At 42.8% G+C, this 57,661-nt stretch overlaps 2 protein-coding genes across 3 annotated transcripts; both read right to left on the bottom strand.

Moving 5' to 3' along the window:
* Positions 1–559: 559 nt before the first annotated feature.
* eif3eb (eukaryotic translation initiation factor 3, subunit E, b) lies at positions 560–27,257 on the bottom strand. 2 transcript variants are annotated; one of them, XM_017721350.2, is made up of 13 exons: positions 27,106–27,257; positions 25,611–25,728; positions 24,141–24,258; positions 24,005–24,047; positions 22,763–22,867; positions 21,685–21,810; positions 19,263–19,387; positions 18,816–18,942; positions 17,318–17,419; positions 14,137–14,246; positions 10,799–10,901; positions 3,121–3,255; positions 560–763 (listed from the first exon to the last, which is right to left on the bottom strand). In XM_017721350.2, the coding sequence occupies exons 1-13, from the start codon at positions 27,193–27,195 to the stop codon at positions 725–727; spliced, it is 1,341 nt and encodes a 446-aa protein (XP_017576839.1). In that variant the 5' UTR covers positions 27,196–27,257; the 3' UTR covers positions 560–724. The 2 variants fall into 2 exon arrangements, 1 of the variants encoding a protein (XP_017576839.1); XR_001858963.2 differs by lacking the exon at positions 560–763 and adding an exon at positions 3,497–3,577.
* A 22,149-nt stretch (positions 27,258–49,406) lies between these two features.
* Positions 49,407–51,256, bottom strand: LOC108441694 (transmembrane protein 74). Its single transcript, XM_017721357.2, has 3 exons — positions 51,046–51,256; positions 50,874–50,959; positions 49,407–50,780 (listed from the first exon to the last, which is right to left on the bottom strand). Exon 3 carries the CDS (start codon positions 50,762–50,764, stop codon positions 49,973–49,975), a length of 792 nt encoding a protein of 263 aa, XP_017576846.1. The 5' UTR covers positions 50,765–50,780; positions 50,874–50,959; positions 51,046–51,256; the 3' UTR covers positions 49,407–49,972.
* Between the last annotated feature and the right edge of the window lie 6,405 nt (positions 51,257–57,661).

Raw genomic sequence — 57,661 nt, 5'->3', positions numbered from 1 at the left:
AACCGCTATATCTGCTCAGTTTGTGTTGGTCATCCTCTAGTCCTTCATCAGTGGTCACAGGACGGTGGTCACAGGACGCTGTTGGCTGGATGTTGTTGGTTCTCAGCCCAGCAGCGACACTGAGGTGTTTAAAAAAACTCCAGCAGCTCAGAGCAGCGCAACACACACTAACAACACACAGCCACCACTGAGAATGACCCACCACCCAAATAGTACCTGCTCTGTGAGGGTCCACGGGGGTCCTGACCACTGAAGAACAGGGTAACAGAGTATCAGAGAAACAGATGGACTACAGTCTGTAACTGTAGAACTACAAAGTGCAGCTATACAGTCAGTGGAGCTGATAAGATGGACAATGAGTGTAGAAACGAGGAGGTGGTCAGAACGTCATGCCTGACTGGTCTGTTATCTGGTAGTGTAGAACCTACCAACACTTTTGCTGCTGCCAGCTGATAAGAGAAGTTCAAGTGGACTGTTGGAATGTGTTTATTTCAGTGATTGGCGGTGGACTGAGGCAGAAAGCAGCATCGTGGCTTTAAGAGTAAAGACAGGAAACTGCTCAGGACCGAATCCTTTACTGCTTTAATGGATTAAACAAAGGGTGCTTTCTAAATAACTTAATAGCAGCCACGGTAAAATGAATGAAAAGAAATAACTAAGAATGAAGCAAGAGGTTTGCGTAAAAAATAAGGTTTAAACTCTAAAAAGTCTCTCATCCACTCGCCTAATAGAAGCTGGAGTCTTGCGTCGCCCAGTTGGGGGTCTGTGAAAGAAAAGTGTTGGATGTTAGTGGGATGAATAAAGGAGATAAAACATATATTTTGGTTAAGGAAAGAAAAACTACGTGACAATAAAACGAGAGCGTTTAATTAGATATGGCTCCGGTATGAAACTCTGCATATATCGGTCACAGGCCAACGTTAACGTGAGCCGCTTCGGAATAAGTTCATTTGTAGTTTTTGTCAAATACTATACAGCAGGGGTGGGAATCTTTAGGCACCTCAGGAATCGTTTATGATTTAGAGGCTGCGATGCGATTATAAAACGACCATCGTATATTTTTTCCTAACGTCTGAGGACTCGGTAGGTCTAAAGCAAAGTATCTGTAATGATCCCTAATGTAAATGCCGAAAATCTCTTTTATTAATAAATCAAATGGAAGTGACGTGGCAAGTGACCTAAAAGGCTCTCATTCACCGAGACGCTGCTGCCACTTATCTGCGATAAAATGCGCTGTTAGGGTGAAATAAGATCCAGGGGTAATGGATGTTGATGCAGCACGTCAGAGCCGTCCTGCCCGTTTACTTTAGTGATTTTAAAACTCCGGATTTGGTCTCGTTGTAGAGAGCCGGGGCGGGGGGGTGGGGTGGTGGGGGGTCGCTGTGCCGGTAAAGTATCTTCGAGACTGGACGCTGAATCTCAGCTCCAAAGTGTGCGTGAAAGCCCTGGTTCTCAACGACTGAAAAGGAGACTTCAGGTCACATAGCAACGAAGTCTCGCCGAGCGAGTAGCTACGAAAAGACGAACATTTAGAGACGGATGGGCTTATTCGCATTTATAAGCGCAGCTGGTTTGCTGCTACGTTAAATCTGCAATGAGAGACTTTCTCTCTCTAAAACGTTGTGAAGATGAAGTCGCTTCTCTTCCGAATTTTCCCGTTCCACCTTAAATGGTGCAGCAGTTACATTCGGCGCCTCATGCAGGATTTAAGGTGGAACGGGAAAATTTGAACAAGAATCAGGAGAATAAGAAGCGACTTCAGCCTCGTGAAACAGCCGAACGCTGAGAGACATTTTACGAGGAAACTTCTAGTTTTGAGGAAAAGTTTCCCGAAGGAGACGGGAGGAAAGCGGCTATAGCTGAGCTAAAGCTTAAAGCAGAGGAAAGTAAGTCTGTGTTTACGTCTATATTTCTAGTCTATACTAGGACATCAGCACACACTGAGACACACTGTGCATTCAATGTTGTGCCTGTCAAGGTGGTTTGACTTTGTTGAAAGGACAAATAGGCTCTTCTGAACATCTGGGTCGTGACTCCTGATCTAACCTGGCTTTAACGCAGAGCCGGTCGGATTTCTCGCTCATCCAGGGGTGTTTTTGTCATGTGCCACCACAGACTGCCCGGGCGCTGCACTTACCCACTTCCAAGTTCTGCCTTTTACGTTCCATCGACATTATGTTATCAATTAAATATTTATGAATCGATTCAGAATCGTTCACGTCCGCATCGCGCTGCATCTAAGAATCGAGTTTTTCCCGCACCTCTACTAGACAGTATCACAACATAATAAACGACATATTCATTATGCGCTTTCACAGCTGAGTGATTTGGTCCCATTGTGATTTTTCTGACTAATATCGGTCACTGTGATTATTTCCTAAAGGTCCAGGCCTTTTATTTCGGCCAAAAAGACCAGAACACGCCCTGTTTCTAGACTGAGCCTTGAATCCTGAAGGTGCTAGACGGCCAGCTGGTTTAGGTTGTTGGTGTTATGAACTAAACACGGCTGAGTTTCCACACTCTGTGTTAATTAGGCGAACTCTATCCACTATGAACTTATATGACTTCTATTTCATATAAAAACGTGCTAAAAACTGAGCTATAATTAAAATTGCAGCTCACGTGACCCAAAACGTGCGCTATTAAATTTTCAACATAGAAATGATTCATCGTTTGTACTATGTTGCAGTTGTTTTTAACAAATGGCTTAATGAATATATCATTACTGGAGGAGCCTGTTAGCTGTCTGCCAAGTTGGCTGATTGAAAATACTTTTAAGTAGAATTTAGTAAAGAAGCAGCAAAAAGTTTCCCTGTCATTCTACACAACTGTACTGTAAGTTGTTTTTCTATTCTTTATTATTTTTTCTTTATTAAAAAAAAAAAAAAAAAAAAAAAAAAAAAAAAACCACCTGTTGGTTTGTTTAAGTCACGTTAGCCACGTATTCACTCCTGTAGAGTGTTTGAGCAGCGGAGCATCGTAGCCTATTTTTAGATGCCCTATTTTTAATTGCTCAGTCATTTTAAGGGGAAAACGGATCTGTACTGGACTGCGAATATCGGTATTAGAAATAGAAATAATTCACTGAGCTGCTTCACACAATTCAGCCAAATGCTGTACCTCATTCCTGTTACTGTGGCTAAGTTTCTTCTCGATGTTCATGGCGAGCATCTGGCTGCGGAAGGAAAGGCTCTTGGTCTTCTCAATGACCTGTTGGTATGGCGACACAGCATTGTTGCCCATCACTACGTGGCCCTGCAGAGACACAGTCACAATCAGAGTCTGCCAAACACATCACAACTCATCAAAGAACGGCCAGGCAGAAGAGAGCACGGCTGGCATGAATCTAGCAGAACACCAGAGCAACCCAAACTGAGCCCGGAGCGTAAATCACAACAAGCACCCAGAACTGCAGATTAATGCCAAGATGCAGCTACATAAAACACCACAGTGCTGCCAAAGTGAAATTTAAAGCTGATTATGAACAAGAACTCACTCTGAATTTAATCATCCAGGATTTAAAGTCGAGCATCAACATCCAGAGCTCTACTCACGAAATGCGGCCGACACCGAAGGCCTGTTTCACAGAGAACATTCGATTTAGACAGGGTTCCTGACTCTTCGCTACACAAAATCTGACGGTCGTTAACTCATTTTACTATACTTCTCTGTCAGACACTCAAGCTAAGGTTAATGCATATTAGAGGGAAACATTTGGGAAGAACAGTCAGTCATGTATAACTGGGCCAGTCATGACCATGAACTTTTAGCTGATTAATTACCATATAAATATTCATCAATTAAACATCAATTAAACTAACTTTACTCTCTACCGCCCTCTAAAGGCGTCATTAACAAACATCAATTAAACTAACTTTACTCTCTACCGCCCTCTAAAGGCGTCATTAACAAACATCAATTAAACTAACTTTACTCTCTACCGCCCTCTAAAGGCGTCAATAACAAACATCAATTAAACTAACTTCACTCTCTACCGCCCTCTAAAGGCGTCAATAACAAACATCAATTAAACTAACTTTACTCTCTACCGCCCTCTAAAGGCGTCAATAACAAACATCAATTAAACTAACTTTACTCTCTACCGCCCTCTAAAGGCGTCAGTAACAAACATCAATTAAACTAACTTTACTCTCTACCGCCCTCTAAAGGCGTCAATAACAAACATCAACTAAAAAAACTTCACTCTCTACCGCCCTCTAAAGGCGTCAATAACAAACATCAATTAAACTAACTTTACTCTCTACCGCCCTCTAAAGGCGTCAATAACAAACATCAATTAAACTAACCTTACTCTCTACCGCCCTCTTTACGCACTACCGCCATCAGTAACAAACATCAATTAAACTAACTTTACTCTCTACCGCCCTCTAAAGGCGTCAATAACAAACATCAATTAAACTAACTTCACTCTCTACCGCCCTCTAAAGGCGTCAATAACAAACATCAATTAAACTAACTTTACTCTCTACCGCCCTCTAAAGGCGTCAATAACAAACATCAATTAAACTAACTTTACTCTCTACCGCCCTCTAAAGGCGTCAATAACAAACATCAATTAAACTAACTTCACTCTCTACCGCCCTCTAAAGGCGTCAATAACAAACATCAATTAAACTAACTTTACTCTCTACCGCCCTCTAAAGGCGTCAATAACAAACATCAATTAAACTAACTTTACTCTCTACCGCCCTCTAAAGGCGTCAATAACAAACATCAATTAAACTAACTTTACTCTCTACCGCCCTCTAAAGGCGTCAATAACAAACATCAATTAAACTAACTTTACTCTCTACCGCCCTCTAAAGGCGTCAATAACAAACATCAATTAAACTAACTTCACTCTCTACCGCCCTCTAAAGGCGTCAATAACAAACATCAATTAAACTAACTTCACTCTCTACCGCCCTCTAAAGGCGTCAATAACAAACATCAATTAAACTAACTTCACTCTCTACCGCCCTCTAAAGGCGTCATTAACAAACATCAATTAAACTAACTTTACTCTCTACCGCCCTCTAAAGGCGTCAATAACAAACATCAATTAAACTAACTTTACTCTCTACCGCCCTCTAAAGGCGTCATTAACAAACATCAATTAAACTAACTTTACTCTCTACCGCCCTCTAAAGGCGTCATTAACAAACATCAATTAAACTAACTTTACTCTCTACCGCCCTCTAAAGGCGTCAATAACAAACATCAATTAAACTAACTTCACTCTCTACCGCCCTCTAAAGGCGTCAATAACAAACATCAATTAAACTAACTTCACTCTCTACCGCCCTCTAAAGGCGTCATTAACAAACATCAATTAAACTAACTTTACTCTCTACCGCCCTCTAAAGGCGTCAATAACAAACATCAATTAAACTAACTTTACTCTCTACCGCCCTCTAAAGGCGTCATTAACAAACATCAATTAAACTAACTTTACTCTCTACCGCCCTCTAAAGGCGTCAATAACAAACATCAATTAAACTAACTTCACTCTCTACCGCCCTCTAAAGGCGTCAATAACAAACATCAATTAAACTAACTTTACTCTCTACCGCCCTCTAAAGGCGTCAATAACAAACATCAATTAAACTAACTTTACTCTCTACCGCCCTCTAAAGGCGTCAATAACAAACATCAATTAAACTAACTTTACTCTCTACCGCCCTCTAAAGGCGTCATTAACAAACATCAATTAAACTAACTTTACTCTCTACCGCCCTCTAAAGGCGTCATTAACAAACATCAATTAAACTAACTTTACTCTCTACCGCCCTCTAAAGGCGTCAATAACAAACATCAATTAAACTAACTTTACTCTCTACCGCCCTCTAAAGGCGTCAATAACAAACATCAATTAAACTAACTTTACTCTCTACCGCCCTCTAAAGGCGTCAATAACAAACATCAATTAAACTAACTTTACTCTCTACCGCCCTCTAAAGGCGTCAATAACAAACATCAATTAAACTAACTTTACTCTCTACCGCCCTCTAAAGGCGTCAATAACAAACATCAATTAAACTAACTTTACTCTCTACCGCCCTCTAAAGGCGTCATTAACAAACATCAATTAAACTAACTTTACTCTCTACCGCCCTCTAAAGGCGTCAATAACAAACATCAATTAAACTAACTTCACTCTCTACCGCCCTCTAAAGGCGTCAATAACAAACATCAATTAAACTAACTTCACTCTCTACCGCCCTCTAAAGGCGTCAGTAACAAACATCAATTAAACTAACTTTACTCTCTACCGCCCTCTAAAGGCGTCATTAACAAACATCAATTAAACTAACTTTACTCTCTACCGCCCTCTAAAGGCGTCAATAACAAACATCAATTAAACTAACTTTACTCTCTACCGCCCTCTAAAGGCGTCATTAACAAACATCAATTAAACTAACTTTACTCTCTACCGCCCTCTAAAGGCGTCATTAACAAACATCAATTAAACTAACTTTACTCTCTACCGCCCTCTAAAGGCGTCAATAACAAACATCAATTAAACTAACTTTACTCTCTACCGCCCTCTAAAGGCGTCAATAACAAACATCAATTAAACTAACTTCACTCTCTACCGCCCTCTAAAGGCGTCAATAACAAACATCAATTAAACTAACTTCACTCTCTACCGCCCTCTAAAGGCGTCAATAACAAACATCAATTAAACTAACTTTACTCTCTACCGCCCTCTAAAGGCGTCATTAACATCAATTAAACTAACTTCACTCTCTACCGCCCTCTAAAGGCGTCAATAACAAACATCAATTAAACTAACTTCACTCTCTACCGCCCTCTAAAGGCGTCAATAACAAACATCAATTAAACTAACTTTACTCTCTACCGCCCTCTAAAGGCGTCATTAACATCAATTAAACTAACTTCACTCTCTACCGCCCTCTAAAGGCGTCAATAACAAACATCAATTAAACTAACTTCACTCTCTACCGCCCTCTAAAGGCGTCAATAACAAACATCAATTAAACTAACTTCACTCTCTACCGCCCTCTAAAGGCGTCATTAACATCAATTAAACTAACTTCACTCTCTACCGCCCTCTAAAGGCGTCAATAACAAACATCAATTAAACTAACTTCACTCTCTACCGCCCTCTAAAGGCGTCAATAACAAACATCAATTAAACTAACTTCACTCTCTACCGCCCTCTAAAGGCGTCAATAACAAACATCAATTAAACTAACTTTACTCTCTACCGCCCTCTAAAGGCGTCAGTAACAAACATCAATTAAACTAACTTCACTCTCTACCGCCCTCTAAAGGCGTCAATAACAAACATCAATTAAACTAACTTCACTCTCTACCGCCCTCTAAAGGCGTCATTAACAAACATCAATTAAACTAACTTTACTCTCTACCGCCCTCTAAAGGCGTCATTAACAAACATCAATTAAACTAACTTTACTCTCTACCGCCCTCTAAAGGCGTCATTAACAAACATCAATTAAACTAACTTTACTCTCTACCGCCCTCTAAAGGCGTCATTAACAAACATCAATTAAACTAACTTTACTCTCTACCGCCCTCTAAAGGCGTCATTAACAAACATCAATTAAACTAACTTTACTCTCTACCGCCCTCTAAAGGCGTCATTAACAAACATCAATTAAACTAACTTTACTCTCTACCGCCCTCTAAAGGCGTCAATAACAAACATCAATTAAACTAACTTTACTCTCTACCGCCCTCTAAAGGCGTCATTAACAAACATCAATTAAACTAACTTCACTCTCTACCGCCCTCTAAAGGCGTCATTAACAAACATCAATTAAACTAACTTCACTCTCTACCGCCCTCTAAAGGCGTCATTAACAAACATCAATTAAACTAACTTCACTCTCTACCGCCCTCTAAAGGCGTCATTAACAAACATCAATTAAACTAACTTCACTCTCTACCGCCCTCTAAAGGCGTCAATAACAAACATCAATTAAACTAACTTCACTCTCTACCGCCCTCTAAAGGCGTCAATAACAAACATCAATTAAACTAACTTCACTCTCTACCGCCCTCTAAAGGCGTCAATAACAAACATCAATTAAACTAACTTCACTCTCTACCGCCCTCTAAAGGCGTCATTAACAAACATCAATTAAACTAACTTCACTCTCTACCGCCCTCTAAAGGCGTCATTAACAAACATCAATTAAACTAACTTTACTCTCTACCGCCCTCTAAAGGCGTCATTAACAAACATCAATTAAACTAACTTTACTCTCTACCGCCCTCTAAAGGCGTCATTAACAAACATCAATTAAACTAACTTCACTCTCTACCGCCCTCTAAAGGCGTCATTAACAAACATCAATTAAACTAACTTTACTCTCTACCGCCCTCTAAAGGCGTCATTAACAAACATCAATTAAACTAACTTTACTCTCTACCGCCCTCTAAAGGCGTCATTAACAAACATCAATTAAACTAACTTCACTCTCTACCGCCCTCTAAAGGCGTCAATAACAAACATCAATTAAACTAACTTTACTCTCTACCGCCCTCTAAAGGCGTCAATAACAAACATCAATTAAACTAACTTCACTCTCTACCGCCCTCTAAAGGCGTCAATAACAAACATCAATTAAACTAACTTCACTCTCTACCGCCCTCTAAAGGCGTCAATAACAAACATCAATTAAACTAACTTTACTCTCTACCGCCCTCTAAAGGCGTCAATAACAAACATCAATTAAACTAACTTCACTCTCTACCGCCCTCTAAAGGCGTCAATAACAAACATCAATTAAACTAACTTCACTCTCTACCGCCCTCTAAAGGCGTCATTAACAAACATCAATTAAACTAACTTCACTCTCTACCGCCCTCTAAAGGCGTCATTAACAAACATCAATTAAACTAACTTTACTCTCTACCGCCCTCTAAAGGCGTCATTAACAAACATCAATTAAACTAACTTTACTCTCTACCGCCCTCTAAAGGCGTCATTAACAAACATCAATTAAACTAACTTCACTCTCTACCGCCCTCTAAAGGCGTCATTAACAAACATCAATTAAACTAACTTTACTCTCTACCGCCCTCTAAAGGCGTCATTAACAAACATCAATTAAACTAACTTTACTCTCTACCGCCCTCTAAAGGCGTCATTAACAAACATCAATTAAACTAACTTCACTCTCTACCGCCCTCTAAAGGCGTCAATAACAAACATCAATTAAACTAACTTTACTCTCTACCGCCCTCTAAAGGCGTCAATAACAAACATCAATTAAACTAACTTCACTCTCTACCGCCCTCTAAAGGCGTCAATAACAAACATCAATTAAACTAACTTCACTCTCTACCGCCCTCTAAAGGCGTCAATAACAAACATCAATTAAACTAACTTTACTCTCTACCGCCCTCTAAAGGCGTCATTAACAAACATCAATTAAACTAACTTTACTCTCTACCGCCCTCTAAAGGCGTCATTAACAAACATCAATTAAACTAACTTCACTCTCTACCGCCCTCTAAAGGCGTCATTAACAAACATCAATTAAACTAACTTTACTCTCTACCGCCCTCTAAAGGCGTCATTAACAAACATCAATTAAACTAACTTTACTCTCTACCGCCCTCTAAAGGCGTCATTAACAAACATCAATTAAACTAACTTTACTCTCTACCGCCCTCTAAAGGCGTCAATAACAAACATCAATTAAACTAACTTTACTCTCTACCGCCCTCTAAAGGCGTCAATAACAAACTCCCTGGTTTGGTGGGTTTGGATTCTTCAGATATCATTACTTTTCTACTTGCTTTTATTTATGCATTTGCCTCAACAGATGAAAATGAACCCACTTCACACTGTTTGTTAGGACGCACAACATACTGTGAAAGCTTAAAGAAAAGCTCAGCTTAAATCACTGCAATTAGGCAATAAGACTGACAGGTCTGTGTATAACAGGAGGAATCAAACAGCCAAGTTTTCAAAGAAAAAGAAAAAGAAACCTTACTACATAAATACACCTATAATAGCGAAAGCAACACTGCCCCCACGGCCATAGTGTTCGTTTTTTGGCTTTGGTGGTAATATTTGCTTTATATTCTGGGAATCTGTGTGGCCCAGTTGGTTTCCTCCACAAAAAGACTCCAAAAGCAGAGGGATCCACCTCCATCCGAACACTGTTCCTGCATTCATTAAAATTTAAAACATTTAATATGTCAAGTGATACTTTTCATAATCCCACAACCGGGGAAATTCCACCTCTGCGTTTAACCCATCCGTGAAGTGGAACACCACATACACACTAGTGAACACACACACTAGGGGGCAGTGAGCACACTTGCCCTGAGCGGTGGGCAGCCCTATCCACAGTGCCCGGGGAGCAGTTGGGGGTTAGGTGTCTTGCTCAAGGACACCTCAGTCATGGACTGTCGGCCCTGGGGATCGAACGGGCGACCTTCCGGTCACAGGGTCAGCTCCCCTAACCACCAGCCCACGACTGCCCCCCTAATATGACAGATCTTTCAACTTTCAGCAAAATTCATAGCTCAAGGCTGCAATGCCTCCTTTACTTTCAGCTGCTGTTCAACACTTGTAAGCATCTGGGGATCTTACCAGGAAGCTGAAAGGGTTTAATGCTATGCACATCCTCTAGAACATTAGCTAATCATAAATGATGTCTCCCGTAAGAGGCGAAAGGGCCCAGACGCAACGAGGAAAGTCTAATGCTTCATCAGCCTCGTCAGTGGACCCGCTGGCATGACTACAAACGCCATGCGGCGGCACTAATGCGAAACTGAAGGAGCTTTCTCTCACCAGTTTGGAGTCGATTTTTGCGTCCAGCCTGGCGTTGCGGATCAGGTTGACTATCCATCGCTCTGCCTCCTCGGGAGTCATATTCAGCTTATCCGCCAACATACTGCAGAAGAAAGAACAGCAGAAGAGAACATCAGGACACAGCTGCATGCATCAAATAGTCTACTTAATGTTAACATGACTTGGTGTGAAAATACTACAGAGCCCACTGATGCAGCCTGGCAATACAAAGAGTTTGGGATGATAATATTAAATATTCAATTATTAAAAGATTCAAAACCGTAAAAGCTTTTTAAACAACACCATTTTCTGGACCACCTTCTGAAGTTTCACGTTCCTCAAGCCAAGTTCAACACCAACAGCATACAGGAGCCAGCTCTGCACGGCTTACGAGACTCCGATTCCTAATAGGCCTGGGCAATAATCCACGATCAAAATGATGGATTACATATTAGAACTAACTGCTCTAGGGTAAAATCAAGGTTAAAGTGATTAAGAGACCCTTATTAGTCCCACAGTTTCACCTGCGCATTTAACCCATCCGTGAAGTGAAACACCACACGCACACTAGGGGGCAGTGAGCACACTTGCCCGGAGCGGTGGGCAGCCCAATCCGCAGCGCCTGAGGAGCAGTTGGGGGTTAGGTGTCTTGCTCAAGGGCACCTCAGTCATGTGCTGTCGGCTCTGGGGATCGAACCGGCGACCTTCCGGTCACGAGGATGGATCCCTAACCTCCGGATCATGACTGCACCCTAAATCCCATTTCACCTTCGCCTCTACCACTTAGCCCTTATCCCCGTTTTGTGCGTTCGCATCTAGGGGTGGGGTGTCGCGTTTTTTGTTGAGATAGAGAGGTAGGGTGAAGTATGAGGGCTACATCGCGCTCCAAATGGGGGTTTTTCAGAGACTCCAAACAGAGTTATGAGGAAAAAAAGAAAATCCGGCAAGGTGGAGCACAAGAGACCAAAGAAACCCACAAATGTGAGAATTTTCTCCATTAAAAAGTTACGATAACCATCGAATGATCTTAGTTTAATGTTGTTTCAGTGTAAAATGGTCTTTTTCTTCATAACAAGCATAAAAAAATTAAAAAAAAACGCTAACAGCATGCCAATGGCTCAGATGACGCTGGAGACTGGGGTTCAATCTCCCGCCTGGGCAGGCACCCTACACTATACCAATAAGAGTCCTTGGGCAAGACTCCTAACACCACCTTCACCTACCCATGTTAAAAATGATAAAACTAAGTCGCTGTAGATATGAGCGTCTGCCAAATGCCGTAAATGTAACTGCTGCACCATTTAAGGAGAATATTTACATTTACATTTACGGCATTTGGCTGACGCTCTTATCCAGAGCGACTTACAATTAGATTATTTTACTTAGGTAGGCAAAGGTGGTGTTAGGAGTCTTGCCCAAGGACTCTTATGGGTGTAGTGTAGGGTGCTTGCTCTTTTTTTGGGGGGGATTGAACCCCAGTCTACAGCGTAGTAGGCAGAGGTGTTAACCACTACACCAACCAACCAATATCTGACTTCAGCTTCATATCACTGAAGAATTAGTGGTGGGTGATAATAAATAATTGCCCCCTCTCTGAAGGCGTATGATCCCTAAATGTAACTAAAGCCCAGCAGTGAGGAGCTGAACTAACCCTAACCCTCTGCTGTCCCTGCAGACGAGCAGGGTCGCCTACAGAGCGGCGCCGGTAGCCGTTAATGAATTTCACCCATTCCGTAGGGCAAGATTTCAACCACTGCCCCTTGTAACTCCAAGTTCCAAGGGGTTAAGGTGACACTTGAAAACAAGGGATAGGGGTAAAGAGAAGAAACGGGATTGGGCCCAAGTCTCTAACCTGGCTATTTTGCAGTGATTCACAATGAAGGTAGTTCAAGTTTCAAAACGTCATCATTTATGCTGCTCCCTGCACTCAAGCGAAGCTCAACGTAAAGACAAGCTGTACAGTAGAGAGAATTAATAGCCAGCTTCTTTTCACATCTCTCTCTCTGACCACTGGGGCAAGAACCCACACACTGATCCTCAGTTTTCAGGCATGATTAACAAGCTTTAGCTACGTTCACATTACAAGCCTCATTGCTTAAATCTGATTTTTTGCTCAAATCCGATCTCTCTGACAGGATTACTCACACTGGTTTAGGTAAGTGACTCAAATCTATCATTAATGTGATGAACCGGCTCCTGAAATGACCCGCAGGCGCACATCCTACTCAGTGACGTCAGTGTCATCAGCACAAACTAACGAGTAGAACGAGCTTCGCTGAGAAGATCATTAACTCTGATCAGCTCTCAGCTTCAATATTAGAGCCAGAGGAAGGAGAAAAAGGTGAGATGAGCTGCTTTTCCACCGTTTACAGGCTTTAACGTCTGTCTGGTTCTGTTGCCATGGTAACGCTGAATGATGGTGCAGGACATGCACATGAATTCCGATCTGAGCGTCACATTAAGGACACACGGCCACGAATCGGATACGTATCCGATCTAGGACCGCATATGAAAGCGGCTCGGGTCGGATTTGAAGAGATCAGATTTGCGTCCACACAGCCCTGAAAACACCACATCTGAGTCACATTGGGGCAAAAAATCAGATTTGTGCCCCTTCAACCTGGTAATGTGAACGCAGCCTTTGTGAATTAATCCTCTTTAGTTCCCACTCAATTCTGACCCTTATTAGTCCCACAACGGGGAACTTTCACCTCCGCAATCTAATCGACCCGTGCAGTGAAACACCACATACACACTAGTGAATACACACACACACACTACAGTCAGTACAGCTTAGAACACATCGTTTCAGTGGATTATGGTTCAGTTATGTTCCCTGACTAAAGGTGCGGAGATGGACCCCTGAGGGAACCACCCCAGTGACAAGAGGGGAACTGCCCCAGTGACAGTTCGAACGCTGATCTTTTTCCCTAAAACTACTGGAGCCTTTTGAATTTTTGTCCACATGAAATTCTAATCAGAGTTAATACCTTCTGAAAAGTGGTACTGGTGGCAATTTTTTTCCACTCATATCAGTCGGGCTCTGGGAAATACAGCGAATTGCCACTGGAGCACTGATATGGAAATGCAGTGACAAAGCAGAAGCAATATGGTTCGGATAAAAGAACTCAAAGAGGACCATTGTGATCTTTTTTGTTTTGCCTCAATCTTTTACCGCTCCCAAAATACACCCCGTTGTGCCGTGTACGCGCTGTCGGCAGGCCTGGCTGAAATCCCATTGATCTTGGCAGCTCAGTGCTTTCACGCCAGGCTAACCTCGATTTACAGCGCTAAGAGGATTAGGATGCTACGCTATCAGTGTGCTCCCGAGACGCTACCTGATGCTGATGCACTGATGAATCCGACAGAACGTCTCGAAAATGAACAGCCGAGCGTTCTCAATGAAATCCTCCAGACAAGCCACCAGGAAAAAGTCATTCACCAGTACCTAGAAAACATGCAAAAATAATCACCCCCGCGGAGCATTAATACGAGGACAGGGCTGCATGCAGCAGTAGCCAGGAAAATAAGCAGGCAAGGCAGCAGCATAACATCATTAGACCTTTATCAGTTATTTAATGTTTTGTGCACTTGCTGTAAACAAGCCCCTAAAAGCAGGTCGATGCACGAACAACTCCAGATTTATGATAGACGAGTTTGTGAACTCAGCTTTGAGGCAGATATCACCGTAGGCATAACAACAGGACAGCACTGTCACATGAGCAATCACTGCACGCCTCCAATTTCGGCAGCCTTTCTCAGAACAGAAAGGGTTTGAGTGATGGAATGCAGATCCTGGAAGCTACACATGCAGCCGTCTGTTGCTGTGGAGGGAATTATGAAGGGAATGTTTAATGGAATCCATTCTTCCATCTACCTGTGCAATGTTTTCTGTGCCACTGGCTGCCACGCGACTCTAATACATTATAGATGCAGCCCATGCTTAACAGCTGGCAAGGTGTTCTTTTCATTAAATGCTGCTCCTTTTAATCCAAGTATAGTCTGATGTTCCATTTTTACTTCAGCTGTCCACAGCACTTGTTTCCAAAAATCTTTTGCCTAGTTAAGACGCTGACTTTTGTGATGAGGCTGTAGGACAGGTTTCCTTCTGATGACTCTTCCATGAAGATCATGTTTATGCAAGCGACTCTTCATAGCAGATCAGTCCAACGTCATTCCTGGGTCAGCTCAACCTTCCTGCAGGTCTGCCTGGCCTTTCTGGCTGCATGCAAGCAGTTCTGCCACGGAAGTCTTCATTTTCCAGATCTTGATCCAACTTCCACAGTTCCCTTCAACTGCCAGAGGAAGTGGAGAAATGGTAGTTTTGGGTGACACTTTGTCAGGGATCCTTTTTAAAAGGAAGCAAAGACTTAACATGTCAAAAACATGAGACGGTTAGGCTTTAGGTTTTGGGTTGAGTTTAGGGTTAGGTGTAGGGCCAGGGTGAGGGTAAGGATTAGGTTGTGGGTTGAGGTTAGGGTTAGGTGTAGGGCCAGGGTGAGGGTAAGGATTAGGTTGTGGGTTGAGGTTAGGGTTAGGTGTAGGGCCAGGGTGAGGGTAAGGATTAGGTTGTGGGTTGAGGTTAGGGTTAGGTGTAGGGCTAGGGTGAGGGTAAGGATTAGGTTGTGGGTTGAGGTTAGGGTTAGGTGTAGGGCCAGGGTGAGGGTAAGGATTAGGTTGTGGGTTGAGGTTAGGGTTAGGTGTAGGGCTAGGGTGAGGGTAAGGATTAGGTTGTGGGTTGAGGTTAGGGTTAGGTGTAGGGCCAGGGTGAGGGTAAGGATTAGGTTGTGGGTTGAGGTTAGGGTTAGGTGTAGGGCCAAGGTGAGGGTAAGGATTAGGTTGTGGGTTGAGGTTAGGGTTAGGTGTAGGGCCAGGGTGAGGGTAAGGATTAGGTTCTGGGTTGAGGTTAGGGTTAGGTGTAGGGCCAGGGTGAGGGTAAGGATTAGGTTGTGGGTTGAGGTTAGGGTTAGGTGTAGGGCCAGGGTGAGGGTAAGGATTAGGTTGTGGGATGAGGTTAGGGTTAGGTGTAGGGCCAGGGTGAGGGTAAGGATTAGGTTGTGGGTTGAGGTTAGGGTTAGGTGTAGGGCCAGGGTGAGGGTAAGGATTAGGTTGTGGGTTGAGGTTAGGGTTAGGTGTAGGGCCAGGGTGAGGGTAAGGATTAGGTTGTGGGTTGAGGTTAGGGTTAGGTGTAGGGCCAGGGTGAGGGTAAGGATTAGGTTGTGGGTTGAGGTTAGGGTTAGGTGTAGGGCCAGGGTGAGGGTAAGGATTAGGTTCTGGGTTGAGGTTGGTAAGGTTAGGTTTTGCGCAATATGTTACTTCCATTAACAAAACATCTACTTAATGTATCACAGAACATCTACAAGATATTTACATATTTATATATTTATCCATCCATCCATCCATTTTCTAAGCCACTTCTCCCGGCAGGGTTGCGGGGGGTGCTTGAGCCTATCCCAGCAGTCACTGGGCGGAAGGCAGGACATGGCAGGGCTTTATATATTTATATTTATTCAATATATTCAAATACTTCATCACTGCAGCTTCACTGATACTCTATAGCAGAATTACTATTTTTTAAATTAATCCAATATGAAGTAACCATGCATTACAACTGTATGAGTCACCATAAAAGCAGAACTTAAACTAAATAAAAATATACATCATAAGCTATACGTCCTCTATGCTTCTCAATACACTCTCACATGATTGTTTGTCCAATGTGATGATGCAGACTATTTGTCCCAATTAGCATTTTTAAAAAGGGAATTTGCCAACTCTGTTCATGACGTTACTCTGCATTTGGATCATTTTGGACATTATGGCCACTGAGGTATGATGGGCTATTTCAAAGCTATACGTAGGAGAAATGAACTGATTCAGAAATAGTACATTCCTGCGTACGTGTGGACATTTCCCTGCAAAAGTCAAAGCACCGCAGAAAAGTTCTGCCCTATCGCTCATTGGCCAGATCTTCTTGAGTCACACTATGGCAGAGCATCCGCTTCCTTCACAGACTCAGAAACAGTGACCTGTACAGCTGCAATAAAACACACAAAACAACCTCCAGACTTCAGGTGAACCTTCATCAGTTTCTCAAGGCCACAGAGTCCGTTTGCTGAAAAGTTGCAGCAAGAGTGAAGCAAGGTTAATAGAAGGTTTGGTTTTTCATGCCTATTTCTTCCTTTCTGAAGCATCCCTGAGGCCCAGCTGTGGAGTTGAGAGTAAAGGCTGCCTGCTGGAGACCTGAGCGCTGACAGCGGTGGTGCTTTGAAACCGCCCTTTGAGAAAAAGCAGTAAATTACACGAGACGGGGATTTGCGGTGGATGAATGGACCCCCAGCTCAAAGCAACAGGATACATTAAGAGCTTTAGCCAGCGGCTGCTTCCAACCAACACGACGATTCAAAGCGAGCGCGAGGATGACAGGCCTGGAAGATAGAAAATCTGCCTCTCTTTTTAACCACACAGACACTCGTGCGCTCGCAGTCTCTCGGTAGGTGGGGAGGGGGGGGGCCTTACCGATTCACACTCCCTCAGTTTCTTCTGCGCGCTGTCAAAGTCGAAGTTAACGTACAGGCACTCCACAAACTCGGTGATGGGATCCTTGTATGTGTAAGACTCCTGGGGCAGGAAAAATAAATAAATAAATAAATAAATAAATAAAACACAATCCAACATAAATCCTCAAATAATGTGACAGCTAGCATGACATTTTAAGGATAGCTCACCAGTAGCTACCTCCTCTCATCGCTACATTTCAGGCCCAAAAGTTATAAAGAGGAATAGGTAGTGAGAAACGGTCTGCGGCAAGTATTTACCAGGTGTTTTCACGTATAATTGCTGAACATCTTTTATGAGCCTCCACTGCTAATGTTAATAAGCGAACTAATGCAGTGTATGCAGAGGTGAAGTTGATGTGATGCGCAGGTATATTCCTCATACACCCTGTGAGACCAGCAAGCTTAACTATCACATTACTGCTGTAAAATGCGCTGTGATGCATGTCTCTCCCTGTTGTTATAATAGTGTGTAAAGTGTAGACGGAAAAGTGTTGGACTTGCACCGAAACTCAATATTAAACCTCTGTGGCGGTGAAGTTCTCCCTCCCGTCTCGTAAAGCTGGCTGATGAACTGAAAACAAACCATTATGTTTTCTAAAAATTAGACCCTGGCTAAACCTTGCCCCCAAATACCAATCGTCTAGTCAGCCCTTAGCATCGGTAAAGGGTTCTTTGAGTGTCATAACAGAAGCACTCTTGCATCCCTAAAGAACGGTGTGTGAAAGAGAGATTTATGCATGTGAAGAACCTGTTAAAGCAGACGGAAGCTGACAGCATTGTGCCAATCAACCTGGACCATTTATATGTCAGAAAACAGTGTCTGCGCCTTTAAGATGGACAACAGCAAACTTCTCATAATCTTTGATTTCTTTTAATGTATAGATCGTGTTCAGACCACTACAACATTGTAAATGCGTAAAGTCATAGTGCCAACTGTTACAACAAACCTGCATCACTATAAGGAGCTTTTTAAGGAATTACATACAGTTGTATGCAAATGTAGAACTATAGCCCTGGTATAATGTGACATCTTTTGCTGCAAAATTTCAGTGCACAATTTCTACTTATTTGATACTTACATACTTGTATATATGTGTGTGTGTGTGTGTGTGTGTGTGTGTGTGTAATATATATATAAACTCACTTGTGAATTCAATTGTGCAGAACATGTGCGCTTATTTTCTAATTTCATTGTTTCAACAAAACCTGCAGTTTGACTAGGGTGCCCAAATATCTGCACCCAACTATATACATGTCTTCATATAGTGAGCCTATACTGAAAAGGCTGCTAATTGTTTTTTAGCCATAAAGTGTACAAAAAACAGCTTGTAGTTCTGATGCAAGCTATCAGTATTTCATTATTTAGATTTTGCTTGATTTGATAGAGAAATTTGTCACTTTTTCACGTCCATATTCTGCAGCCCTGCTGTGGTACATGTGGTTGTTCTGTACAGTACCTGTTGGATGACTTTGACCAGGTCTTTGAGGACCTGCCGGCGCTTCCTCACGTCTTTATTAGTGATGACCGCTGTGGTTAGGTAGCGGAGGATGTGCGGGCACATGGTCTGAATAGCGTTCAGATACCTGCGAAAACGGAGCCCTCGGTTACTTTTACACGACACAGAAGTTCACAACAGAGCCTCAAACGCAGCTTATTTCATTAATCACTGGCCTGGTGCAGGATTTCTGCGCTGCAGCTGTGCCGAACACGTTTGCCTGAATGTTAAAACGTTAAATCTGCCCACAGTGCTGAAACTGGGTCTAACAATGCTGGCTTCTTATCCAGTCACGCTAACATGCACCGCTGCCTCTTGTGTTTCAGCGCTTTCCAAAACGAAGGAGGTCCTCGTTAAAAGGCGCGGATTCTGTCTGATTCCAAAGCGCGCCGCTCCAGCTGCACTCACTGGGGCTGGTAGAGGAAAAGCTCGATGATGTTGTCTCTGCCTTTGGGGTGATTGAAGAACACGAACAGAGACCAGTGAATGAGCCACGTCCTCTGCTGCAGCGACTGGAGAGGGGAACTCACTGACTGAGAGGGGAGGGAAAAAGAGGAGTAATGTCACACGTTCCTAAACAGAGCACAGCAAGAGTTCTTTAGCTTTAATATGGAACCGAAGAACAATTAAGCCAGCATTACACTTCAAACAAAAAAAAACACACAGGGCCCACACCACACATTGTTTTGGCCAGTTTTAACCCCAATTTGCCTCTTGCAAGAAACTGTTTTTTCAGGTCGGGAGTGTGGATGATCTGGTGGTGAGAGAGGAGCATAGAGAATCTTTAGCTCTCCGATGGAACTCTGATAATATCGGAGGGTCTCTCATCCCTTCAAACGTTTGATATTTATGACTCAAAACGTTGGGAAGGTTGCAGCGTGGGAAGGTCAGAGATTTACTCAATGAGTAATTCGAACAAGATTAGGATTAAGAGACCCTTATTAGTCCCACAACGGGGAAATTTCACCTCCGCATTTAAAACATCCGTGCAGTGAAACACCACATACACACTAGTGAGCACACACACACTAGAGGGCAGTGAGCACACTTGCCCAGAGCGGTGGGCAGCCCAATCCGCAGCACCCGGGGAGCAGTTGGGGGTTAGGTGTCTTACTCAAGGGCACTTCAGTCACGTGCTGTCGGCTCTGGGGATCGAACCGGCGACCTTCCGGTCATGAGGCTGGTTCCCTGACCTCCAGCCCAGGACTGCCCCCCAACAACAGCTAGAAATTTGGAGAAAAAGGTGAAGGGATCTGCATGAACACCGTCTGAACAGCTGAACGGAGACAAAGAAGCTGCACGTAAAATGGGCAGATAAGAGCCGATATGATGTTTATAATGTTGATCCAGGTCAGATCAGGTCACCGTCTTTACAGTTTCAGCTCAGCTGCCAGTCTGGAGTGAAATATTTCTCCAGCTCTACTGCGATATCAGCATTTCTCAGCCCCATATTAATCCACAGTTTGCACTTTTGCTGCACATAAAAGCACAGACAGATCCAGTAAGTTCAGTTTTACTTGTGACGTGGGTTCTAAGGAGTTCTTATTCACAGCCCAAACTCGTTACGCGCGTTAAACTGACATGAAGCTTGTGATGCTCTCCGTTTTAGGAATCTGTTAATATTTTAAAAGTCGTGCTGTGAACGCCCCGCCTTGGGACACGGTGTCTGGTGATGGTTCGGCTTTGTTTAGTTTTCATCGTTTGATGTGTATTACTGGCTTTACACATACAAGACAACACTATGGCTTTCACGACAGACAGGTGGAGGTCACTGAAACTACACTAGTGTGAGTAAAAGTTCCTGATGATACTTTAACACTATTCCACTGAGTTTGATCGGCATAATTCTGATTTATTTTTAACGCACAACAATATAACAACTCGAGGAGATATTTATAATAAAAAATACAGCACTGCGTGAAAGTCTCAGGCACCCAAGACACATTTTCAAAATCTATTTGTGTAGTTTGTGTTTATTTGCTGAGAAAAGTGTTAATATTTGAATAAACAACATTTATAGAAAATTAATTTATATATATATATATATATATATATATATATATATATATATATATATATATATATATATAAAAAATAATAAACAGTGATGTTCTGGATGTGAGTGTGTTTGTTTACCCATCTCCAAGCCGCTCCTCCTCGAGGAAGCCCAGTATTATATGTAGTTATAAAGCAGCTCCTGGTTTGACCAATCAGTGCTCAGTAAATTGAGCTCATGATGTCATTGATGATATTAACGAGTCTCTGTGGCGGCTGTGAAGGTGTCGAGGAAAAATATGGACCCGAGAAATTCTTGTTACTTTTTACTGTTTTTCTGTTTATTTGAATTATGAATACGACTTTATTCTAATGTATATTGTGATAAACTCACTGCTGAGGTCCACTGTTCAAAAATTTGCTCAGATGCCTAAAACTCTCTCACAGTACTGTATATAACCAATAACATCAAAAACACCATAGCCTACTTTTCTCTCTGGTTTTCTGACTTTGAAAATAGCCAGATAATTTAATTCTGGCCCAAAATAAGGAGCATATACTTCACCTCAAAGTTACAACAAGCATTTATAATCAACTATAACACTAGAAAATCAGTTGAATCAACAGTTGAATCATCCTCTTCAGATAAAATGCATCAATGATTCCTTTGGGGCCAAATCGCCAAAGGTCGGTCAATATTAGGCGCGAATATCTGCCAATGATGCACCCCTATATGTGGACCTCTAAAACACATAATCCAGCATGAATACTTAATGTCCTGGTAAAGCCAAAGACACTGAGGTTAAAAATGCCTTATGAAGAGTTTTGGACTTGCATTGTTGTCGATGGTCTCTCTGAGACGAGTGAGGTCCTCCATGGCTGCTTCCCAGTTCTGCATGAGGATCTCGGAGGCCAGTTTCCCCCACAGTGAGCTCAGAGCGTTCCTGTCTGTGGAAGGAACCTGGCAGAAAGGAGGGAGACCAGCATTAATTCCAACCCTCCAACAGACGTTGTGGCTTGTTTATCAGACACTGGGTGGCAGACCCTGAACAAGTTAGCGGTACACAACATGAACAGCAGCGGCGTTCGTTCATTTGATGTTTGTTATTAAAGCCTTTAGAGGGCGGCAGTGAGTAACTGTTTATTTCAGCTTGAGCTGGTTCTGCTGTCAGTTTGGAGCTGTAGGGATGGAGCAGTACAACATATTACATAATATAATGTATAGCAAAGCTGCCTTTGAGCTAAAATGAGTGATTGGGATGCTATGAAATATTGCACATATTATTTAATGACATCTAATATAATTGGAATGTACATGTTCAGCCAGTACTTACTTTGCCTGTATCTGGACACTAAATACTGCCTCAAATATTAAATTATATTGCAGTATATTTCTTTTTGTATATATGCCCTATAGATAGGGGTTTTTTCCCCCGTATATTCGCTGCTGTCGGAAGAAAACCAAACTTTGTATCTCCAAAATAGTAACTTTACAGGAGAAGGAAAAAACAGAGTTCACTTTCAATGCAAGTCAATGGAACCAGAATTTTTCCCATGTCATTTTGGGTCATTTCTTTTAGGCCACTCATCATAAAATTTACAAACAATGTAAAGAGTAACAGACACTTTCAAATTATGTCAAAAACTGAAAAACGCCAAAAACGGAGATACAAGGTTTTCTTCCGACAGCAACGCTATATTCTTCTTTTTATATTGGATCACCGTTGTTATTATCATAACTGTCCTTTGTGTCCTTGTGAACGCCACTGGCTGCTAAATTTCCTTCGGGATCAATAAAGTCTCTATCTACAAATTCTAATCGTCCCATATTTACAACCTTATTCATCACTGCAGGCTTCCAATGTGAGAAACTGAAGAGAAAGAGAATTCACTCCCAAGACAAAGAAACTCACCAACACACGGAAAAAGTAGAGATATTCAGCGGCACCAGAGTAGTTCCCACACTCGTACTGGAACTTCGCATAGCGGTAAAGAGTGTCCAAGTACTCCTGTCGGAACTGTGGGTCAGAACACAGAAACAGCCACACTTTAGACACGGTCCCTTCATTTAGAGCTACAGCCCAGATCAAAACCAGCACCAGACTACTAATCTGACTTAAAACTGTGAAGTGAGTGCCCTGAAGTCTTGAAGTCCTGCTCCATTCATTACGTACGTACTAAAGACACCTGCACATTTGTCAAAAGCTCAGTGAGCCCCTCTGAACCCCTTCGCCGACTAAAGCCTCACTCGTTCAATGCAGTCGCTGAGCATCTTAAATACAGGACGCGTGGAATGTGGACAAAACGAAACCCATCCATCCATTTTCTAAGCCGCTTCTCCGTCAGGGTGCTGGAGCCTATCCCAGCGGTCATCGGATGGAAGGCAGGATACATCCTGGACAGGCCGCCAGTCCATCGCAGGGCAGACAGACACAGACAGTCACTCACACCTAGGGGCAGTTTAGCACGTCCAGTTGGCCTGACTGCATGTCTTTGGACTGTGGGAGGAAACCGGAGAACCCGGAGGAAACCCACGCAGACACGGGGAGAACATGCAAACTCCACACAGAGAGGATCCCGGTCGCCCGGCCGGGGAATCGAACCCAGGCCCTCCTCACTGTGAGGCGACAGCGCTACCCACCGCGCCACCGTGCCGCCGACAAAACGAAACGTTTATCAAATATCAGAAGGCTTACAAGATCATTCGCACCTTTAACGGCTTCCGTTTGATTTTCCGTCCTGTAAATTCGCCTCAAATTGTCAGATTTCGTATTTTATTGTATTGTATTGTGTTTTGTAGTTTACTTTATTGTTGAATGCACTGTGTATTGTAGTTTATTGTATTGCACTGCATGGCACTGAGTTCAGTGTTCAACTCCGTTTCTCTCTGTATCTACAGTGACTGTGTTTCTAGCAGTATCTGAGCTCAGGACCGTCTCTCTCTCTCTAAACTACAGGTAACCAGCAAAGATACTTTCTCTAGACAGACAAAGCCCTGATTGTAAGTCACTCTGGATAAGAGCGTCTGCTAAATGCTGCAAATGTAAATGTAAATTTTGTCCAACGGTGCAAATCAGGGCCAAAATTGGGCTAAACTGTGAAACTGAAAATGATAAAGAGGTGAGAAAAGGTGGGATTATATTATAGCAACTTACATTATGTTTATCTGCCAAGTAATCAAACAGCATCCTCCCATCCCTTTAAACAGAAAACACACCAACTTCTTATTAGACATGTGGCCATAAGAAAGACTCTGCACACTTAATCAGTGAGAAACGACTTCTTGCCAACCTTGTAGACTGCATCTGCCTGGTGGTCTCTGGGTCTTCAAACATCTTGACGATGGGCTCCGTCTCCGCCTGAAGCTGCTTCAGCTGGGCCACTACTGTGGTCCTCTTCTCTCTCAGCGCTGCAGGAGCAGAGCAGTCAGGAACAAGAACAACAATCAGCTCTGGACAAAATACACAAATCAGGTGCTTGAGTTAAAGTCGAGACCCCCAAGGTAAATTTTACTCCAGTAAAAGTAGAAGTTCCTCCCTTTAGACCTCCACTTGAGTAAAAGTACTAAAGTATTTACCTTCAAATGTACTTAAGTATAAAGTAAAAGTACTAAAAGAGTAATTCTGGCTCTGATCTGGTCCTGTTATCATTTTTATAACCAGACTGGCTTCATGAACTCATTTCAGGTGAAAGTCCTCCAGCGTCTCTCTTGGTAAACCAGTCTTTTAATAGAACATCATTAATTAGTGACGCTGACGTCTATTAAAATGATCAGAAGCACAAAACACTGAAGGTAAAGTTTCCATCAGGGAGAACCGAGTGGCTCTGAAATCACTTTTTACACACAAGCAAAGTTTCAGTTTCAGATTTATTTACAACTTAGTTCCAAGTTTAAGTTGAATAAAAACTGGCTTTAAACTCAGGATCACAGATGAGCTCCTTTACTATGTTGATCTGTAGGCGTCTGTTCATAAACATAAACCAGCCCAAACTCATTTACTATAAAATGAAATGGTGTTTGTAGAAATTCAGAAAAAAGCCGCGTCAGTCTCGACTGCATATGTGGACATATTTCTATATTGAGCTCTATTTACACAAAGTTAGGTTAGTTCATCATTTATGTTGAACAGACTCTCCCAAAGTTTTACGCTGCTGCGCTGACGTTGAACCGCGTGCTGCACTGGGTCGGTATGACCAACAGGTCAAAACCAGCTCTAAACAAAGTGACCGCTGGGCCCTGATTGGTGCTCTGGCTTTGCGCTTCTTTCGTTTTGACATGTTACGTTTTTATACACACAGAAACCAAAAGGAACGACAGATTTCTCAAAATGTAGGAGGAAAAAGTCGGATATTAGACTCTGAAATGTAGTGGAGTGAAAGGAAAAAGTCGCCCAGAACGGAGAAACTTCAGTACAGATACACCAAAAATACTAAAGTACAGAAACTAATTACATTTACTCAGTTACTCAGTTACTCAGTTACTGTCCACCACTGATAACAGTGCAGCATGCATGGGCTTCTGCTCGAAAGCTCATTACATATGAGACACTGCATAACCTGTAATAAGTGCCTTTATAGCAACTGCGCAGTTTGTTGATTTACCTTCCACAGACCCAGACTGGTTAACCGTGACTGTTTACAGTTTATAGACACACAGAAGCGAAATGATGGCTTCACTTTTCAGTCTGATTGATGCCAGTAAGTGCTAACAGGAGAGAAACAGACACCATGTCATAACTCGGTGAACAGGGACACACTTACAGTGCGGAATCTCCTTCTCGAGGTAGAGACTCTTATACACGTCCATGGCGAAGTCCACCATGTTCGTGTCACTGAGGAGGTCCAGCTTCCCTTGGAGCAGCTCTTTCTCATTGTAGATCTAAAGGCACAGTTCAGAGATTTCCACAAACCGACTCACAATTCCGTCATTAAAAGAGGTGGATTAGTGCATCGTCACTGTTGGGACAAAACCTCGGGTCTCCATTTCTGGCCTTTGCATACTGTGTAAGTGTCATGATGAATGGACCAAAACAAACGGACCAAAACGACTCGGAAAGACGTCTGGTTCCATTGACTTACATTAAAAGTAAAGTAGGCTTTTTCCTTCTCCTGTAAAGTTACCATTTCGGAGATACGAGGTTTTCTTCTGACAACAGCGACATGGATATGTGCCTATATGTGTAAATTCTGTGTGGATGTGTGTAAGTAACCACATATGTAAATAGACAGATAGACATAGAGAGAGATAGAAAAGTATAAAGAGAAAACACCAACTCCACCTAAAAACAACTAAACAGACCTACAAAATTAGCTCTAAATCACTTTAAATAATAATAAAATAAATAACTTTTTTTTAAACATTAACTTCCATTATAAGCTAAATGATACCATTTCCTTTCTCAACAAAAGTTGTTTTGGACATACGAGGTTTGATTCTGACAACAAAAACCAAGATTTTATAAAGACCTGACTCGTCTCTAAAAGTCTACTCATTCAGCTTAGTGAGCCACTGAATATTCATGATCCATCTCTGCTTCCTTAAAAGCATTTGTCTTTCGGAATAATTATTTGCATATGGATCATACTTACAGCCAACGCACAGGCAGAACAAATGCATATGCATAGACGAGCGTTTATACGGGACCTCATCAGTCTCCGAGGGAGCGCGCGTTACTCGGCTACGTGACTACATGAATATTCATGACGCAGTCGGCCTCCTCAAGTTTATTTGACTTCGCGCAGCGTCTCGTTTGCCATTCGTATGAATATTCAAATCTGTACTACGCTAAATGTACAACTAAAACCCACATGCTCCGCTCAAAGGATTAAATCTAACATTAAATCAGGTGAATGAGGATAATACGTGTGAAAGCCAAACGTTCGCGAAGCGTGTTTAAAAACAAGCTGATGAGATGAGATGAGATGAGGACGCCGGCTGCCTCATGAATATTCATATCGGAGCCAGCGTTCACGATATTTCTGAATATCTAACGACGGCGTAACAAATTTAAAAAAAGGCAAATCTGCTCAAACGGGCAGCAAATATAAGAGAATGATTTGGTTAAATGAGTTTATTAGGTTAATCAGGTTAATCAGGTCTTTACCGGTTCGCAGCGGCGGCTATCTGCCGTTAGCCTTCACGGGGCTAACTCGCTAGCCGGCGGCTAAACACGGGTCAGTCCACGCGGGAAATACGGCTTTACAAAAAAGATGAACATGCCGCTCATCATCTTTTCTCTACCAGCGTCTTCCTCACCTCCTTCACGGAGAGGAACTCCAGCAGCGGGAAAACCAGATGCCGGTCTAGGAAATGCGCTATCCTGGTCGTCAGGTCGTACTCCGCCATTGTTGACAGACAAAATGACTGAAAAAACTTTATTGAGATCCCCGGATGCGGACAGTACGGAGCCCCGGTGGTAGCATCCTGTATGAATAAAATTACTGCATGGCCACGACTTAGTAAGGCGTGGGAACGATATGATTAAGGCGTGGTTAAGGGTCTTAACGAGATCCTTATGCGTGGCTCGTTCCCACGCCTTACTAAGTCATGGCTGCGACTTAATCATCTCGTTCCCACGCCTTACTACATCGTTACCCCACATTAGGATCTCGTTACAACGCCTTACTAAGTCGTGGCTGCAACTTAATCATCTCATTCCCACGCCTTACTAAGTCCTGGCCACGCATTAGGATCTCGTTCCCACACATAAATAGTGCATGGCCACGACTTAGAAAAGCATGGGAGCAAGATGATTAAGTAGGAGCCACACCTTAGTAAAGTGTGGGGAACAAGATCCTAGCGATTGGCCACGACTTAGTAAGCCGTGATCTCGTTCCCACGCCTTACTAAGTCGTGGCCACGCATTAGGATCTCGTTCCCACATGTTAATAATGTGTGGCCACGCATTATTTTTATTGATACTGGGTGTCACCAGCGGGGCTCTGTAGGGACAGCGGTGCGCATGAGAAGAGGCTACTGGCAGAGCTTCTTCTGTTCCGCTATAAGGGGGATAAGGGTGGGGAAGGGGGATAAGGGTGGGGAAGGGGGATAAGGGTGGGGAAGGGGGGTGGGTTTTCGGGGGGCAGGTTATTCACCCCGGGCACCTGTTCAAAACAGTGTGGTGAATTTTCGCCGAAGCTCAGTGAGAAAGGCTTTATTTGTTTATGTGTTTGTTTACTGGGTTGCTTTAGGCCTTCCCTTTGAAGTTACGGTACAATCCAAGAAGCAGAGGATGCTGCAGAACCTCAGTGTTGGGCATCCATTTACTCTGAAAGTCACTGTTTCTGTGAGGGCAGTTTTATTATTTCATAAAATTAATGAATGAATAAACTTTATTGTCATTGCACATTGTACTCGTACACTTGGGCGACGAAATTGAAGTACCAACCCCCCCCCCGCTCTCGGTGCAAAGAAAAGGCAGGAAGAGAAAAATAAAATAAGATAAAATAATTGAAATACTGTACAAATTCACACCCAGCAAAACAAAGAAAAAAAGACGATTGCACACGACCCACCAAACTTTGAATTTTACTGTTATAAATTGCACTGGCCCATTGAAATGAACTGTTAATTGCACAGTATGACATCACACCACAACCCGATCAGTCACATGTCGGGCCACCCTTTACAGCTATAACAGCTGGGAAGGTTTTCCACAAGGGTTAGGAGTGTTTATGGGAATTTCTGACCGTTCTTCCAGAAGCGCATTTGTGAGGTCAAACACAGATGTTGGACGAGAAGGCCTGGCTCACAGTCTCCACTCTAATTCATCCCAAAGGTGTTCTATGGGGTTGAGGTCAGGACTCTGTGCAGGCCAGTCAAGTTCTTCCACACCAAACTGGCTCATCCGTGTCTTTATGGACCTGCTTTGTGCACTGGTGCGCAGTCATGTTGGAACAGGAAGGGGCCGTCCCCAAACTGTTCCCACAAAGTTGGGAGCATGAAATTGTCCAAAATCTCTTGGTGCTGAAGCTTTAAGAGTTCCTTTCACTGGAACTAAGGGGCTGAGCCTTGTGAAAAAAATGTTTCGTTAGTTTGGTTTGCCTCTCCACCATGAGAGATTTACAAATGACAGATAAAAAATACAGTTTAGATAAAAGCCTTACCACAAAACTATTGCAGAAGAATGTCTCAGGCATCAGGCAGCACATCCAAAGCCATTTAATAAAATAGCTTTTAGTGAGGGAGTGAGGGAGCATTAAACTCTTCAGACATCTGGTTCCTATCACCACCACTGAAAACAACTCTGACTGTAAGTTTCTCTAGAGCAGAGCATTTCACAACAAATCTAATCCAGCCATCTGAATGTACGGAAAAATGTGTTGAATGCCTCTAGTGTTTCAAGGGGGCAGTCGTGGGCTGGAGGTTAGGGATCTGGCCCTGTAACCGGAAGGTTGCCGGTTCAATCCCCAGCGCTGACAGTCCATGACTGAGGTGTCCTTGAGCAAGACACCTAACCCCCAATTGCTCCCCGGGCGCCGTGGATAGGGCTGCCCACCGCTCCGGGCAAGTGTGCTCACTGCCCCCTAGTGTGTGTGTGGTGTTTCACTTGCATGGATGGGTTAAATGCAGAGATGGAATTTCCCTGGTTGTGGGATCAAAACAGTATCACTTAAACCTCTCGTCCTGTTAGAAAGGGCTTGGCCATGGAGTTGTCTGGTTAACCGCAAATTCCTGCCTGTGCACTACAGTTTTATGTTTTCCCTGGATCGGAGTTTAGACTTTATGGTCCAGTAAAGTCATGTCTCATTAAAATGGCTCACAGCCACAGGAGGCCGGACATCTCCCACAGCCACCCTCAGATGTTCTTCAAAGCAGTGAGCTGTTTGGACAAAAAGTGCCTTACGAGAGACGAGTGTTTTATGCTGTGTTGATTTTAGGCTGACATTTAATGAGCATTTAGGCTAAGTAGCTTATGTTCTGACATGAAAGATGCATCCCACTTTAAACATATGCGTGTTTGTTTTTCACTTGCATCTCTAAAGCTGAAGTGGATGGCCAGGGAGAACATCTGAAAGTCATAGCTGAAAATGTTCTGTATGTAAACAAATGGCATATTGTCATTACAGTATGAGTAGAATGTTAAAGGAATGGTTCGAAAAATCAAATCAACACAATTTTCCACTTATCCTAGTTGTAGTCAGTCAGCCGAGAACTAATTGGAGTCCAAATTTTGCTCTAGTTTTGCTAATATTGGTAACAAGCGCTATGTGGCATGAGCCCGTTCCCGAGGCCCCGATGACGGCCGCAAGAGCCAGCAGGAAGGCAGGGCCTGAACAAGTGACGAAGTGACGAAGCCCAGTGAGGACGACGGAAAGAGGAACACCGCAAGTGAAGGGAGGATGGCGCACAAGTCCCGAGCCCCGACTCCAGTCCTGCAGTGAGGCTACTTCAATTTGCCTCACATTCAAGCCGGGCAGATGAGCTGTGGAGCCAGGGCACTGATGAAGAGGCGGCGCAATGAGCTCTCATTCCCTCTCCCTCATGAATGAGGTGGCAAGATCATGGTGAGGACCTGTAGTTCTAGGGATGAATAGCAGCTCAGTCGGGCTAGGATAGAGCTTCAGCTGCTATCCATGAAGACATGCTATGATGTGACTGGAAATCTGAGCATCAGAAGGTGGGAAGTAAGAGATTAGTTGGGTGTTATCAGCACAGCAGTGGTAGAAGCCAAGACAGGATATTACATTAGCAAAACAATGAGTCAAGTGAAAAGAGAAGAGGACCCAGCACTGAGCCTTGGAGGACACCGATGATCCTGCACGGCAAGGATGTGAACCCTCTCCATGTTACCTGACAAGAGGGCCCTTCCACATGCAGAGCCGATGAATCCGAGGTTGGTGAGGGCAGACGGGGGGATCTTGTGGCTGATGCTGTCGAAGGCAGCAGAGAGGTCAAGAAGAATCACAACCAGTGACAGTTTGGCAGATTTTGCTGCCTGGAGCTTCTCAGTTGCTGCTATGAAGACTGATGTGGGGACTAGAGACAGAGGAAGAAGACTGTCAGATTCTATTAACCTTCTTCTCAACGAAGGTGACAAAATCCTCCGAGCTAAGAGGAGTGGGTGGTACGGGAGAGGGAGGGTTTTCCCAGAAAGATGACTTTGCAGCAGTGAGATTTTTTAAGGGAAAGATTGGTAGTAGATCTTACAACACCTCACACTGAGTTTACACCAATTCCACCAATTTCTAACAGTTAAATGGTTGAGATGTAGTCATTTAAAGTCATTCAGAGAGTTTGGTGTGAAACGCTCTGTTCTAGAGAAACTCGCCGAGTCAGAATTGTTCACAGTGGTGGTGATAGGAACCAGACGTCCACCTTTAAAATCTCCCTCACAGAAAGTTATTACGCAAAATGGTTATGAATTCACTGCCTGATTCCTAAATGTTTCGCAATAATTCTGATAGTTCTCAGATATATGTGGTTTCACTGGTGGTCTTGGATAGTAAATAAAATGGCTATATTTGTGTTGTAGACATAATGACCCCTGGTTCCCATCACCACCACTGTAAAATATTTCTCTACAATTAACCATTTCGCGACAAATCCCCTTCTCAATAAAATCTCGACCACTGAAATATGGAGAAATTTCGTTTTAAGAGAAAAGAAATACGCTTCTGTCACGATTAGTCCCTCCCAGCCATCCATGTGCTTTTGTTTTGGTTTCAGTCTTCCATGTGCTTTTGTTTACTTGTCCATGTGCATTTGTTTTGTTACTTCACGGTCCTGCCCCCTTGTTTCCAGACCTTGCCCCTGATTGTTACCACCTGTTATCCACCTGTCCCTCGTTATCCCTGTGCTATTTAAGATCTGTGTTTGTCCTGGTTTGTTGCTGGTGTTAGTATTGTTTGAAGTGTTTGGTCTTTGTCTTGGATTGTTTGTTTATTCTGTGTTGTTTATGATGTCTGTACCCCAATCTCTCCGTGTTGGCTACCTGACCCTGGACCATCTTGACCCTGAGTATGGATTTGACTATAATAAATCTGGCTTGTCTTCGCACATGTGTCCGCCTCCTCAGCGTATTCGTGAATTTAATATAATAGTTTTGGTGAGGGAGCTTTTAAAGGCACTAACCTCTTCAGATGTCTGGTTCCATTCACCATCACTGTAAGCGATTCTGGCCTGGTGTGGTTTTTTTCGCAACAGAACATTTTACATCAAACCACTCTGAATGACTTTGCTCACATCTTAACCGTTTACCAGCAGAAATGTATACAAAAATCAGCAGAATTCCCCTGTAATGCGCCACATTTGGCCTCCACTGGGCCCCGGCCTTTTTGAGTGAGCTGGAGTTCATTACAGTTAATTAATAAAGGAAGTCGTTTCTGATCCCTGTGTGGATGATGTTGCTCCAGGGGATGTATCCAGAGACTGAAGTCATGGCAGAAGTGTGCTGATTACTCTAATACTTCTGACAGAAGTCACCCACGGCTTTGATAAGTGCAAACACGCTTTTTATCATGTATGATGAAAGAGCTTGTGTCTGGTTGGGGGTGTGGGAGGATGGGTGCCAGTTCAGCCTGTGCTATTATATTGCTGGAGAAGACTCATATGAGAGAGAGGGAGGGGTGCATGGCAGGGGATGGGGAGGGGGGTTCATGGCAGGGGATGGGGAGGGGGTGCATGGCAGGAAAGATAACAGTAATCTCCATTACAGGGGCAGAGAAAATTACACTAACCTGTGCCTGAATTAGAACAGAGTGGGAGAGCACGGCAGCACTGCCGGGTCTGGCAATTTCCTATCATGATTGAAATTGTCACCATTTTTGGTATCATTGTGATATTGTGAAAATATAAGCTTGAGGCAAATGTTTATAATGCATTCATGCACATTGGATGTTTTACAATGTACAAAATATTGTCATATAACTTCATTATGTCACATTATTTCCATTCCTAGTACAGGCAGCACATACAGACTTTGTAACCCCAACATAACATGCAAACAAAATTAGTTTGCAACAAAAAAACTTGTTTTGAACCTCATGAAAACACCAAAAAAACTCATTAATAAATGCATTTAATGCAGCCCTGAGATGGACTGGCGATCTGCCCGGAGTGTATCCTGCCTTCCTCCCGAGGACCACTGGGATAGGCTCCAGCACCCCCCACAACCCAAAAGGAGAAGCGGCTTAGAAGATGTGTGCGTGTGTGTGTGTGTGTGTGTGTGTTTGTGTGTGTGTGTGTTTGTGTGTGTGTGTGTGTGTGTGTGTGTGTGTGTGTGTGTGTGTGTGTGTGTGTGTGTGTGTGTGTGTGCGCATATAATGCATTGTGCAATAGAATGCAATATAATATAATGCAAAAAATATGCAATTATCACCATAAATACTAATGTTCATTGTTCAATTATGCATTACATCTAGATAATAATTTCTCATATGGATGCTATTTATTATTCAGCACCAGAAAAAAAGAAAACATACATTTATCAGAAAACAGAAAACCTCAAAAATATCACATTTTCAGTATTTAGTGTGTTCACTCTTTACCTTTATTCCAGCTTCTTTTCAGGAGACTTACTTTCAGTTTTTCAAAGAAATCTGCAGGCACGCCTCCAAAAGTTCAGTCTTAGATGTTGGTTGCACATTCAGCTTCTCACAATCCAAGTAATCCCACTTGCCCATTTAGACTCATCAGTCCATAAACGCTTGGTCGTCTAGTGTAAATGTTCTTCTTTTGTGTTTCCTTTTCTCTGTGAGGGCTTCTTGACAGCTACACATCTGTTCAGACTCATGATATTAAGTTATCTTCTCACAGTGAAAGAATGGACAGAAATGTTCAAATTTAAAAGCCATTATAATGAAATATACTTCTAAATAATACACTTACACAGCTACTCTATATAAGTTTTGGGGATTTGGAGCCCTCTCTGCTGGAAATGTGTAATTGCATGTAATGTGTAGAAGAACATTTTGAAACATGGGTTGTGCTTCAGACCCCTTCCCCGAGTGGATGAATCTGATGCTTGAAAGAGAATTCAACGAGAACTCAGTCAAAACGTGGTGGGACACTTGGTAAAGGACGTGAATGAATTATCTGCTATTGTCACAATATCTTTATTAGTGTAGTGTTGATTTTAAGATCATTTGAGACCTAAACATCAAGCCGGACGTTCTTTCTGAGTCTATGTTTGTGACATTAACATGTAAAGACGTACTAGGTGGTGTAAAAAACTCCCAATCTGACGCTTATTACTTTTAAGTAACTATTTCAGGCTTTACAGGGCGAATCCACACTCACCAAATTTTAAACTTAGTAATGTTTCAATTTTAACCAAAACACCTTTGAGTTGACGACAGTTTAATATGCCTTTATCCTTAATGCAAGCTAAAATATCATTTTAGACGTGTTAAATTAAAAAAATACACTTTCAAAATAGCACAATTCAACTAACTATTGATGTAGTTAAGTATGCTTCCTTTTTCGCAAGGGGCCTCATGAATCTCCACTGCAAGTGGGCGCACAGTCTGGGATTATACACCACCCCACCCTATTTAAGCTCACAGCTTTGACAGATGGCCTCGTTTATTCTGAAAAGCTGCAGGAACAGGTTGCAGGTACACAGTCATGGTAACCAAAAAGACTGCGGGGGGAGCTGCCAGCATCACAGCGCTTGTCTTCAGCGCTTTCTGCATGGAGGTCTGCATTATTGATGATGATCGCTGGCTGACGATCGCCATAAAGGGGAAAAAAATTAATAATCCATCCATCCATCTGCGTGCTCACTTCGAAACTGTAAAGCGAAAGGGCGTCGTTTGCCCCCTGCCTGCAGACTTTAAAGGCCAGACTGGGCTGAGTCATCCAGCCAGAGCAACGAGCAGGGCTATTAGCAACCAAACTGCTGATGCTGTAGCTGTCCAGTTGTTTTAAATCTGAAGCATGGGAGAAGTGCTTTTATGGTCATTTTGGGGCTGAGATAACACAAGCATGCCTTCATCGCAAGTTGTATCTAGAACACTGAAGTCAAAGGAGATACTGGCTTGTTTTCGTCTGGACCCTAACGGTGGTTTTTAAGCGAGGCCCGTCATGAGTGATTCTGAGTTTTTAGTTGTACTCAGTGCCCCCGCTGCCCCTGCGCACTTAAAAACAGGAGATCGATGCAAAATGGAAAGTTTTCATCTCGGAGCCGTTGACGGAGCCGCGGCGGGACCTGCCAGACTGTGTAATAGCGGCATAAATCATAGGAAAGGTGAATAAAGCGGTTCCACCGACAGATTAATCTCGCCCCGCTCCGCTGCTAAATTATGCATCGTGCAGAATTATGGGGCATGGGTTATGAGGCCTCCACTCAGACGCACCAGCCATCTCCACATGCTCTGTGTTCCAGCCTCTCCCGTGATGGTGAGTCAGCAGTTTGTGTGTCTGAGTGGTTCATGCTGGCTGACGGATCAGGGAGGCTCAAGAAAATGGACATCACGTTCTGCTGTTTCACACCTGATCAGTCAGCGTCCACCATCTGCCTCTCCAGATCTCTCATATAAGGCTCTACTGTTATTGACAAGGTGGTCAAATATTTCAAAGACCTGGATAAAACACTGCATGTTGCACCAGAGGAACCGGTTTTGTGATCTAGACCGTAAGAATTTGCAAGAGATGATCTGGTGGTCGTTTCTGCTCAGCTTTATTTATGTAGAACAAACGCTGCCCCGAAGCAGCTCTCCAGACCCCTGGTTGAGGAAACTAGTGAAGACGGCATGAGAGAGCATGAGAGAAACTGAGACTCAAAAGGCGAACTCTCCTAACAGCACAAAAAGAACCAATGGGACTGACTGAGACTCAAAAGGAGAACCTACATAAGAGTACAAAGTGGAACTACTGAGAGGATCCAAGACTCAAAAGGAGAACTTACATAAGAGCATGAAAAAGAACCATTGGGAGGAACCAAGTCTCAAATGGAGAACTACATAGGGACATGAAGAAGTGCCACTGAGAGGAACAAGGATTCAAGAGGAATACCTCCCTAAGAGCATGAGGAAGAACCACTGAGAGGAACCAAGACTCAACAGGAAAACGTACTTAAGAACATGAAGAAGCACCGCTGAAAGGAACCAAGACTCGAACGGAGAACCTACAAAAGAGCATGAAGAAGAAACACTGAGAGGAACCAAGACTGAAAATGAGAACCTCCCTAAAACCATGAGGGAGAACCACTGAGAGCAACCAAGATTCAAAAGGAGAACCTCTCCAAGAGTATATGGAAGAACCACTGGGAGGAACGAAGGCTTAAAGCGAAAACCTACCTAACAGCATGAGGCAGGAACACTGACAAGAACCAATACTCAGAAGATGAACCCATCCCATGCTGGGCCTCAGAGAGCAGGCAGTGGAGCCAAGTTGTTTTTCAAAGTGTCCACTTACAGGAGAACCTTGTTACAGTCTCAAGTTAAATGACCAGAGACCAAAGACGCTAAACCACAAAGCCACAAATCCATCAGCAAAACTAAAGAATGAACTCATAGACACCAAACAGGTCTTGGCTGATCGATTAAGCTAGAATATAAGTGGAATAGTGTGCCATGCCCCTGTGGTCCATGCCGGACAGTGGACAGAAGTGCTGAGGACTTAGGAGGTCAGGAGGTTGCACCTTCAGCCCACCTTAACAATCCTCAGCACATTAAACATTTAGAAGACTCATATGTGTTGCTCCAAGTAATGCGTCATACAAACTCAGACCTTGGTGGACGACGTCTCTCCTTAGCAACAGGGGGAACTTGGTTTCTATGGATATCTGCCCCTCGTGTGTTCTCACAGGACAGCGGACAGACAAAGGGACACTGGTGTGTGGGCGACAGGACACCAGTCGTGAGCATATTCATGTAGGGAGAAACTCAGATGCAGGGAAGCCAACTGGCACCATGTAAGATTAAGGGTTTGTTCGAGGTGAAAGAGCTGGCTACTGTCACTGTAGCCATAGCGTCCAGCAGATCTATATACACTCTTAAAGAAATCTATCATTGCTGTCAGATCAAAACCTCGTATCTTCATTTTTGCCATTTTTCAGTTTTTGACATAATTTGAAACTACCCATGGTCCTATATATATTGTGTAAACTTCATGATGATACGACCAACAGAAATGACCCAAAATTACTTGGAAAAACATCTGGTTCCTTTGACTTACATTAAAGGTAAGGTATGTTTTTTTCCTTCTCCTGTAAAGTTGGCATTTTGGAGATACGATGTTTTGATACAGTGAAATGAAAAGTGTTTTCTGAGATAATGCTATAGAACAGGGGTCTCAAACTACACTCACCGGCCACTCTATTAGGTAAAAGGTTGGACCCCCTTTTGGCTTCAGAACTGCCTTAATTCTTCATGTCATACTTTCAACAAGGTGTTGGAAACGTTCCTCAGAGATTTTGGTTGGTTATTTGAGTTCCTGTTGCCTTTCTATCATCTGGAACCAGCCTGCCCGTTCTCCTCTGACCTCTCACATCAACAAGGCATTTTCGTCCACACAACTGACCGCTCACTGGATATTTCCTCTTTTTCGGACCGTTCTCTGTAAACCCTAGAGATGGTTGTGTGTGAAAATCCCAGCAGATCAGCAGTTTCTGAAATACTCAGACCAGCTCGTCTGGCTCCAACAACCACGCCACGTTCAAAGCCCCTTAAATCCCCTTTCTTCCCCGTTCTGATGCTCGGCCTGCACTTCAGCACTGTGTCCACTCACTGTCCACTCTATTAGACACTCCTACCCTGTCGGTCCACCTTGTAGATGTAAAGTCAGAGACGACAGCTCATCTGCTGCTGCACAGTTTGTGTTGGTCATCCTCTAGTCCTTCATCAGTGGTCACAGGACGCTGTTATATTTTTGGGTGGTGGACTGTTCTCAGTCCAGCAGCGACACTCAGAAAGATCCACTCAGAAACTGATCCACTCAGACCAGCGCAACACACACTAACACACCACCACCATGTCAGTGTTACTGCAGTGCTGAGAATGACCCACCACCCAAACAGTACCTGCTCTGTGAGGGTCCATGGGGGTCCTGATCACTGAAGAACAGGGTAACAGAGTATCAGAGAAACAGATGGACTACAGTCTGTAACTGTAGAACTACAGAGTGCAGCTATACAGTAAGTGGAGCTGATGATGTTATTCCTGATCGCTGTGTAGAACTATTTGCACGCTTAAATGGTTCTCGTCATGGTGAAATGTGGAAAGATTTGTGAGTGTGGAGAACCTTCACAAAACACCAGGCTTCAACATGATTTTAAGCATTCTTCCTATAACCATCACATTATGTGTAGTTATGTAAAGGTTCTTTACAGTCATGCATTTGTTTTACAAAGAGGGTTCTCTGAAGAAGATTTCTTAAGGGAACCATACATGGTTCCTCTATGGTATGGGTCCAAAGAACCCCTTTGTATAAAAATAAAGGCACCTTTATTTTTTAGCGTGTAAAGCTTCTACCTCTTGTTCAGGTTCTTCACACATTTCATTTCCAAAACATGGTTCTCTGAAGAACCATCTAGAGAACCAAATCTGGTTCCTCTGTGGAATCATGCACATAACTCTTTTTGACGTTTATTTTTCAGAGCGTAGAACTTATAATATGGGGGGGTACCTTACAGTTTTCATTGACAAAGATATAAAAGCTGCCTCTTAAAGGGTTCTTTAGTAAAAGCGATAGTTCTAGTTAAAACTTTGAGAACCATAAGCATACTTAAAATGTTCTCTACATGGTGAAATGGTTCTTTAGATGAATGGAGATTGTGTTGTTTATAGTTCTGTATAGAACCTTTTTGAGAACCGTTCTAGATAGCACCAAAAAGGGTTCTTCTATTGCTACAAGCTTGAAATCATAGCAACAGCAGAACCCCTTTTGGTGCTATATGGATCACCTCACCATGCAGAAACCATTTGAGCACCCAAATAATAATAATAATAATAATAATAATAATAACAATAATAATAATAGAACCCATAGAACCATTACCTTTACTAAAGAACTTCTGAAGGCCCATCGTTTAGAAACATTTATATCCAAAAGTCAGAATTAAGAAATAATTAAGAAATGAACAGAATTGCGCAATAACTTCACTCACGCTCAGTAGGAATGTCGATGCTTTCAAAATAAAAGTCCCAAATAATTCTTCTAACGTGAGTTTACTTGATTTAACTGAACACTAAAATATTCATTAAAAACGATTGATACTAATAATAATGTTAATATGAATAACAATAAGGGACACTTTTTTTCTCTGCGCTTATCAACAAGCCCCCTCAGAGAGGAGAGGACCACCTGTCTAAGGGTAACTTGAGTTTGGGACCCTTGATATAGAAGAACCCCTTTTGTAAACAGATAGAAGGTATGCAAGCTTAAGGAACCTTTAAAGAAGCTTTGAAGGAAGATATAAAAATCTCCCCGTAACGTAAAGGTTCTAAGGCTTCTCTACAAACCACTGTTCCAAGCCAAGAACCAATTAGGGGTCTTTCTGTTTAAGAGTGAAGGCTTTTCTTCTACACTTACAGGTAAGATATTTCAACCCAGGATCACTTCTCTGTCTCGCTCTGCTTTTGCTTATGAAATCGCGAGGCCTATTTAAAGGGCCTAACTCCTGTTGTTCAGGCTCGACTCCTCCTTTCTGTCGTTCGTTGCTCTCAAAGGAAGTGCACATCCTCTCTGTTCCTCCTGGGGCTCATTACCTTCCGAATCTAGGGTAAGGAAAAGTCAGGGATCTCTTGAAAATGCAGTCTGATATTTTTTCCAGCATCCACGTCAGAACACAAGAACACAGAACGGAACACAAGCTGAAGATGAAAAAAGCCCCGTGTACCGTCGCGTAGGAGCACGTCAGCCGCACGCCGTTGTCTACCTCGATCACAGCTGCCATGAATTCTGAGGTTGAAGTGGAACAACTGTCTTTCCGCCGGAGATCCGCTTCCACAAAATTGACTGAAATATTGATTTGGTAGTGGATTCTTCCTGTAACCATCACATTATGTGTAGTTTGTAAAGGTTCTTTACAGTCGTGCATCTGTTTTACAAAAGGGTTCCCTAAAGAAGATTTCTTAAGGGAACTATACATGGTTCCTCTACGGTATCGGTCCAAAGAACCCCTTTTGGTACCTTTATTTTATAGAGTGTAAAGTTTTACTTCGTGTGGAGGTTCCTCACACATCTCATTTCCAAAACATTGTTCAATAAAGAACCAATGAGAGAACCAAATATGGTTCTTCTGTGGAGTGTAGAACCTTTCGGTCGCTCATACATTTATTTTATAGAGTGTAAAGTTTTACCTCGTGTGGAGGTTCCTCACACATCTCATTTCCAAAACATTGTTCGATAAAGAACCAACTAGAGAACCAAATATGACTCTTCTGTGGAGTGTAGAACCTTTCGGTTGCTCATACATCTATTTTACAGAGTGTAAAGTTTTACCTCATGTGGCGGTTCCTCACACATCTCATTTCCAAAACATCGTTCTCTAAAGAACCATCTAGAGAACCAAATCTGGTTCATCTGTGGAGTCACGCACATAACTCTTTTTGATGTTTTTTCAGAGTGTAGAACAAAAGGGATTTTGCATCTATATTGTTAAGAGTGTAGAATCTTTACATTATGTCTTTGAAAAGGTTCTTTATACCTTTATACAGGTCATGTACAAGACGGGTTCTTTAAGGAGCCACTCACTGAGAGACTCTGGGTGGCAACCAAACATGATAACGTGATTTTTCCTTGCGATTGCTCTAAAGAAAAAAAAGGTGCTACAAAGGGTTCTTTAAGCACCACCACAGAAGAACCATCATAGGTTCCTTAAAGAACCATGCTTGAAAAAAAATTTGTGAGTAAAGGCTAATGAACTTTGATGTAATGTAAATGTTCTAAACCAGTTTAAGGGTTCTTCCTAGAATCTTTATGTTTAGTGGAGGTTCTATGTGAGATCACTTCAAATAACTCTTTTTAGGGTACTTATTGTAAAGAGTACACTACAAAGGGTGCTACAAAGGGTTCTTTAAACTGCTGTAGAAGAACTACCATAGGTTCCTTTAAGAACCACTTTTGAAAAAGATATTTGTGAGTGACGTTTAAAGAACTGTAATAGAATGTAAAGGTTCTACACCAATTTAAGGGTTCTTCCTAGAGTCTTTGTGTTGAGTGGAGGTTCTTTAACCCCTTAAAGTCCCAGGCTGATTACATACTGAGGCTATTCTTAAGTTCTAGTGTGGGTACCACCCTTATAAAGTGCTGTTGACTGGTTCAAAATTTGTTTATTAGTTATTATTATTCATTAGTGATTATTGATTAGGTCATAAAGACCTTCAAATCATTAATGAGCAGTTAAAACACATAAATAAAAAGAGCCACAGTGACCTGTTTGCTTAATGGAGAACCCGCATTCATTTATACTGTTATATAGATTTTGTCCTGTATTGTCGTCTCCATCACATTTATTAGAGCTTATTAATGGTATTTAAAGTGTTTATGACCTAACACATGATCATTAACCAACTAATATTAAATCATGCATAAACATTTTATAAGGGTAACCTTAGGGCCCAGTCCCATTTCACCCCTCGCCCCTACCACTGAGCCCTTACCCCTCCGTTTTGTGCGTTCACGTCTAGGGGTGGGGTGTCCCGATGCTTGCTGAGATAGAGGGGTTGGGCGAAGTGTTGGGGCTGCATGGCCCTCCAAACGGAGGTTTTTCAGAGGCTCCAAACAGAGATATGAGAAAAAAAGAAAAACTGGCAAGATGCCGAACAAAAGACCAGAGAAACCCACAAACATGAGAATTTTCTCCCGTAAGAATTACGATAACCACTGTTTTATCTTAGTTTAATGTCGTTTCAGACAGTTTTCTTTGCAACAAGCATAAAGAATCACTTGAAGTATTCTAATGTCTCGGTAACTAGCTAGTTAACTTTCCCGTTCCACCTTAAATAATCCAGCAGTTCTGACACCTGAAGCGCCAGAATGTAACTGCTGCACTATTTAAGGTGGAACGGGAAAACTCGAACAAGAATAACTGACTTCAGCTTCATATCACCAAAGAATCAGAGGTGGGCGATAATAATTGTCTCGTAAATTCCCCCTCATTGAAGGACACAGGGAATTATAGTAAACTGAGACGCTGGTGCTGTCGTCCCGCTGCTCGCACGCGGTCACTCAGGTTTGTGGACGGTGGAGCGGAGGGATGCCAGACTGTCTCAGAGTGCTCTCGTGTCTGTGTCCTTCTGGTTCTCTCCTGTTAGTTAAGCTGTCATAGTCAGATCTGCCGGAGTCGTTAGCCACACTCTGGGAATGTTTACATTCCCTGTTTTATGTACAAACAGACAGAATAAAACTAATTCCATTTATCTGCTTTCTTTCCGAGTATAAAATCACCCATATGTCCGGCTGGACACTGAAGGACGACTGCTGAGCCCTCCTGCTACCCACTTCAGACCAGCTGCCCACGCCCCAGCTACCACCACCTGCCTTGGACGAGCTGCCCACCCTACACTGATGTTCTCATAGACTCCTAGTTATTCCTAATACCAATATTACTGCTATTAACATTAGTAGTATAATCACTTGTAGGTAGTTTGACCAGAGGAGGGTCCCCCCTGGTGAGCCTGGTTCCTCCCAAGGTTTCTTCCTCAGTTCTGAGGGAGTTTTTCCTTGCCACTGTTGCCCCTGGCTTGCCCACCAGGGGGGTTTCTGTACATTCTTACAGTCCTGTTGAAACTTTGTCTTTTCCGAAATTCTGTAAAGCTGCTTTGTGACAACATCCGACGTAAAAAGCGCTACACAAATAAATTTGATTTGATTTGATTTGATTTGATTTGAGGTATGTGATGCCCTAAATGTAACTAAAGCCCAGCAGCGAGGAGCTGAGCTTTTCCCTTCTCTCCTATCACTGTAGTCGGGCCAGGTCGCCTACAGAGCACGACTAGTAGCCTGATAATGAAGCAATGTTTTTTTTTTCTTTTTAAGTTGAGGGTCCAATTTCAATTTCATGTAACTCTATTCCAAGGGCCTAGGGTGACACTGCAGAACAAGGGGCATTGGTAAAAAAGAAGAAATGGACTGGGCCTTATTCTGAACTGGTACTGAAGGATGTAATTAAACTTTGGCCATTCAAGGGGTTAAACTTTGCAAAAGGTTCTTCAAGAATCCTTTTTTTGTACCTTTCTTTTTAAGAGGGTTATCCGCTGTGGCGACCCCTAAAGGGAGCAGCCGAAAGAAGAAGAAGAAGTTTTTAAGAGGGTTGTTGATTCTGTGCCCCGGGGTTGTTGATCTGGGCCGCCGGACCATGTTTACAAATGCCTTCCAGAACCTCATCCCGCCTGGAGTCACAGAGGATGCTGCGAAGGTTCATTAACGCAGAGCAATTACCGGATGGGCCATCAGTTCTCCACTGCAGCTGTGGGCTATTCTGGTTTAATAAGTCTCCATCTCCTGGACAGCTGACTGGTTTATACCATTGTTAAACCAGATCTCTCAACACACTGGAGGCAAATTATCATAGCAGGTGAATCCTGAGTCCATCTGTGGTGCTGTTTCCAGGGATACTGACTGCGCTCGCTTTCTCTAGTTGAGAAATTTAGTCCTGCACTCACACGTTCTTTAGCCCAAGTGACGTTGGCTGTTTTTCACTAACTACTTGCATTTTCTCTTCATGGCCATCTCTTCATTTAAAGTCACTTTTTTTTTCCCTTTGACTTTCACCGTTGCTATGCGACAAACTCCAGGAAACAGGCATCGTTTTGTTGAACAAGCTATTAAACAGCACGGATCTAATGGCTGTGCTGGTCCAAAGCATAACCCGCTCGTAAATAATTGCAAAAAAAGCAAGATAGAAGATGCAGTGAGCTTTCGAAGCTCTGGTTTAGGTCTGTGTTCTGTGGGAGGGAAGAGGGAGCATGTATTTTTATGTTTTCATCCCACGCGGGGACGGCCACACCTATGCCCTTGACCCCTGCTGACCCTGTCATCAATCCAATCTCATTTCCTCCTGCCAGTTGCCCTGACTGATTACACTGAGTGATGCTGGAGAGAGAGCTAGAGAGGGAGAGAGAGAGGGAGGGGGGGGGGGGGGGGTGCCTCCTAAAGCATCTGCTGATTAACAATAGAGCAGAATATTCCATCTGGATTTTTCTGAATTATGCCTGTCAGAGCATTAAATCAGCCTCCATTCATATAAAAGGCCACTGTGCGTTTAGACATGAAGCTTAGATCAGGCCTTAGGTTACGCCTAGAAGCTTAGATTAGGCCTACCTTCTCAAAAACATAGGTGCCTCAAGGGACACTTTGAGCAAGGCCATAGAAGAACCACTTTTGGTCCCCCTGAAGACCCATGTCTATAAAAAAACGAGTAACCTTTTAGAGTTTTAGAGAATCTGCACAAAATGTAATGGTTCTAGATTTATTTAGGGGTTCTTCCTTGGACCTTTGATTTACATGGAGCTTTAAAAGATTAAAAATGTGTAAAAGGTTCTCACGTCTCATTAGTTCTTTAAAGAAACATGCACTACATTTCCAAAAGTATTCACTCGTCTGTCTTCACACGCATATGAACTTGAGTGACACCCCGTCCTTAATCCAGTCCTGACCTCAACCCCACTGAACACCTCTGAGATGAACTGGAACGTTGATTGGGAGCCCGGCCCTCTCGTCCTACATTAGTGCCTGACCTCACAAATGCTCTTTTGACTGAACGGCTAAAAATTCCCATAGACGCACTCCAGAATCTTGCGGAAAGCCTTTGGGGGGTGTTTTGGGGGGGTGCTCCATATCAGTGCCCATGGTTTTGGAATGGGATGCCTTATATAGATGAGATGGTTGGGTGTCCACATACTTTTGGCCATATTGTGTATATACAAGCAAGACAATTTGAATGCTTCTTTCTTCAGTACTACAGTAGAACCAGTTTGAATCAAACGTCCGGTGAGGAACCTTTGTTGTCAAGAATGCCCTGAAAATGACACAGGCCAGTGGTTTCAAAGTAAAAGCAAAGGTTATCCACAGAACTCTGAGTCAAAGAACGACTGAATGCTTTTTTTTTGCATGGTTAGATGGTTCTTCTCCTTGACATAGCACCAAAAATGGTTCCACTCTTGTTGCAAATCACAGAACCCTTTTTGTTTACCACACTAGAAGTGTTTACAGAGTTTAAAGAACCTTCACGAAGTGTTCATCCCAAAGTTTGTTTTAACCACATGTTCAATCCAAGAACCATTGAGGATCATCTATTTTTAAAATATAGACTTTCTATATGTTTCCATTGAAAACTCTCTGGCTCAGAGTTATAAATGTTTAAGTAATAGTAAGCCCCCCACCCCCCCATCCTGGTCATAAGTACTCCTGCATTTGAAACACTCTCAGGGGGCTTTGTTACGGCCTTCAGTTATTAGCGATCTGTCGGCTTTACATACCATTAGCTAGCATTACTCACCATTAGAGTTGTCAGTGTAATGAACAAACGCTCAAAGACACCATTAAGTTAACCAGACACACATTCAGCTATTAAAGCACTCTTGGTTACACTGCATGAGGGCCAGAATGAAGGTGCTGGTGTCAGGACTTTGTGGTGTGTTGGTACAGCAGTCCTGCTGCTTCTGTAGAGCAGGATAATCTGATCCGGCCCACGGTAAGCGTTTCCCATTCTCAAGCTGCAGTGCACAGCACTCCTCGGCAAGAGCAAGAGCAGCTATTGCTTGTGCAAAACCTCCTAAGCATGTATTTAGCCAGCCTGCAACCTGGGAACGAAGCTGACCCGGCACATGAGAGGGAGGTTTAGAAGGGAATTTTTCAAAAGCTCTGCGTAATTAAATCATAAAGATGTAAACAGAATCATCCAGAGAGGTTTGACTTTCAATGCGTCGCTCTAGAGAAACGCAAAGAAGAGTCAGAATTGCTTACAGCGCTGGTGATAGGAACCAGACGGCTGAAAAGTTGGTGAGAAAGTTATCGCTTTCTTTTCCATCATCAAAATTACATATAAGAACTCATTAATGCCAATTTCTGCTAGCACCTCAAAGGGATTTCCAGTGTTACGTTGGAATCAGGTTGTGAAACTTTGCCTCAAATTGGCTTCAGTTAATCGGATTTTATGACCAGAACTGTCCATTTAATAAGACAATATTTTCATTATTAAATGACAAAACGTTGAATTGATTGCAGTATATAATATTGGGTGGCTGAAGGTTCCTCCCTCAGCAATTCATGGTTGCTCGAAAACAACTGCAAATTACATTTCTTGGCGGAAGAATTGATTATTTGTGATTATTATTAGAACTATAAATATAACTAAAAGGGCTCTACACCTTTGTCATATTCCATTGTTTTCCTTGAGGTCCACTCATGTCATACAGTATGTGACTAAAGTTATCATAATTTATCACTCTCTCTCTCCCTATAGTGATATATACATATACACTATATTTCCAAAATTATTCAGTCGCCCATCCAAATCATTGAATTCAGGTGTTCCAGTCACTTCCATGGCCACAGGTGTATAAAGCCGAGCCCCTAGGCCTGCAGACTGCTTCTACAGACATTAGTGAAAGAATGGGTCGCTCTCAGGAGCTCAGTGAATTCCAGCGTGGTACCGTGATCGGACGCCACCTGTGCAGCAAGTCCAGTCGTGAAATTTCCTCACTACTAAATATTCCACAGTCAACTGTCAGTGGGATTATAACAAAGTGGAAGTGATTGGGAACGACAGCAACTCAGCCACGAAGTGGTCGCCCACGTAAAATGACAGAGCAGGGTCAGCGGATGCTGGGGCGCAGAGGTCACCAACTTTCTGAAGAGTCAATCGCTACAGACCTCCAAACTACATGTGGCCTTCAGATCAGCTCAAGAACAGCGTATAGAGCTTCATGGAATGGGTTTCCATGGCTGAGCAGCTGCATCCAAGCCTTACATCACCAAGCGCAATGCAAAGCGTGGAATGCAGTGGTGTAAAGCACCACCACTGGACTCTAGAGCAGTGGAGACGTGTTCTCTGGAGTGACCAATCACGCTTCTCTGTCTGGAAATCCGATGGATGAGTCTGGGTTTGGCGGTTGCCAGGAGACGGTACTTGTCTGACTGCATTGTGCCGAGTGTAAAGTTTGGTGGAGGGGGGATCATGGTGTGGGGTTGTTTTTCAGGAGTTGGGCTCGGCCCCTTAGTTCCAGTGAAAGGAACTCTTAAAGCTTCAGCACCAAGAGATTTTGGACAATTTCACGCTCCCAACTTTGTGGAACAGTTTGGGGACGGCCCCTTCCTGTTCCAACATGACTGCACACCAGTGCACAAAGCAGGTCCACAAAGACACGGATGAGCCAGTTTGGTGTGGAAGAACTTGACTGGCCTGCACAGAGTCCTGACCTCAACCCCATAGAACACCTTTGGGCTGAATTAGAGTGGAGACTGTGAGCCAGGCCTTCTCGTCCAACATCAGTGTCTGACCTCACAAATGCGCTTCTGGAAGAACCGTCAAAAATTCCCATAAACACTCCTAACCCTTGTGGAAAGCCTTCCCAGAAGAGTTGAAGCTGTTGTAGCTGCAAAGGGTGAGCCAACATCATATTAAACCCTATGGATTAAGAATAGGATGTCAAGATCTTAAATTCATTCGCATGTGAAGCCAGACGAGCAAATACTTTTGGAAATATAGTGTTTATGTGTTCATATACATATAAACATATATATATATATATATATATATATATATATATATATATATATATATATATATATATATACACAAATACACTAATAACTTCAGCATGAATGGGTGGGGCTAATCTGCTGCAGGCTGTATAGGCAGATGTATGATATCACAAAACAATGATTTCAAAACAGACTGATGTTCAGCTTAGCTTCCATATATGAATTGTAGAGCAATGTTTACACACCATGTCGAAGTCTTTCTAGTTCAATTTTCCATTATTTTATGAACGGAATAAGCCACACGAGGCCGTGTGTTACTGTGATCTCACCCCAGGTAAAGGATTTTTACTCTGCCTCATGTTTTCCCATCTCTTACGTGTAACGACAAGCCTCTTGGGGATTACTTCTTTATTTTGACGCAAAAGAACTACAACCACATAAATAACTAAACACATTCTACATTCATACTTTTCTTAAGAACTTTAGGTCTTGAAACACTTTAAATAATTGCTTCTCTCACTTTACTTTTTCATGAAATTGTCCTTGGCATTGTAAAGCTTTCACGCTTGTAGGAATTAAGGGATCTCATGAATTATTTTGCCGCTCTCCGACAGTCCTTTCAGGTCGTGTTGCGTCTCTAATGAAGGCTTTCTCCTGGGAAATGAGGAGCACTCCTTTGGGTGTGCTTTACTCAGAAGGCTCGCTGATTAGTGAGACGTGTGCATTTGTGTGTGTGTGTGTGTGTGTGTGTGTGTGTGTGTGTGTGTGTGTGTGTGTGTGTGTGTGTGTGCGTGTGTGTGTGTGTGTGTGTGCTCGTAAGAGACATCTGCTTACACTGATTACACCCTCTGTTTATTCGGAATGTGGTCTAGTTGAGTATGACTGGATCCCTATTTAAATGTCTACATATTCATTATATGAACAATGCATGCAAATGCGAGGGTTCATTTGACTTGGAGATGCGACATTTGCATGACGACAAGAGATGAACTGAACTGTCACGATGATAAAATGCAAGAATGCAAAAACACTCGGCGAAACCAGGTGGCATGAGATCATCTTTATCTGCAAAATAGGGACGTTGTGTATGTACAGTACTGAGCAAAGCCAGAGTCCAGACTTCATTTATTTAATTCCCCGTCATAAGTACATTATTCAGGAGATGTTTCTGAGGAGATTAGATATAAGATAATCCACTTGCGTCGGGAAAGAGAAACCTAAAGGAAAATTAGTGAGTTTCCAGAACTGGAGCTCCAAAAAAATGAGAAGATGGGACTCCTAACAACCGTGCAAGCCATGGTAGGCCGGCGAATCTGTCCAGACAAACAGCTCTGAAAGCCTTCAGAGAGGAGAAAATCAAGCTCCACTCTGGCTTCAGAAAAAGAAGGTCATCCTTCGAACCGAGCGTCATGGGTCTGAAAGGATGTGTAGCTGTTACTCAGAAAAGGAAACAGACAAAAAAGAAGGTTTCAAGCAAAGAAGCTGCTGGTGTTCTCAGAAAAATGGGCTGACCACCCCAATGTCCAGACCTCAACATCTTGAAAATTTATTTGAGATCACTTCAGAAAATGCTGAACTAACTTCTAAGGTTACGTTCACATTACAAGCCTCGTTGCTCAGCTTTTTTGCTCAAATCTGATCTCTCTGGCGCGATGGTTTAGGTGACTCCAATCCATCATTAATGTGAACGAACCGGCGTCCTGAAATGACCCGCATGACCACATCCTACTCAGTGACGTCACATGAATGGATCACATGCATCATCAGCACAAACTATCGAGCTTCACTGAGAAGATCATTAACTCTGATCAGCTCTCAGCTTCGTTATTAGAGCCAGAGGAAGGAGAAAAAGGTGAGATGAGCTGCTTTTCCACCGTTTACAGGCTTTAACGTCTGTTCGGCGCTGCTGCCATGGTAACGCTGAATGATGCCGCACGGAGAGTGAAAAAAAAGCGCATGAATTCTGATCTGAGCGTCACATTAAGGTCACATGGCCATGAATCGGATGCGTATCTGATCTAGGACCACATATGAAAGAAGAAAAAAGATCAGATTTGCGTCCACACAGCCCTGAAAACATCAGGTCTGAGTCACATTAGCGCAGAAAATTGGACTTGTAAGAAACTGAAAGTGAGTGTCCTGAAAAGAATGGACGCTGTAATAAAAGTAAAGAGTGGACTGGAAATGAAATAAATGAAGGGTGGGCTCTGACAGTTGCACAGTGCTGTATGTGTATCTGCTGGACGTTGCTACTGATCCCACCATGAAATGCACCTTTTACATCGGCAACAGAATTTATTTCACATTGAACATTTACTATGACACGCACAACTCACAATGCTCAGCCTCATGCAATTCCATAGTTGTGATATTCCCACAATCGTGGGTTTGGCACGTTTACCGTTTTGGGTTTTTTCTAAAACAAAAACCACCATACATTCAGTATTTGGTTCCCTAGTTCTCTGGCGAACAACATGGTCAACAGCTCTTACAGGTCTGACCCTTGCAGTCATACGAAGCTGAACAGGTCTCAGCTGGAGATGTCAACAGGCATGTCATCTTCTTCTAGCAACAAATGTGAGGGAACATTGGTTGGGCTTCCAGCGTCTCTAAAGCTGATGGAACCGTAGAGTTTGGCCGAGTGTTTGGAATACGCAAAAGCCTGCCTCCTCACCATCTCGCCTTTATACAGGGAGATCATGAGCAGAGTTGAGAGCACCACCCCACCCAGGGTGAGAAGACACAGCCCTGCAATCACACACCTGTCCAGGTGGGCGCCCACCCTGGCGTTCTCGCGCTCCAGCCGCTCCATTTCTCGAGCCGAAATGGTGTCCGGGTTGACCTGGATGTCTCGAGGGATGGTGTAGGAGACCACCACCAAGGAGATCCCAGTGACTAAAAAGGTGACAGCGCTTATGAACCCGTAATCCACCGACTTCTCCACCGGCTCTGTCGCAAAGTCGTCCTCCGGGAGCACGGAAAGATCTGGGACGGGTTCTTGGAAATCACTGCAGCTCAAGTTGTCGTAGTTGGTCTCCAGACTGTTCGCCCAGCCGACCACGTCGTCCACGCCGGTCTCAAGCTCCTCGTCGTGGCATATGTGAACTTCTTCATCAGTCCCCCATTGGGAGAACCTGCGAGGCGGCTGGGGCGCTGTCCGCAGTGCTGAAACCTCCAGCGCCTCCTCTGAGTCTGCTTCAATCAGCAGAGCTCTCTCTGAGTAATAACTTTGCTGCTGCTGTAAAGTCCACTCGGCATCCTTCTTCTCCAGCAGGCTACTCGCAGGACCAGAACAGAGGAGCTTTAGCTCAGCCATCCTCATCTCACCTCATCTTTAACTGGAATAAAAAGAGGCTGCAGATTAGTAGAACAGCCAGTAAAGCACAGATAATCTGTCTGCGGTTGTAATTAGGCTGGTTGTTCCTTTTTACCTGAATGTTTCTCTCTATGGAAACATCCTCTTCACCATCCAAGCTCCTTCTCAAGACTTGATTTCTGAGCTGGCACAGAGCATCATCTCAAAAAGAAAGGAAAAAAGTGGCTCCTCCCACCATCAGCAACACTTTTCATGTGTCATTCCTGATTCATAACATCGTAGCCTACCTCGTGCGCCACGCTGCTCCAGCCTTTCTTCCCGTGGCATTTAAAGAAAAGTGACCAAGACACACAATGCTGGGCTGAAGATGTTGATCAGTGAGACGCAAGTCGCCCACCCTTCCCTGCACCTCCTCTCTCTCTCCCTCTCTCTCTCTCTCCCTCTCTCTCTCTCTGTAGGCTGATCTGGAGGGAGGTTTCTCTGCGTTCCTCCTCCACTCCGATCTGCTCGCAGCACTGCCGATTAGAGTTCTGGGTCCTCCTCCTACCCCACACACCACCCACCACTCCCATTCCTCCCCACCTCCCACCAGAGAGCGGTGGGTTTTCCAGAGAGAGCAGCGCGGACGAGCGAAAGAGAGCAGGTCTTGAACATGCTCGTTCAGTGTCGACTGTATTTGGCTGACAGTGAGAAAGAGGAGATCAACATAAAGTTGGCAGCCAAATCAGACAGTCCTGCTGTCTTTGAAGCGATGTCACTCTTTTAAAAGCTGTTCTTCAAGGGTTCTTTAGTAAATGCAACTGTTAGAACCTCGACAACCTCGACAGAGAACACTTGGAATATATGAATGGCTCTTTGCATTGATAAATGGTTGATAGAAAACCTGTTACATACACACTTAAAATGAGGGTTCTTCAAGGGTTCTTTAGTAAAGAAACTGGTTCCATATAGAACCATGCACACTCAATATGTGCTCTAGATTGTTCTGTACAGAGCTGTTTTGAAAATGGTTTAATATGGCACCAAAAAGGGTGTTTATTTGTTTATTGATACAAGCTTGACACTGTAAGAACAGCAGAACCCTTTTGGGTGCTATATAGAACCCGTTCCAAAAAGGATCTATAAAGAACCAAATACAGTGCATTCTCTGTCAATTTGAAAAACCCCTTCACAATGCAAAGGACCCTTTAATCATGCAAAGGGTTCTTTGAGTGTTCACGGTTCTATATAGAACCATTTTCTTTACTAAAGAACCCTTGAAGAAGCAACATTTTAAGTGGGTATGAGTTAGAAAAAAATAAAGAACCTTAAATAAAGGAGGTTCTTTGGTAAAGGCAACAGTTATATATAGAACCATTACAAATCAGAGAACATTTGAACGCCTAAATGGTTCTTTGCATGATTAAATACCTCTGTACCATAATATACAACACAAATTGTTGTATATTAACAAAAAAACAAAAAAAACCAGACCAAACAAAATAAATAAATAAATAAGGTTCTATATAAGGGCTCTGAATTTCCTCCGTTTTTCAAAATAAAATCCGTATTTGGAGATTGAGCCGAGGAAATAACCCCTTTCGAATTCATTGCTTCTGTGATGTCACAAAAACACATTTACATACATCTGCATTTTCAGTCTGCGACGGTTTAGCTCCGCCCACTGGTGCTGATGCTTTTTTAACATAGCACCATACAGGAAAGCCAGTCAGAACAGAGCTCATTTACATAGTACTGTAATCTCCATATGTGGATTTTATCAACCTTTTATTTTGAAAAACTGAGTAAATTCTGATTTTCGTTGCATAGTTTACCCATTTTAAATGTCTACACCATTACTACTACCACGTTTTAGGCACTTGAAAAAAAGGGGGATTTATTTGGTGCTCTGAAAACGCTGATATTAGAAAAAATACAAATCCAATAATATAAAAAGCACCTTTATTTTGGCAGTTTGTTTGTTTAACCCTTTCCACAGCTCTTCTCGAGGAAGCCCAGTCTTAACTAAATCAATGCCTGCTTTAGTTAATCAATACTTAAATTAAATCAGGTGCTGTTGAAGAAACTGAATAAATCCATGCGATGGCTGGGAGCGTCCAGGAGAGAAACGGGCAGCCAAATTCATTAAGGTCAGATGTCAGACTTCCTCACAGGGTGTTATTTACAGCAGTGTTTCTTCTGCATTTATTATAATGATATATAATATTTTACTGGCAAAAACACAGATGTTGAACCAGATAAACCGTTTTAAAGACTTGTGCATGTTACTGTATACCAAAGGCACAGTAACAAAAACTAGCCTGTTTACATTTACAGCATTTGGCTGACGCTCTTATCCAGAGCGACTTACAGTCTGATCATTTTACACAGGCAGGTGAAGACGGTGTTAGGAGTCTTGCCCAAGGACTCTCATTGGTATAGGGTAGGGTGCTTACACAGGCGGGCATTGAACCTCAGTCCACAGCGTAGAAGGCAGAGGTGTTACTCACTACACTATCCAACCACCGAGGGAGAAACAGAGGATGAAAATAATCATGTAAACATGGATTTTGACTGTTGTTATGGCCTGGTCTAGGGTCAGGTGAGCTCACTCCCCTGACCTGCTGCCAGATCAGACACCGGAGACCGTTTAAGCCCAAAAATGACAGGTTTATTTTCTTCAAAAGCTCAAACGAGTTGAGGTGCTGGCTTCAGGGATGAGCAATTGCCAAAATAATAAACAAACACAACTAACGATTCCCTATCCAACTAAAATCAAAAGAAAACGGAAACACATATGGCTGCTCTACCTCCCCTCCTTAAATCTGGAGAAAAAAGGTAGCCAAACCAAAACGGCACCCGTCCCCTACTTTCACAATGTTCCCAAAATCGAACAAAGCTTTGGCAAGCTTTCAGACTTTGCACACAAACTTAAGCAAAGAGTGCCAGGCTGGTCTGAACAGGTGGTCTGAACAGGTCGGATCAAAGGGGAATGAGCCCTGAACGTCTCCCAAGGTGGAGGATCGGCGGCCTCTTATACCTGCGTGCGCCCCTGAGTGGCCAGTCACATACCTGCACATAATACAGCAGAAAGGCACACAGAATGGCCCCAACGGACACAAAGAAGAGCAATAAACACAGAGGACCATAACACTGTTTTGTTTTTTGTACAGCACTGAGCGAAAGTCTCAGGCTCCCAAGACACATTTTCAAAATCTATTTGTGTAGTTTGTGTTTATTTGCTGAGAAACATGTTAATATTCAAATAAACAAAATGTATTGAATATTAATTAATAATGATTTTATGTGTATATATGTATGTATATATTATATATATATAATAAACAGTGATGTTCTGGATGTGAGTGTGTTTGTTTACCCATCTCCAAGCCGCTCCTTGAGGAAGCCCAGTATTATATGTAGTTAAAAAGCAGCTCCTGGTTTGACCAATCAGTGCTCAGTAAATTGAGCTCATGATGTAATTGATGATATTAACGAGTCTCTGTGGCGGCTGTGAAGGTGTCCAGGAAAAATATGGACCCGAGAAATTCTTTTTACTTTTTACTGTTTTTCTGTTTATTTGAATTATGAATACGACTTTATTCTAATGTATACTGTGATAAACTCACTGCTGAGGTCAGTTGTTTATTTGCTGAGATGCCTTAAACTTTCACACAGTACAAAACCACACAAACTTCAGAAACGGACCACAGGGATAAAAATAAAGTTAAAGTGAAAAAGAAAAATGTATGATACGGACATTTTTACGTCTGTACATGTAAGAAATGACACACTAATGGTCAGGATGGTCCATCCGTCGGTCTTCGCTCAAAGTAAAAGGCAGCTGGGTTTTCAAAAAAGAAGGTTTAAGACAGAAAACCTGGGAAGATGCTGTGTTGGCTGCTGTGCTGCTGTGTCAGTAGGTGTAGTCGATGCTGTTCTGAACAGTGGGCTGTACTGTGTGTGCACACAGAAATCTCATGACCTGCTTACTGCACAGACTAAGAGCTGAACGTCTCTCAGTGGCAGTATTAAACCAGTGAGGTCAACACTGCTGCTGCCCTCAGCGGGTTAATGGGTTAATGTCCAGCCTCCCCGTGAGACTTCACGTGGCCCAGAGCTGCACTGACCCCCCCATCCTGGCATAATGTGAGTCGGTGGAGCAGGCAGCGAGGCTGCCGTGGGTCATAATTAGTGCGCCTCGCTGCTCCACCCCCCCTCCATCCGCGCGAGGACGATCAGATACGGAGGATACGAATAGCACGTGCTGCATGTGCACGGAGGAGGAGAGGGAGGGAAAGGAGACAGATAAAGAGCAGTAGGAAAGAGAGAGAGATGCACTGAATAGACTTGACTCAAATCTGTTTAGAGTTTCCATGTGAATAAAATACATTACAGATTTACACAATTACTGCCAAAAGTAAGTGGACTGGAAGTCTGATCTAATAGATTTTATTCATGTGGAAATGATGCACACATTCAAATCAAATCAATGCAGGGAAACATATTTCTCAGTAAAGTCAGCAGAAGGAATGAAGGGAGCAAAGGTGGGAGAGATGACTGAGCAGTAAAGCAAGGAAAAGCAAAAACTGAACAAAGAGAGTAAAAGGAGCAAAGGGGGTTAAAAAAGGAAAGGAATAAAGGGAGGAAACAGACTGAAAGAAGCATAGGGAGGCGAGGGAGTAAAGGGAGTAAAGGAATAAAGGGAATAATAGGAGCAAAGGGAGTAAAAGAGTAAAGGGAATAATAGGAGCAAAGGGAGTAAAAGAGTAAAGGGAATAATAGGAGCAAAGGGAGTAATAGGAGTAAAGGGAGTAAAAGAGTAAAGGGAATAATAGGAGCAAAAGGAGTAAAAGAGTAAAGGGAGTAATAGGAGCAAAGGGAGTAAAAGAGTAAAGGGAGGCAAAGGAGTAAAGGGAGTAAAAGAGTAAAGGGAATAATAGGAGCAAAAGGAGTAAAAGAGTAAAGGGAGGCGAAGGAGCAAAGAGAGTAAAAGAGTAAAGGGAATAATAGGAGCAAAGGGAGTAAAAGAGTAAAGGGAATAATAGGAGCAAAAGGAGTAAAAGAGTAAAGGGAGGCGAAGGAGCAAAGAGAGTAAAAGAGTAAAGGGAATAATATGAGCAAAGGGAGTAAAAGAGTAAAGGGAATAATAGGAGCAAAGGGAGTAAAAGAGTAAAGGGAGTAAAAGAGTAAAGGGAATAATAGGAGCAAAAGGAGTAAAAGTGTAAAGGGAATAATAGGAGCAAAGAGAGTAATAGGAGCAAAGGGAATAATATGAGCAAAGGGAGTAAAAGAGTAAAGGGAATAATAGGAGCAAAGGGAGTAATAGGAGTAAAGGGAGTAAAAGAGTAAAGGGAATAATAGGAGCAAAAGGAGTAATAGGAGCAAAGGGAATAATATGAGCAAAGGAAGTAAAAGAGTAAAGGGAATAATAGGAGCAAAGGGAGTAATAGGAGTAAAGGGAGTAAAAGAGTAAAGGGAATAATAGGAGCAAAAGGAGTAAAAGTGTAAAGGGAATAATATGAGCAAAGGGAGTAAAAGAGTAAAGGGAATAATAGGAGCAAAGGGAGTAATAGGAGCAAAGGGAATAATATGAGCAAAGGGAGTAAAAGAGTAAAGGGAATAATAGGAGCAAAGTGAGTAATAGGAGTAAAGGGAGTAAAAGAGTAAAGGGAATAATAGGAGCAAAAGGAGTAATAGGAGCAAAGGGAATAATATGAGCAAAGGAAGTAAAAGAGTAAAGGGAATAATAGGAGCAAAGGGAGTAATAGGAGTAAAGGGAGTAAAAGAGTAAAGGGAATAATAGGAGCAAAAGGAGTAAAAGTGTAAAGGGAATAATATGAGCAAAGGGAGTAAAAGAGTAAAGGGAATAATAGGAGCAAAGGGAGTAATAGGAGCAAAGGGAATAATATGAGCAAAGGGAGTAAAAGAGTAAAGGGAATAATAGGAGCAAAGTGAGTAATAGGAGTAAAGGGAGTAAAAGAGTAAAGGGAATAATAGGAGCAAAGAGAGTAAAAGAGTAAAGGGAATAATAGGAGCAAAGAGAGTAATGGGAGCAAAGGGAATATTAGGAGCAAAGGGAGTAAAAGAGTAAAGGGAGGCGAAGGAGTAAAGGGAGTAAAAGAGTAAAGGGAATAATAGGAGCAAAGGGAGTAAAAGAGTAAAGGGAATAATAGGAGCAAAGGGAGTAAAAGAGTAAAGGGAATAATAGGAGCAAAGGGAGTAAAAGAGTAAAGGGACTAATAGGAGTAAAGGGAGTAAAAGAGTAAAGGGAGGCGAAGGAGTAAAGGGAGTAAAAGAGTAAAGGGAATAATAGGAGCAAAGGGAGTAAAAGAGTAAAGGGAATAATAGGAGCAAAGGGAGTAAAAGAGTAAAGGGAATAATAGGAGCAAAGGGAGTAAAAGAGTAAAGGGAGGCGAAGGAGTAAAGGGAGTAAAAGAGTAAAGGGAATAATAGGAGCAAAGGGAGTAAAAGAGTAAAGGGAATAATAGGAGCAAAGGGAGTAAAAGAGTAAAGGGAGGTGAAGGAGTAAAGGGAGTAAAAGAGTAAAGGGAATAATAGGAGCAAAGGGAGTAAATGAGTAAAGGGAATAATAGGAGCAAAGGGAGTAAAAGAGTAAAGGGAGGCGAAGGAGTAAAGGGAGTAAAAGAGTAAAGGGAATAATAGGAGCAAAGGGAGTAAAAGAGTAAAGGGAATAATAGGAGCAAAGGGAGTAAAAGAGTAAAGGGACTAATAGGAGTAAAGGGAGTAAAAGAGTAAAGGGAATAATAGGAGCAAAGGGAGTAAATGAGTAAAGGGAATAATAGGAGCAAAGGGAGTAAAAGAGTAAAGGGAGGCGAAGGAGTAAAGGGAGTAAAAGAGTAAAGGGAATAATAGGAGCAAAGGGAGTAAAAGAGTAAAGGGAATAATAGGAGCAAAGGGAGT

This window comes from Pygocentrus nattereri, chromosome 1 (genome assembly GCF_015220715.1).
Source record: "Pygocentrus nattereri isolate fPygNat1 chromosome 1, fPygNat1.pri, whole genome shotgun sequence".
Taxonomy (NCBI): Eukaryota; Metazoa; Chordata; class Actinopteri; order Characiformes; family Serrasalmidae; genus Pygocentrus; species Pygocentrus nattereri.
The sequence above is the reverse complement of the archived record's forward strand: the minus strand, read 5'-3'. Positions and strand labels throughout refer to the sequence as shown.

What these genes read in the sequence shown, in the direction of transcription:
- eif3eb (XM_017721350.2), bottom strand. Translation starts at nt 27,195, where the DNA reads ATGGCGGAGTACGACCTGACGACCAGGATAGCGCATTTCCTAGACCGG. An exon ending in GAGAGACCATCGACAACAAT is followed by an intron (nt 19,388 to 21,684) that starts GCAAGTCCAAAA and finishes CTCCCCTCTCAG; the next exon opens with TCAGTGAGTTCCCCTCTCCA. An exon ending in CATCAGTGCATCAGCATCAG is followed by an intron (nt 10,902 to 14,136) that starts GTAGCGTCTCGG and finishes TTTCTTCTGCAG; the next exon opens with TATGTTGGCGGATAAGCTGA.
- LOC108441694 (XM_017721357.2), bottom strand. Translation starts at nt 50,764, where the DNA reads ATGAGGATGGCTGAGCTAAAGCTCCTCTGTTCTGGTCCTGCGAGTAGC.